The sequence below is a fragment of the Saccopteryx bilineata genome, chromosome 1 (genome assembly GCF_036850765.1).
Source record: "Saccopteryx bilineata isolate mSacBil1 chromosome 1, mSacBil1_pri_phased_curated, whole genome shotgun sequence".
Taxonomy (NCBI): Eukaryota; Metazoa; Chordata; class Mammalia; order Chiroptera; family Emballonuridae; genus Saccopteryx; species Saccopteryx bilineata.
The window spans coordinates 373,986,210-374,058,298 of record NC_089490.1 but is presented as its reverse complement, the minus strand read 5'-3'; the positions used below and the strand labels follow the sequence as shown (position 1 = coordinate 374,058,298).

Here is a 72,089-nt window from a genome sequence, read left to right as displayed (position 1 = left end):
GGCAAGAGAGCAGGCCAGTGGGATCCCGGAAGATCTCGGGCTACTCGGGGACATGCCCGGGCTGTTGGTGTGGGCTCTGCCTGAGCAGAAGTTTGTGCAAATAAGAGGTGCCCAGTGCTCAGGTCTGAGAGTAACAGGATCAAAACAAGCATTTTTATCACCTGGAGGTGCAAAAGAAGTGTGGGATTGGGACCAGATTCTGAACACGTCAGCCTTTGTACTTGGGGCTAATTTCTTTGTTCGGAGACTGGGCCTAATACTTTGAGAAGGGAGACGTAAAGTCAGGATGGAGAGGGTGAAAATGGAATTTGGAGTTGGAGAACTGAAGATCTGAGTTCCAAATCTTCCCTGATGATCTGTCTGACCTTGGCCAAACCCCTGAACACCTTTGGGCCTCCATTTATAAATCTACTAAGTGGAAATGCCATGCAGGTTTATTGAGATGAACAAGTAAGATCATTAGATGGCTGCACTTTGCAATTTGGAAGATGTATTCAGACTGACTATCCATGGTCAGTGTTTGGAAAAGTTTTTTTGTTTGTTTGTTTATTTTAGTGAGAGGAGGAGAGGCAGAGAGACAGACTCTTGCATGCATCCCCACCAGGATCCACCCAGCAAGTCCACTAGAGGGAAATGCTTTGCCCATCTGGGGCGTTGCTTCATTGCTCAGCAACCAAGCTCTTCTTAGTGCTTGAGGCAGAGGACATGGAGCCATCCTCAGTGTCTGGGGCCAACTTGCTCCAACCAAGCCATGGCTATAGGAGAGGGAGAGAGAGAGAGAGAAGGAAGAGACAGCAGGGTGGAGAAGCAGATGGGCACTTCTTCTCTATACCCTGACTGGAAATCTAACCCAGAACATTCACATGGCCAATGCTCTACCACTGAGCCAACTGGGCAGGACCCAGGGAAGGTTAATAAAGCAACTGTCCAAGCAACTGTGAAAACATCTGAAGTCATAGCCAGGTCTGCTTTTGACAATACATGTAGTCACTGAGCTTTGGTTTTACTCTTCCCTCTCTTTTTTTTCTTTTGACCCTCCCACTTGTCTTGGTATTCCTATACCACCCCTCTCAAGATCTCCTGCCCCTACAGCTTCCCCTGGGGCTTGCCATAGGGAATAGTATCTTAATTAATTGAGTAGCTTTATCTTCTTCTTCCTTTTCTTCCCTAATTAAAACTTAATGAGATTAGCAGTGTAAGCACCTCCTGAGAACTTGTAAGAAATGCAAATTCTCAGACCCCATTCCTGACCCGTAGCTGTCAAAATTTCTGGGATGGGAGTCTGCAATTGGTGCTTTAACAAGTTTTCCAGGTGATTCTGTGTACCCTTAAATGTGAAAAACCTCTAGTTTAATGCAGCTCTCTCAACAAGCCAGCCAGATAAGCATGATTAGCATGATCCAGGTAAGAAAATTGAGTTTGAGAGGTGAAGCAACTTGCCTGAGGTCATGCTGCTTATAAATAGCAAGGCTGGGATTCAAATTCCAGCCAGTCTGGCTACAAAGCCTGGCTCGCGTCCAAGCTGCCTCCCATAATATCATAATGATTGTGACTGAAAACGGCATCTTATTCCTGGGAGACATAGGTGTATCCCAGCAGCCACCTGATTTGAGGGTTAGAACACAGAGTGTGAAATCCCTGGGACTAACGTTCAAACCCTGACCAGGCATTTCCATGTAACTCTGTGACTGCTGGAAAATTCATTTTACATCTGAGCCTTAATTTCTTCATCTGTGTGACTTTAACTTGATTTTATTTTCACAAATAGGAGCAACAAAATTTCCAGATTATTCTCTTGTCATTTATAGAAGAGTGCCTAGCATTGTTCAAGGAAATTCTATTAGCCTCAGTCTGATAGAAAACTTACTGTGTATTGACACTCTTTAGAAGTATTCAAGTTCTATAGCCCAAGAAAGGGAGTACAATTAAGTACTGGAGGAGAAGCTATATTTAGCTTTACATTTGGCGTAGTCGGCAGGATTCGATACAGATCAGCAAGGTGCCTTTGAGTGGTGGAGTAGAGGACTGGCTAGTGTTAGGGTTCCCCATGGCTGTCCTTTTGGGGATTGTAGGCTGGCTGACTTTTACAGCCATGTGTGAGGAAACTGAGAGCTCTGTGGAAGAGGCTGCCTGGGACCTGCAAACCGAGCAGTGGAAGGAGCTGGAGCAAAGGTGGGAGAAACAGATGCTGACCCTGGAGCTGGAGGAAGCGCTGGAGGAGGAGGCCGACCAGGTTTGCGAGATTCGCCTGGAAATGGAGCAGCTGCTGGAGGAGGATTCACAAGTTTGTGAATTACAGATTGCCCTGGATGTTGTAGAGAGCCAGTAGTGGCAGGAGGCCGGGGCTGCGGCTGAGGCTGAAACTGAGGCCGGGTCCGGAGCTGCAAGTTCTGTGGAGCAGAAGGCAGCGGCAGCCTGGGGCTTGAGCCTGGCAGTGGGAGCTGGTGTTTTCAGTTCCTCTTTGGAGGATGAGGAGAATTGGGCTGGAGTTGTGATTTGCAGTCTTCAGAAGATGGAAGCCCAGCTGGAAGGAGCACCTACTATGGCCCTGGTAGGTCTGCGATTTTGGGACATAGGGCTGGACATATTCTCCGGAGCAGAGATGGAAATGCTGACTGCCATTGCCATGTGCCCCTCTTTGGGACAGTGTAAGACCTGCCAGGACGGCAGGAATGAGGGGGATGGCTGACGCCCCATGTGCATGGACTGATTTCCTGGACTACGACCGGAGTGGGCACTGACTGCTTTGTTGGATGGACTTACAGATTACGGATTTTGGACAATGTGAAATACCCTGAGGTGGGGGGTGGCTTTGCTAGAAGCACTCCCCTGCCCCAGGAAGCTTTTCCCATGGCTAGAAAGAAAGCCGAGGATATTTTGCGCTTTGGGCAAAGTGCTCAGAGACTGGTGAAGTGTACCTTTGTGATTGTTGAAACTGTATGATTTATGCTGTTGTAATTTGTGTAATGTGATAATTTCCTTGCACAGGGATACCGGTGATGTAGATTGTGGGTAGTAAAGTGAGCATAGGGGTGGATTGTTGGGCAGATGAAATATATTATGCTCACTTTGTTCAAGATAATGCTGCCTACGTGGAGGCCTTTGCCCAGGTGATATTAATGTGTGTTGGGGGCAGGCAGGATCATTGTAGCCTAGGGCTTGGTTTTGAGATTAAGCCTTTCTCACCCTTTTTGATGTGGGGTGGTGCAATCCTATCATGCCTCAGAGAAGTGACTTTGTAGTAGAGACTTCCCTATTTTGTATATTGGATTAAAGATTATGAATCTACACTATAAAATGGGGGCAGAACAGGAGCTTATGCTCTTGGTTCCTGGGATGATTAGCATGAGAGAGCAGAGGGAGCAGAGCAGAGAGCAGAAAGAGGTCATGTGGCCAGGAGAAGCAGCCAAGATGGTGGAGTGCTGAGTGAGATGCCAGTTAGTGCAGAGTTTGTATCTGGGATAAGGAAGGAGATGGGGAACTGAGGAGAATAAGGCTGGTGAGCTAGAAACCTTTGATTCTAGGAAACTCGGATAAGTCAGTGGCTTTGTGAGCACTGAATGTGAGTGGGTTTTGGAGCCCAGTGTGTGTTTTTACTTGCCCGCCAGGTGCAAGCTAGAATTAAAGACTATGGCCCACCAGTTTGTGGCTCCGTTGTTTCTTTACCGACTGTCCAAATCCAATGCGAACCTGCATGGGCTGGGCTGCTCTGATGGTGGCCCTGGCCGTGGCTTCTGGCTTTACACTATAGAATACAGTTTTAACCAACACCCCACCCCCAGCCAAAGTTCTGAACAAATTCAGCTTCTTTATGACCCAAGCTCACTTGGAAATAAGATCTCTTATTCAACACAGAAGGAAGTAGAATGAACACTAATATTTAGAAACTGAAAAGGAACATAGCCCAACCATCAGCTGACAAAAAAAAAAAAAAATGTGTTTTCACCTACTATGGACAGACACCAGAATGGAGTCTGACTTGGTATTTCCCAGATGGCTAGAGTTGTGGAGCTTGAACCCTGCCTGGGATGATAGGTTCAAGGACTCGGAAAATCAACAGTGGTACATTTTTCTTTTTAGCACAGGTGTAAATGGAAGAAATGTAACTTTTCTTATTCAATAAACCTCAATTTCCTCATCTGTAAAATAGGTATAAAATGAAATACTGTTTTTAGAACTGTATTGAGAACAATAATGTTGATAAATTCCACTTCATTGCCAAATCCTATTTTAACTGGCTACCCAGAGAGCTTGTTGAGAGAGATTCTGAAACTCACTGTCTTAGCTGATTAATAGTGAATGGCATGGGTATGGAAGGAGGGGGTAGGGAGTGCCTTTCAGATAAAATCCAAACTCCTTAACATGGCTTAAAATAAAGACCTGTTTGATTGGGCTGCTGTAGACTTCTCCAGTTTCATTTCATCTCTCAATCACTCAGTACATATTCAACCACCCAAACTTCTCTAACCAAAATGAATCATTTTCACTGCCTCGGAGATGGCATTGCAATACTGTTTCTTCAGCCTGGAGTGTTCTTGCTCTTCTCCCAACCTTTACCACATTCTAACTCATCATCTATACATAGACATACACACTCCATATTCTGTATGGCTAGTACCAAGGTTACCGTATATCTTTCCATGATGTGTTCCTTAGCATCTTATTATAGCCCTAATGTATGGTTATCTGCTTTCTTGCTTTCTCTTTCACTGGGTTACAGTCTCTGGTAGTCACTAATTGTGTGCCAGCTGTTACCCAATATGGAGTACCATACCACACTCTGAGCAAGCTCTGTGTAAATATTGTTGAATTAACCAAATTAATGAATCAATGATAGATGCCTAAGACAGTCAAGTACACAAAGGAAGGAACTAGAATCTTTGACTTCTCCCCACATGCTTCTGAAACTATACGCAGGTAAGTTAGTACATTTATGGTTCAGTTTCCTTAACTGTAAAATAAAGAACAGTACCAAAGTGGAGACGTCATGTGTAAATCTACAGAGAGTACTTAGAAAGTGCCTGACACTTAGTAAATATAACATAAATGTCAGCTGCTGGTGTTTTTACTTATGATCAACCAGTTGTTATATCATCCCCAATATCTGGACAATTTCTTAATTTTAATCATCACAAAACAATGAGATTGAATATGGAAAGTCTTTCAAAGTAAGTGGTGAAACCACAAAAAGTAACTTTAGCATTTCTTTCTTAAGTCTGAGCTTTCTCCGCTGATGTTACATCTGCAATAATCAGAACCCATTATTTCTTCAACACTTAAATATTATGCAGCGATATCGCACAGTAAACTGAAACTGATTACAACATAGTGTCACATATAATACAACCACACACATACCATTTTATTCATTGTGAAACATTGTTTTCTACTCTTACCTGCTCTAAGCTAGTAGACAAAACCAGGGCTTCTTACTATGTACATACCACATACTGATGTATTAAAGTCTTAATAACTGTGACTGCCTGTGGCCAATGAATCATTTTCTCACTTAATTTATTATAGTTTATCATCACTTGCATTATCAGGATTTTGATAGTCTTGCAACAAGTACTTAACAATACTGACTTTATATATGGCATGGGACCAAGAGGAAAGTAGAAATTGAGGTCGTGACTGAAATCTGGTCCAAACTTACCTCTCTAGGGCTATCCTTGCTTTGCTGCTCAAATTCAGAATAGATTTAGAATCTGAACTAATGGCATGTTTTTGTTCCACACAATACATGTAAAACAGCATCAACTGAGAAAAACCAAACACCAAGGTTTTTAATAAGCTTAAATTCAGATCAAGCTTCTTATCCTTCCCCCAACCCATGGAAAATGACACAATAACCAGTTTCCTTGAAGAACCATAAGGCAGTAAGATCTCATATACTAACAATTACTTTAAAACTCAAATGCAGACTTATTATTGTAAATCTACAAAGATTGTAGACTGTAAAGATAGTGGGACAGTAAAGACTCATGCTGGCCATACAATGCACTCTTAACAGTGTGTGTGTGTGCTTAAGTAAGTACCTTTAGAAGTGAAAAATATTGTCATTTCATATAAGTCAAGGTGTGAGACAAAAGTTACCCATTTCAAAAAATGGATGGACCAGCCCCAAAACCCTTGAGTAGAAAGGTTGATCTTTTTCGGACCATACCTGGTACAGAGAAAAGCACATAGCAGGTTCTCAGGAAATGGCTGTTGAGTTGATCTGAGATGAAACAGAGCAATTATAATGGAGACTACTATATATGATTGCTGATAGGACTCATCAGTACCCATTGGATATGCAATTTATTTCAAAATATTCCTCAAGTGATGCTGTAAGTGCCATAAACTGCTACATTTTCTCCAGGGAGTGGCTTTCAGTTTGAAAACCCAACAAGTCTAAATCCAAAGTTCATGATTTCAGGGGAGTTTTTCTTAAGACACCACAAAATGAATCAGCAGTCACTGGCAAATAAGCGATGTAAGCAGAATTAAAATATAGGATAATTTCATTTTCTCCAGAAAAATACCTTTGCACCTGTGCAGTAGTTAAAGCAAATACTGTCAGATAAAGAAGCAATGAGTAGACTCACAGGGGTCCCCGAACTACGGCCCGCGGGCCGCATGTGGCCCCCTGAGGCCATTTATCTGCCCCCGCCGCACTTCTAGAAGGGGCACCTCTTTCATTGGTGGTCAGTGAGAGGAGCATAGTTCCCATTGAAATACTGGTCAATTTGTTGATTTAAATTTACTTGTTCTTTATTTTAAATATTGTATTTGTTCCCGTTTTGTTTTTTACTTTAAAATAAGATATGTGCAGTGTACATAGGGATTTGTTCATAGTTTTTTTTATAGTCCAGCCCTCCAACGGTCTGAGGGACAGTGAACTGGCCTCCTGTGTAAAAAGTTTGGGGACCCCTGGCTTAGAGAATACTGAAATTGCTCATGGCACCCCAGGAATAGAGAATACAGAAGGAGGAATGATTGGACAAATTCGCTCCCTCAGAACCCTGAAAATGACATTGACACCAGCTTAGCGAACAGGAGAACAAAAAAAAAAAAAAAAAAAAAAAAAAAAAAAGAACAAAAGACTTGGTTATTAAAACGGTTCCGTGAGCCTAAAGAACCCTGCTGATCCTACAGAATCCACTTGAAAAGGTGCCGAGTAGCGAGTCTGTCACCACACGCGCTCCAATGACATATGGCTGATAGGTTGTTGGTAAATATTTAATACAGTGAAACACGAGACTCTGAGACCAGCCTGCTAGGGTTACAAAGAAGTAGAACAATTCTGCTGAAGCCTGCTGGTGACAGGGGTGCTATGTTACAGAGCTCATCTCTGCAGTCTAAAATTAAAAGTCACTCCATTCATATAACACAGCTCCCTGCAGGAGGCCCTGGTAGATTGTCTCTTTAGTTAAAGCTGTCTTCTACGGTTCAGCAGCTTCTATGCAGAGGGAAAGTAGACTGCTGGACCTTCACATCTCTCTTGCATACTCTCCAGTAATTCGAGTTAGTGTTTGGTCTTGGAATTCAAAAGCCCCCCACCCAATAGTAATATATACTTTTTGTCAACTTGTCACACTCTCCTTATATTCTGGTTATGTGGGACAGGTTCTGGGCTAGCCGGTCCAATGGGAGGGAAGAAGACTGTCTGATTAGCAATGAATTTAAAAAAAATTATCAAAGGCCTAATTTTGGATGATTATAACTGTGGCCCAATTGTTGTGCAGTCCTGAGGAAGTTTTAGAATATTCAACAATCTACTAAATTGGAGCATTCATCCCTGCTCCCTACCACCCAATACTGTTGACTCACACCAAATATTCAGGTCAGAAGGAAAGTAACCAGAAAAGGAGAGAAATGTTAATAATATTATTAGTTCCTATTTTTGCCTGCCTGTTTGCACCAACCCTGTGCTAAATGTGGTGTGTACATCACTTCCTTTAATCTTTGCGATAATTTTGTACAGAAGGTATTATTATCTACGTTTTATAGAGGAAAAAACTGAGACTCAGAAAAAGTCATCTTTACCAGCAAAAAAGCCCAAAATTAGAACCTAGTTTTGTCTGACATATATAGCCTATGCTTTTTGCCACTGAACTGTAATATAATGGTAGAGTCTCTGAGAAGTCCTCCGAGGGGCAGGGTGCTCTGGGACCAGGCAGGTGATATGGACATGAGAAGCAAGCTGAAAGGAAGATAGAGACATAGATACAAGAACCACTTTTCTCTTTTATAACCCTAAAGGGAAACAAAAATTTAATTGCAATTGAAACTTTGTCTTAATATCATGGATTCGATTGGGGGTTGTGGTACTGTGGTAAAGCCAGAATTTACAAAGGAAGGGTGTGTCACGAGACTATCAGGAGTCCCCAAACTATGGCCCATGGGCCGCATGTGGCCCCCTGAGGCCATTTATCTGGCCCTCCTGCCACACTTCCGGAAGGGGCACTTCTTTCATTGGTGGTCAGTGAAAGGAGCACTGTATGTGGCGGCCCTCCAACAGTCTGAGGGACAGTGAACTGGCCCCCTGTGTAAAAAGTTTGGGGACCCCTGGTAGATCATGTGCCAGTACTGACCACATGATGAGGGAGATCCAGAGCAAGATCTTAAGACCAAGTAAAAGAAGTCTGTGATGTGTCTGGCATTAGCACATGCCAGGAAGCAGGGCTAATATTTAGAGCAGGGAATAAAAGAGCAGCAATGAGCAAGGACAAAGGGGAGAAACATGGAGAAGTTGAAGAAGGGACTACCTCTGACCAGTAACGAGCTTTGGCTGTGCTGGAGGGGCTGGTCCTATACTTGAAGCTGTGTACCTTGTGGTCTTGCTAAAAGGCACGTCTTTCAAAAAGGAACATCTTCCATAAAGGTCTCTGGAGACGGGTGGCCACATAGTATATGAGATTTCTCTTTGGATTTAGTCTTCCCTTGTTTCCTGGGTACAGAATACTTGTGAGGCATACATAAATGCGCTGAGCTGCTAGTGGATGAAGGCCTTTACTAATTACTTATGCCTTCCCTAGTGTCTGCCTTTGGCATCTGTACTGATCCCATTTGAGGCAAAGCACCCTGTTTTTCTTACTCACCTCCCTCCCACCCCTCAACACCTTGACTGATCACCCTGGTCAATGCAGTGGTGTTTAGAGCACAGTCTGACTCATAGTCTCACGGTTTTTCACTAGGACCTTTGCTCCCAGCCAACTAGCACGGCTACTTGGATGTCAGGTGACCAAGTCTGTGTTGCATTACTCACTGTCAAAGTTTCAGCCAAACGAGGAACATATGTAAAAATTATAGGCATTCTGGCATCGCTCTTAATTAGTAACCACTATCTGAGCATTTGTTATTTAAGCTCATTTAATTCCAGCCAGATTACAGCGTGTTGCAATGCAAGCTGCCTTCTGCATCGTCATGAGAGGTTCCATTAGCAGGCTTCGGGGAAGCATAAAAAGTCACATTTAATCAGTCCTCAGAGCACGCTGTCCCAACCTGGAGGTAATGTGAGCTACCAGGGCTGCAGCTCTGGCCACCATGGACCACCAGGAGGCACCACCAGCGAGAGACTGTGGGCCAGCTCACTGATGCGACTGCAGCAGGCCGTTTTAATTTCCCACCATATGGTACATCATAAACATCACTGAGGAACCGTGATCTTGTGAGTGTGTGCAGTCATTCACACAAGTGATCAGAGAAAAGAAGTAACATTTTTCCAATAAAGATGGTAAGGTCAGGAAATGCCATCATTGACCTGAGTGAAGTGAGGGATGCTTAATGAAGATTAATACATTAAAAAAAAAAAACCCAAAAAAACAAGTGTCAAATTAAGGTTCCAAGGCTCTCAGTTGGCCATGTGGTTGCATGTCAAAGGGCTTGATGTACTGTGGTCAAAATGTTACAGCTCTTTCTAATAAAACCTAAAACTTCTGAAGGCACAATCTGGCAGGGGTTGTCTCTCCACACACACGCAGAGCAGTCCGTGCCATGGTGTGCAGAAAATCCGGAGGGACCAAAGGAGCCAAGAAGAGAAAGATATTCAATCAACACTGTCTCTTCTCTTCCTCAGTGGGAAAACAGGTTATTTCAGGACTCTTTGAGGATGACATGGCTGTGAGGCCCACATCTTGCACTAGAAATAAGAATGGAGAACTGTGGAAGTGTGGAGGGAGACCATGGGGAGGGGAGGAGTCATCAAAGTGTGGCTGGGAGAGTGGACTGTCATCTGGACCCTCTCAGCTCCCACCTGGGGAGCGTGAGCCCCAGACTCTAGCCCGAACTCCACTCCTGTAGAACTTGGGCCAAATACTGCCTTTTACTGGCTCTTATTTTTCTTATTAGTAAAATAAGAAGTTGAATCAAATAATTCTAAAGATCTTTCTAATTTAAATATTCTATTATTATTTTAAGTGTTGATGTCTGACTTCTCTATAATTCTTATTGTTTAAGATAAAGCCTTATTTGTTTATACAAATTTGCTCTATTTTAAAGCAAAAACAACTATATATATATATATATATATATATATATATATCTCCCATATATATTCTCATATATATATATGAGAAATATATGGAACTGAAACTTTTTTTAATGAACCTTGTATTTAGGGCTTTCTTTGTGCTCAGTCCTCTGATAAGAGCCACTGGAGAGATGAGACATGGAAAGTAACTCCTAAACTCAAGGACCACGCTGGCCAGTTGAAACAACACACAATACACACAAAGCAATAAGTAAATGAGACAGAGTGGGATGTTGTGAGGGGTCATCTATCAGTCCAATGGATGTCAGAGAACTGAGTGGTCAGCATAAGCTGCAGCAATTTTAGATCTTGGAGGAAGTAGAATTAGCACTGGGCTTTGAAAAATATCTACAGAAGAATGAGATCAGGGAGTAGCCTAAGTAAAGGGGAGAAGTCATTTATAAGTTACATGATGTATGTAGGCAGAGAGAGAGACAGCAAAACATCCTAGATTGTTAAGAAAGAGTCATGTAATAAAACAGTGGGAAGTATAAGAATGACATGGGATAAAAAGGAAGGCCTTAATTATACTATGGTCTTACACTGTATTGAGCTATTTTAACATATTTTTATAAATATTTTTCATGCATTATGTATGCAGGATAAACTTATTATTAAATATCTATAAAATATCTCATCAGTCCAGGGACACCTAAATTTGAATCCCCACCTTGTCACATGCTACTTGGGCAACTTTGAGCAAGTTATTCATTCTCTCTATGCCTGTTTCCTCTTCTGTAAAATTAGTATAATAATAAAGTTTCTATGAAAAATTAAATGCAGCTTGACCAGGTGGTGGTGCAGTGGATAGATAGAGCATTGGCCTGGGATGCTGAGGACCCAGGTTCGAAACCCCAAAGTTGCTGGCTTGAGTGTGAGCTTACCAGCTTGAGCACACGGTTGCCAGCTTGAGTGTGGGATCATAGACCTGACTCCATGGTCTCTGGCTCGAGCCCAAAAGTCACTGGCTTGAGCAAAGGGTCGCTCGCTCTGCTGTAGCCCCCAGGTCAAGGCGCATGTATGAGAAAACAATCAACGAACAACGAAAGTGCCACAACAACAAGTTGATGCTTCTTATCTCTCTCCTTTCCTGTCTGTCTGTCCTTGCCTGTCCCTCTGTCTCTCTCTCTCTTTTGCTCTTGCAAAAAAAAAGAAAGAAAGAAAGAAAGAAAGAAAGAAAGAAAGAAAGAAAGAAAGAAAGGAAGAAAGAAAGAAAGAAGAAAATTAAAACACTAAAAATGTCTAGAACAGAATTAAGAACAGTGTAAGCACTCACTAAGTGTTGGCTCTTAAATACATTTGCCATAATTTATTCAATCATTCCACAACTTCAGGAATGTATGTTGTTTTCAATTTTCACCATTTAAAAAAGTTCCTGCTAGTCACCTCAAAAGGCTTGTTACTCAGAATTAGCAATTTCTCAAGGTAAAGGTTCCCAGAATTGGAATGACCAGTGTCAAAGGGTGTGAATATTTGGAAACGCTTGCTATATCTTGTGAAATAACTCCCCAGTGAGCTGTGTAGCTTCGCCTGCCGGAGGCATTGTCTCCTTCACCGAGGAAAGAGAAGGGACCGAGTTGATACAGGGGACATGCATTTCACATTGTTGGTTTGATTTTGCATTCCCCGATTACTGGTGAAATTGAATATCCTTTCACCTTTGCAAATAAGCAATATTTCCACTATTGTGAATTATAGGCTTCTTGGGAATGTGTTGAGGACTCGATCACTTTAGCACTGCTTTCTCTCACATTATATACTCAGTTTGCACGTGGCTGGTATTTAGCAGGCACTGATGAGCTCCTCTGTAACCGACCTCATGTGTTTCCTTGTCTGTATGAATAGGAACATTATCTCAAAATTCCTCAGTATTTATTCTGGTCAATTCTTAGTCTTTGAAGCACTGCTTTGCTTACAGTAGGCATGCTATAGATACTTGATAAGTCACTCAAAAAATGTCATTTTCCCCCCTCTTCTTCACTACTCTGATACTACTTTGATAAATAGTTTTCTAAATTTGAAATATGGCCCTGGTTAGTGGCTCAGTAGATAGGGTATGGCCTGGCATATGGACGTTACATGTTTGACTCCCAGTCATGGCACACAGGAGAAGCTACCATCTGCTGCTTCTTATCCCTGCCTCTTACCCTTATCTCTCTCTTTCCTCCTATAGCCAGTGGCTCAATTGGTTTGAGGATGGTCTTAGTGCTGAGGATAGCTCTGTTGGAGCATATCAGTCTCAGGTGCTAAAAATAGCTTGGTACGAGAGCATTGGCCCAAGACAGGGGTTACCAGGTGGATCCTGATCAGAGCATATGCAGGATTCTGCCTCACTATCTCCCCTCCACTCATCTAAAAAAAAGAGTAATTAAATATATACATTTGTAATCTTCAGTGCATGACTCTCAACCATGGATAGATGACTTTAGATGATTTTATCAGAATAAATGCCAAACTCATACCTTATTACAAAGAGTATTACTCAGGCATGGGCAGGGAAGCATAGTATTTTAGTTCATGCTGCTGTAATAACAATACCATAGACTGAATGGCTGTTTCAGTAGAGCCCAAGCTCTACATCGATCAGGCATTCCTGATTCAATTCCCCAAACAGTGGACACTTCTGCTTAACAGCAGGGCTGACAACCTCTTCAAGACTACTCTTGACGCAGCTATGAAGATTCTACTTATCAGTGTTGAGACTAGTCGCCACCAAAGGAAAGACACAACCAGCACACAAATTAGTTGCAAGAATCACAGGTAGTTTATTACTCATAGATTTTATGGTGTGCCTGGGTCCAGTTTAATGGGGCCCCATCTGTGTGCTCCTCTTGGCTGTCTTTGGTAAGAGCAGCATGGAGATAATCCATGCTCAACGTTGGAGTCTGGACAACTGACGTCAGCTGGGGCTCCCTCGGCTTAAGTATCCTTTCTGGCATATGCCTTCTAGCAGGTGTTAATCTATGGGATTATTACATCAAGCCACTTTTAGGGAGTTCCTCGCAGGGAGCTCTTTTTATCTCCATATCATTTTACGCACACAGGGTCCCTGCGCAGAGAGCATGGCCTTTGCCTGTCACATCTCTACACACTAGATTAGCTCTTGTCAAGAAGGTATAGCCTTATTCACTTGCCTTAATGGCTTTTAATATTATATTATAACTTATTTCTATATATTTTCTATATCCCTATATATTTAATTACTATAACATTTTATTACTATAACAATGGCTTAAACAACAAACATTTGTTTCTCACAGTTCTGGAGGCTGGGAAATCCAAGATCATGGTACTGGCAGATCTGGTGCCCAGAGAGAGCCTCCTTCCTGGATGTATATATGTGGTTCCCACATGGCCCAAAACCAAGCTCCTATCTCTTTCTCTTTTAAACAAGGATGTTAATCCCATCATGGCAGCTCCATCCTCATGACCTCATCTAAACCTCATTACCTCTCAAAACCCCATATCCTAATACCATCTTATTGAGAATTAGAGTTTCAACATATAAATTGATGGGGGGCAATAAACCTGCTGTATTTGTTGATAGATCAAACAGTCTAATCGGATGACCTGGGCTCAAGAAACCACTTCCTTAGTCCAGAATCTTAACACTGTTATTCAACAAGCTCACCAGCCTGCAAAAAAAAGGGGGGGGAAGAGAAGGCACTCTTCCCCCCATAATACTTTTCAGGCACAGAAGTTTTGATGGATAGCAGAGGAATAATGAAGTACATGTTCTCCTGGACAGTCTGATGTAAGCAAGGGAAGCAAAGTGGCCTATATTTCATAAAGCAAAACGTTGACAAGGGCCAAACTGCATGCTCTCAGCACTTGGGTCATTTCATTAGCATTTGTTATTTTTACACATTGGTAGTTATGGATTTCAATGGCATTTTAATATCCTAGAATGGTCAGAGCGCTGATATACTCACTCCCACTAATATTTCATGGCTCATGGATCGTTTCCAAATGAAGAGCCCAGCGGATAATGTTTTAACACTTTCCATAACAGAGCTAGGAGGAAGGAAAAAGGATAATCGCTCCTGTGTCCACAATATACTCTCTCACGTAGTTTATGATAACCAACATGATTTTTTATTTGTTTTTATGATACTTATAGAATGTATTTCCACCAAAGAATTCTGCTCAGAATTGCAAGTACTGTACTTAGATTTACCTGCATGCTATTAATGTTTGCTTACTCTGCAACAGATTTAAAGTATTTAAGATTGAGGGGCTGCTGTGGCATATCCTTCTTAAAGACCCCCACGATACCAACCCCTCTGTGAGGTCTGTATTTTACAGCCAATGCCACTATGCCATGCACCTTAAAAGCAGAATTAATGTGAATTAAGCTTTCTTTCCCACTTACATCATATAACTGCACAGTATATTACACCTTGTTGTGTGGAAGGCATCTACTGAGTTGTCTGCCCAACGTCTTACTATGACATAAAACATCTTGGAGAGTGACAGGTCACAGAGTGAGATTCCCAAATCCACTTTTTCCAATGTTACCAGCCCTGTCAACAATAGTTTAGTGCAAAGGTGGCCACCTGACAAGTTGAGCCAAGTAGAGTCTTTCCTCAGAATTTAAAATTAGGAGCAAGACTTCTAGAAGGGCAGAAGGATAAAAAAGTATTGGAAAGATGGAGAGCAGAGAACTAGAGAAATGAAGGAGAGAGAGACTCAGGAGCTGTGTAAGAGATCTGACTGTGATATATAGGCAGAGGTGGCATGGGGTGGCCCCTATTCTCTGTCACAGTGTCCAGGGAGCACAGGTGTCTGCGTCCAGCAAGAGCACAAGCAGACAGGTACGGAAGAGCAGAACCCAAGGCAGAGAGTGTCTGGATGGCTTTCTGGGGCCTGTGTCTGGTCTTTTGTCCAATTCCCGTTATTCTCTGGCCTTTGGCCTTAGGAAAACAATCTTTTCTTATTTTAATAAATTTCCTTTCATTACCATAGACCAGATCAACCTGGTCTCCACTGGTTACAATCAAAAGCATCTCAATATTTATAATTGCAAATGTCTGTGTCTACCCAGTAGGACCATGAGTTTTTGAGGGCAGGAACTTCATTTTATCCAACTCCATTTTACCCTAAAATGTCTGAGACAGTGGCTGGCAATATTATTCAATTAATATTGGTTAAAATGTTGTTGAATCATCGAATTATTCAACACATATCCAAGAATATAACATCAAAGAACCCCAAGAACCCCATGGTGAACATTTTGGTATAAATTTGGCAAGTGTTTAACAATTGCCATTTCAGCTTGAGAGATAATATATTCCATTCACCTTTGAATGAACTAGAGGTCAGATCATTTCAAAATTACTTCTGTCCAAAAAAAAGAAAAAGTAAAAGAAAGCCATAGTATTACAGTTTTCACATTTTTCAAAATGTTTCTATATAGTGTAAAACATTTTGTATCGTCAAATAGGATTTTTTTTAAGTATTAACTCTGAAATATTTCAATTCATCATAGGTGAGTAGCTACTCATTTATCCTGCAAATATATGCTAAGCCCTTAATTCATACTAAGTACTACTATCAGTGACAAAAATTGAAACAAAAGAAATTAAGAGGTTCTGATCGTGACATAGTCTCCTTCTAGACGGAAAGAGACTTACAAAATTTATAATTATAATGCTTGACACGGTTCTAGGTAAATAGAGTGGAAAGCAATACTCAATAGAGGATAGGATAGAGAAGCCCACCCAAAGGAGGTAACTCTAGAAATGAATACTTGATGATAAATAGGACTTTACCCATTCCAGCCATTAATAATAATAAAAAGAATTGTATTAGGTTGTTCAAAGTAGAATATAGAGTAGCAAAGGTGGCTAGGTTGTTTGGGTCAGTTGTGAAGGTCCTTATTATAAGTCACATTGAAGAGGTCAAACAACATCTTGTAAACCATGGTGTAATGATATGATGGCTTTTCAAAAAAAATTGTCGATATGAGATAATCACACATGTGTTTAAGTAATTATTTAAAAGATACCATTATTGAGAGTTAATGAAGTGCCAAGTACTGGAGAAAATGCTTTATAGATATAATACAATGAACCTGTGGTGGTGGTGGTGGTGGTGATGGTGGGGAATAACTCTCATATAGAATGGTGAGAGGAGTTATTTGAAATTATTTATAGATACACAACTAGCACATGCTAGGATCTCCAAAAGGTTAGTTTCCTTTTCCTTGAACCAACTCACTAGACAGCAAGCTCTTTGAGGGTGAATATTGTGGTTTATTCCTCTTAAAACTAGAGGCACACATAAGAAAGCAATAGCATTTTAATGAATAAATTGATTAACAAATTACTCAGTCTCTAGTGTGCAGTGGAGGCACAATGGAGAGCGATCTTACTTATAGTCAGAAAACTCTCACATTTGACTTGAAGCCTTCTCTTGAGTCATCTGCACTTGTCCCTTTATTCTTCCTTAAAGATACTGTCAGTATGATGACAGCAATTAAGTATTAAAAAAAAAAAGGACAGTAGGGGTACAAGACCAGGGCACCATGTTTCTGGTTCTATATTGCTATTTATGGGGTGTACGTTACCATGGAGAGGTTATTAACTTCTCTAGAGAAACACAACTCATATGTGGAATGTAACGAACAAAATAAACTAACAAAATAGAAACAGACTCATAGATACAGAGAACAGACTAACAGTTCTCAGAGAGGAGAGAGTTGGGGGGGGGCTGGGTGAAAAAGGTGAAGGATTTAACAAACAAAAACCACCTCATGGATACAGACAACATTATGGTAATTACCAGTGGGAAAGGGAAGAAGGAGATGGCAGAAGATGGTCAAGAGGGATAAATGGTGATGGAAGGAGACTTGACTTGGGGTGGTGAACATACAATGCAACATACAGATGATGTATTCTAGAACTGTACACCCAAAACATATGTACTTTTATTAACCAATGTCACTCAAATAAATTCAATAAAAAGTTAAATTAGATTAAAAAATAATCTCTCTAGCAGTGTCCCTTCACTCACAAGAGTCTACTTTGCAGAACAGTGGAAAAATTTAATAGTATATAATATAAGTGAAATATCTAATAAGTACTGTATAAATAAAAACAATTATGTGAAATGGACAAAAATGGGTTAAAATAGAGCCATTATTAAAGCAGCATTTGGAATGATATATGCATAGGCAGAAATCATCACAATTGGGAGAAAATCTTTTTTCAGGCACTTTCTCTACACTTCCATGACCTGCATTATTTAATTAGTTCTCAACCGACAGCCTTTAATCATCGCAGACTCTATCCCCAGGGATGTGGTTCAACGAGCTTGAATTTTCTACATAATGTGTACAGTGGTGTCCTTTAGGGAAAAAGTCAAATCAACATAGTGTGGCTGACCCACTTCTTCAACCCAGCTGTTCTCAATTAATACCTTGTGGTTGAGGGACAACCACTGGCAGTGGGCAGCAAGGGTCCCCTCCTCACAGGTCTGGGTACCAGCCAATTACACCAGGAGGGAAGAGGGTTCATCTTTCAAAACATCTAAAATAGGCACTTGCCAAAGGCAGGGCAGCAGGCTACAAGGCCCGGTGGCCTGTGAAATATTCTGAGAACTCTGGAACTTGTGTTTACACATGTGACATTATCAGAGAAAGAGGTGCTTCTTCCTCCTATTGGCCTGTCTTCCAAAAGTACCTGGGCGATCCCATCAAAGTTAAAGAGAAAACATAGGAACCATTTGATAAAGGCAAACCGATTCCCCCTGCCTCTCCCTGGAGTCAAAAGGTCCAGATTCTAGGCACGACACCACCACTTGTCAACCTAGTGTTCTTAGGCACGCAGCTTAGGGCCTGTGGGTCTCTCCTACTTCTGACATAAAATAAAGGTAAAGATGGATGTTGGGATATATGACAGAATTGACTCTGGCTGACTTACCTCCAAAAGAAATTTATTGGAAGGTTTCAGCTGCCTCACAGAATTGGGAGAAGGCCTGGCAAACCAGGCCAGGAAAGGACAGGGACCTGAGAGGCACTGGGGGAATTCAAAAGTGGGAACTCCTGCATAGCCCGACCAGGGTGCCCAGGCCAGAGCAAATGAATATCAAATATTTTCTCCTCATTTTTTTGGTTGTTGCTGTTGTCTTTCTCTCACTTCATACTTTCTTGGGAGAGAGCACACTGACTTCATTTATAACTCTGCCTTCCCACCTTCCCATTGGCTAGGTGAGAGCAAAAGTAGTACATTGTAAATCCAACTAAACCTGTATATGATGGGGAGAGAGCATCTGCTAGAATGAACCATGGCTGCTGTAACCAAAGGAAGATAGAATGGACTCTGGGCAGTCAAAAATGACAAGTGTCACCCTCAGCAGGTATTAAGTTTCTTTACAGCAGTGATATCCTGGGAGTCCATTTGGACTTTATTATACTGTAAAAGAGTTCCAATAGGGGGAACCAACAACACAAGGGGTTCATACTTCAAATAGTAGCTCCCCTGAGAGTATGAGTTAGTGAGTCTTGGGTGGGCCCATGAATGTGTTTTCAGAACATTCCCAGAGGGAACCACCACTCTCCTTCCATTTGTTTAACAGGAGAACAGAAGAAATATATACATCCTGTCATTAGATAATATATGAAAGCACTATGGTGATCTATCTATCTATCTACCTATCTACCTATCTGGCTATCATCTATCTGTGTATCTCTCTATTTCTCTATAGGTGAAAACCAGACACCCTAACATCACACCTCCCTAACCTCCTTCCCTACTATACACTGTGGTCCTGGAGGACAAGAGAAGGAATACTACACAGTACAGGTTAGCCCAAGCAAACGTGGCTAATACTCTCCCACTCACCTTTATTAGAAACACTCAATTTAGCAATTCTCCTCCCTCCAGCTGTGCTCACTGCTCCCCCTCCCTACCTCATACACCACATGCTTTTAATCATGGCCCCACGGTTTCTCTTCCTTCAATGTCCCGGGCAAATTAAACTTGAAAAACAGAAATCTGAGAACTTGGAGCAAACAGGGAAACTCGTGACTTTGGTGGTAATCAGCAACCAGGCTGAATTCTCCAGCCTACAGGCAGGCAAGGAGCTGGTTTGGGCCCTCAATATAACTAAACCTGTAGTGTACAGAGACGTACAGTGGAAGGGGTTAATCGCACTCCTTGTGACTTTTCTAAAAGATTTTTCTCACATGCTTCTGAAAGTCCACCCTAGAAAGGGCTTCTAGAGAATCTAGCTCAGATTTGGGGCTTTCTCTCTTTTTTTGTTGTTGATTTTTATTCTTCCCTGGAGTTCCAATCGCTACATTTTGGGAAGCTGATGAAATCTTCGACACTGCCTCCAAAATGTTCAGTGATCTAATCACATTTATTTTTTTGAGGGAAAGCATGCCATAACTTTCTATCAAATTTTCACAAAGATTTATGTACTTCAAAAAAAGAAAAGCACACAAAAATCCAGTCCAAATCACTCATTTCAAAGGCTATAAATGTAATGACTAAAATCTTTAAATCTATAGATCAGAGAGAGCTGCTTCTACTCCCTTCCCCATCACTTCTAAGATGTGAAACCTCAGGCGAGTTACTTATAAATCTCTGTTTCCATAGTCATTTCTGGCAATAAAAATATCAAATTTCTAAAACTGTCTTACAAATAGACAAATTAAAACTCAAAGGTAATTGCATGGTACCTGGCTGTCAGTCAGCTCGGGCTGCCATAACAAAGTCCTACAGACTGGGGACTATAAACAACAGAAATTTATTTCTCACTGTTCTAGAAGCTGGGCAGTCCAAGATCAAGGCCCTGGTATATTTCATATCTGGTGAGAGCCCACTTTCTGGTTTATAAATGTGTGTGTGTGTGTGTGTGTGTGTGTGTGTGTGTGTTTTCACTGTATCCTCACAAGGCAGAAGGAAGAAGGGAATTCTCTGAGGCCTGTTTAATAGGGGCAATTATCGCATTCATGACAGCTCTACCCTTATGACTTAACCACCTCCCAAAGCCTCCATCTTCAGAATGCCACTACTTAGCGCCTTCAATTTTACTGTATGAAACTGAGGGAGACACATTCAGTCTATAGCACTGGTACTCCGTGAATATTCAATTTTATTATTTTTTTATTAGTAGTAGTGTTATTATAGGCAGTCCCCAGGTTATGAATGAGACAGGTTCTCTAGGTTTGTTCTTAAGTTGAATTCGTATGTAAGTTGGAACAGATGTTTGTCTTAACATAGTATTTATTTTTTCTTTTCTGTGCATATAAATACTTAAACATTTTCAAATACAACTTTAAATAATCTTGGATGATGCAGAAGATGAGGGATTTGTCAGAGAGGACGAGACCAGTGTTTGAGAGTCAGGGTTTGATTCAGCTGCTTGAGTCCGTTTCTTGAAGTAGGCATCACGGGACATTTGTAGAGAGCTTTTTTTTTTTTCTCATCCTAAATGACCCTATAGCATCTCAGGCCTTTGGTAGCTGTCCAGTAAACTCGGCTGAACCTCTCCCTGTATCAGGATCTTGCTCTTCTATCTTTGCCATTCTTGCTTCAATGAAACAAAAAGTATCAGCTAACCCTTCTGTAGAAATCGTTTTTGGTTCTGGAGTTTCTAGGTCCCGGTTTTCTTCCCTAAATACTATCATCCCCGCTCTAGTTCCATAAGGTCTTCACTGGTTAGTTCTTTGCCATGGTAGCCGGGTCATTCTATCATATCATTTGCACTGATGTCCAACTGCAATTGATTACCAATAGCCCTTATTGTGCTCCGTTCATAAGTATGAGCTGCATGTAAGTCAGATGTTTGTAACTTAGAAACTTATCATATTATTATTATTGACAGATAGAGAATTTAAAAGGCAGAGTTGCACAATATCATCAGGAAATCACAGAATCAGAACAAAAAGACAGGTCGTATTTCCAGAAAAATCCACCAATGGGAACAGATGTCTAATTTTCCTGGATTTATTGAATTCCCTAGCCAAGAAGGAAAAAAGAATCAAAATATTCGAAGACGCATGTGTGTATCATGGCCAATATCACACAGACAGGCTTTGCTTCTCTTAAAGAGATGTATATCTTCACAAAGACTCAGGGGCCTCGGCAGTCCTTACTTCCAAGCACTTCATTTCATATATAGAAAACTGAGATCCAGATTGGTTAGGCAAGTAAGACCAGGGCCAACTGTGGACTTAGCTAAAGGGCCAGTTTCAAGCGACCTGAATGATTATCGCAATGCATTGTCTGAAACTTTACCTGTGAGTCAAGAGAACTGAGTTTGAACTTGAGGCTGCAATCTACCAGTCAGGTTTAAGACATATAAATATGAGGGAATTTATCAGTGAGACAGATCAGCTCTATGCTTTTATAGCATTTATATTCTAGGAAAACAACAAATTACACATTGATGATTTCATCACCCTTGTGCAGGAATGGCTGGGTGGGTCTAAACACACCTGCCTCACACACATGGTTACCGTGATTACTACCTGAGCTAATGCAAGATGGGCACACAACAGAGTTACGGATTCACATACATTAGCTATTACATTATCATGGCAGCTTTCCCATCCCCTATGCTGTTTGCCAGTTACTATATTGTGTGTAAAGTACTTCAAAGCAAGAAATTGTATCTCATGAAGTGAGTTGGTTTAACTCCAGCTTGGCAGAGGTTACCGGGACTTATATTTATTTCTCTTCACAGATACCACTGAAACACTTTCATGCTTTAGAGTTCTTTAGTGATCTTCTCTAGGTTTTATTCATTTTTTTCCTGCTAGTTCTGAGAAACTTGTCTTTGACAGGCAAAATCACGAGTGACTTCAAATGAAATCGCTTTTTTAAAAAATCTAAACACAGAAGGATGTTTCTTTCTCTTCGCTATTTAAAGAGGTGTGGCCGAGAGCAATGGTCCAGGAGGTTCGTTTTTGTAGAACTGACCTAAAAGGCCAGGGCTGTGTGAAGTTGAATTGTATCCACACAGTAGCTCTAGCAGCCTGGGTGGAGCCCAGCCGTTCATGGCTCTATTCATCTTTCAGCCCCTTCCCAGCACCTGCTCTTCTCCCTTCTCCACACCCACGCCGCATCTTCCTTCAACGCTCCGTTGGTTAAAAGCCTGCCCTGCTCAAGCCCCCCACATTATATCCTTAGTATTGAAGGGTCAAGTTGAACTTCTGCTGAGTTTCTAACCCCAGCTCTGCCTTACACTCACTGTGTGGCCTTGGGCTAGCTCCTGATTGTTCTAAGCCTATTTTCTTTGCCCGTAAAAGGGGCAAATACCTATCTCTGAAAGTGATTGCAGGATTAAATGAAATGCCATGAAAGAGCTGGAAAGGCCACATTCAGTAAGTGTTCAAAAAAAAATGTTACACTGTTTCCTTCCTCTCAGAGAGCATCTTAGCAGCAATGTGGTTTTCTGGGGGTGCTCTGCATAGCCCTAGGCCTCAGGACAGCCAGCAACATACAAAGACTGTGATCCTGGGCAACTATAGCAACTCCTTTGACATCTGCTCCAGAAAGTGGGGTTCCACAGGCTATTCTGTTTTTAGAAATAATGTATGTAAACTGGGTTAGAGTGGGAAAGTTAGCCAATTACAAAGTTAGAGAGAAGTATAACCAAGACTTCCCTCACTTCTGACACCAACTGCAAGCTCAAAGGGTTCTCAAAATCATCCCCAGGTACAATGATTTACTACAAGGACTCATAGAACACACTGAAGGCAGTTCTATTTACAGTTACTATTATAGTTCTGTTACAGCTGAAGGATATGGATTAAAAATCAGCCAAGGTATTAGGCACGTAGGGCAGAGTCGAGGAAGGTTGCAAACATGTAGCTTGAAATTGTCCTCTTCCCGTGGAGTCAGGGCAGCAGTATTCTCCCGCTGCCAACATGTGACAACACCGACAGAGTACTGCCAGCCAGGGGACCCCACTGACCATCAGTGTCCACAGTTTTTACTGTGCACCCATCACCTGTATGCACGATTGAGTGCCCATGTGGCTGATCTTAGTCAATAACCCTTCTGGGGATGTGCTGACATTGTGTGACCCAAAGTCCACACTCTAAATCTCACTGTTAGACTCTCTAGTGTGACCCAAGGCCCAAAGGCAAATAGAGACATTTCCAGAAGGCATGAGATTCCAAGTGCCCAGAGACTTCCTATTAGAAGCAAGGGCAAATTTCAGACCACTCTTTGAGCAAGGTTAAATTCTGTAATACACAGAAAGCTCCTCTCAAATATACTCTATCTACTCTGGTCTACTCAGTCATGGTTGGCCCACTATTCCACAGACTGGAATTTCCTGTCTCTTCTCTCTGTTCACTCTTAATTCAAGACACACCCTTGAGTCACACTATCTCTATTTCAACCACTGGTCCATACTGCTCCTTCATTTTTCTTATTACCAGTGATGTATTTTATCTACATACATTCTAGCACTTCACTTCAACAAACACTTTTTATGTATACAATGTTCGGGGCAGGGGGAAGTGGTTTAAATGACCAATATATTGAGCCTTGATTAAAGAAACTTAACATCTAGTAGGAAAGATAGGTTACTTTCATTTGCTTATTCACTAAAAATTTATTATCTACTCTGTACCAGGACCTACACTAGTTGTTAGAATATATAATTACCTAGAATTACAAACAGAAAAAAAATACCATATAAGAGATCACATGAATAATTGATTCTACTGGGTCTTCCTATCACATTAAGGAGCCAAGCTTTTATTTTAAAGTCCTGCGTTTCCTAAACGGTGAAAGATCTACTCTAAAATAGTTTTAGGTGGTATGTGAATAACCCTTTTAAAAAGTTAGTACTTGTATATTTATTTCAATGAGTCTCATATAAAAACATTATGCAACCAGCATATTCTAACCTGTGGTTTCAGTTATTATTGCTTAGAACAGGCAAATTATGAAGAGTGAGTCATTTTATATTATTTAATACTGTGGCCGAATTACTGCATAATAGCTGAATCATCTTTGGGTATAGATAACCTGCAGTTATGATGAAAATAATATAACCAACATTAAGATAGCTGGAGTTTAGGAATTAGTTTTATGGTAAAGGAAATGGTGTGCTCAAATGTAGCTCCAAGAGACCATGACAGAAAAGGGATCAGATTAAGATTCAGAGAGAACAGTGAAAATATTATAAAATAGTTATGGTAAGAAATGAAGAATATCTAAATTAAACACAGGAGAGGGGATGGAGAGAAGAGGATAGGTCTTTAACAAGCTTTAGGACTTGGAGGATGGGCAGATGTAGGAATTGAGAAAGAGGGGAAAATGTTGGATGACTCTCTGATTTCTAGTTCGTGTAACTCAGAAGATTATGGAGGCAACCAAGACTGGAAATATGGAAAGATAGACAAGTTTGAAGGGAAAGAAAATAAATTTGCTTAAAAAGTATGGTGAGTCCTCCGTATATTTAAATGTATAAAATACTATCTCATTGTTTCATGTGTGTATATGTTCCCTACAATTATAATTAAAGCAAAGCAAGAAGAATATTTGTTTTTATATATGCCAGAAAATGTTTAGTGGAAAAGCACCAGCTTTTTATTGGAAGGCTTTGAGTGTCCCAGGACCAATGAATTTTGTGATCCAGACCAAGTTTACCAAGTTTCCCTGAGTATCAGTTTTCACATCTCCAAAATAGGGTAACAATAATAAATAATAATAATAATGATATTGATGTCTACCACACAATTTTAGTTGGGTATGGGTTGGGAGGTGGTCTTTTTTTGGAATAATAATTCTTTTTGAATCGTCTTGAATCACTTAGAAAAATACCAGTAGTGAGAAACTGCTTGCCTGTGAGAAGACCAAGTTCAATAACCAAAGGAGTAATAATTCTCTCCCAATCTAACATTCAAAAAGCAAAGCTGCCTGGTGACTATATACAGACATCAAAAGAGAAACAGATTTTTCTCTACTTGACTCCACATTTCTTTCATCCCTGAGAAAAACAAGGCTCTGTGCCTCAAATCCACTTGTGTACCCAAGAGGGTTTTCTCCCCTTCCTCTGCCTCAACCCCACCCCCGGTCATCTGAGGCTAAGCCCAAACCTGGTTACGATTTGTTTTGTATATTTTAATGCCTAACTGATAGGTAATTTTCTAATATATATATAAAAAAAGCCAGACTCTCCAAGAATAAAATGAAATCCACTCAGGTACAACTTAAACTGTGTGTTTCCAATGTGGGGGAAATGTCAATAAAAAGCTTCCCAAAGCCTTTTTGCAAGAAGACAGAATCACAAGATTAGACTACCTAGAGAGAAGAGCAAGAATTCTATTTCATGCTTCCCTCAACAGATCAAAGACCTCGGGGCAAGAGAGCAAAAGGAATATTTAGTTGCCAGGGAACTTGTGCTGGAAGTCTTTCACCTGACCCTGTACATCCATGGTTCATCCTTCCATATCCAATCTTAGTGGATTACATTAACAGTTTTTCTCACCCTTTGACTTCTTTTTTGGTCCAACCAGGGGGAACCTATTACTAAACTGTCCTCATGTTATCCAATCTGTGTGTAGTGTCTGTTTCCGACTGAGACCTGACTGATATCTGGTCTCAGGAATAAAGAGCCAGGATATAAAAGCCATACCCCAAATCCCAGTTTTCTTGTTCCCAGGGTGTCTGATAACCCCACGCCATTTACTCTTTTGGGTCAGAGAAAGCATCATGGTCCAATAGAACTTTTTGAAATGATGGAAATATTTAACTCAGGGTTATCCAACATGGTAGCCACCAGCCACATGTGGCTATCAAAGAGTTGAAATATGGCTAGCGCTTATGAATTTAAAATTATATTTAATTTTAATCAAGTAGTAGTGGCTAGCATGCTGGATAGGGTAGCTCTAGAAAAAAAATGCAAATATTATATTATCTGAAAAAAGGCATACTTTAGCTCTTTGCTGATTTTTCAGTCTTTATAGCCAGTATTTCAGGTTACTTCTAAATTCTAGTTAAGGGTGGGAGCAAAGGGATCCTTATTCCCGCTCATCTATTGTTTTTCATCTTTGTCTCCCCAAATTAAACCCACTGCTCAAACCACATGAGGCTGCTCTGCTGGCTGTCCTGGTTTTTCAACTATTTCATGGACACTCCACCTCCATGTCTATCTCTTTTACAAACTTTCTTCTTCTGGATAGCAGGTATGAGTAGAATTTCCCCAATCAAGGTTTTCATTTCATAACTTACTTTGCTGTACCGTTTAGTCACTTACCAATTTCACCTACCATTGCTCTGTAGGTGGCTCCCAAATCTTTGTCTCAGGCACTAACTTTCTTTCTAGTTGTATTTACCAATTATTATTATTTTATTATTTTTTTTTAGTGAGAGAGAGAGGGACAGATGGACAAGAAAGGAGAGAGATAAGAAGCATCAACTTACAGTTGCAGCACCTTACTTGTTCATTGACTGCTTCCTCATATGTCCCTTGACTGGGAGGAAGGGGGCTTCAACCGAGTCAGTGATCACTTGCTCCAGCCAGCAACTTTGGGCTTCAAGCCAATGACCTTTGGGCTCAAGCCAGCAACCAAGAGGTCATATCTATGATCCCCTGCTCAAGCTGGTGAACCCCTGCTCAAGCCGACAACCTCAGGGTTTCAAACCTGGGTCTTCAGCATCCCAGACCAACACTCTATACACTGCAGCACTGTCTGGTCAGGCTCACCAATCCTTTATTATTCTTTCAACAAATATTTTTGAATATCTACTACATATTAGGTTTTTAATAATCATTGTTACAGCTTGATGACAATAACAACATTAACAACATTAACAACAATAAGGGGTAACATTTATTTAGCATTTTTATGTCAAGCACTATTTAAAAACTTTGTCCTATGTAACTCATTTAAGCCTCATACAACACTGTACATTAGGGGCTATTGTTCCCATTTAAAGGTAAAGAAACAGGCACACAGAAAGTTAGTAATTGCAGATGCCACACAGCCTGTAAGTAATAGAGCCTGCATTTGAATGCAGGTAGTCTTGCTTTAGAATCTGGGCTTTAAATGGCCATGCTATAATGTTGATGATCGCATCCCTAGTAAGGGTGGTCCAGGAGAGTCTTCCTCTATCTGGAAACCATGGTTTTAACCCTTTTACTAGGCATATTCATAGTGTACCTGAATACAGAAATTAGTAGTCTTTTTATAATTTTCTAGAAGGCAGAATATCTGAATTAAGCTGACATGTAAGAGTTTTGCTTTGTTTCCTAAACTCATTAGTGGTAAATATTGCTAAGGTGAATCACAACTATTCCCTTAAACTCAGAAAATAGTAATTGGACAGGAAAATCAGACATTATTAAAACAGTGTTGTAATAGAAAGAATATCATCCCTTTCAAACCTGGAAGAAAGTTTGCCATGAGGTATAAAAAGTTCTAAAAATATGTGTTCTCTGTGGCTTGGCAACTTAACTCTAGAAAGATATTCTGAGGAAATCATCAGAATGTGCAAATATCTATAAACAAGGATGTTCATCTGCAGCGTGATTTATAATAATGTCAAATTTGAAATAACTTAAAATGTTAGCAAAAGCAAATTAAATGTTTGTATCCATAAAATATATACTAAGCAGTGATTAAAAATGAGTCTATGTATGTATTTGTATAGAAAATGCTCAAAATGTATTTATTTTTAGTATAGTCTATATAGTTTAATCACATTTTTTTGTTTAAAAGATTATACATATGTGTAAAAAAATTTTAAGAATCTGAAAGCTTATATACCAAATGTTACCTCCAGATTGTAGAGTTATGATAGGTAATTTTTACTTTTCTCTTATCAGTATTTTCAATGTTATCTCAAATAACAATTATTATTTTTCAACCAAAGTCACCAGTTTTATTAATAAAATCATATTAATTTTTATTCCCACAGAAGCCAAATCAGAAGCAAATATGTCAGTATTTATTCACTAGGATACACTTATTTCTAAAAGTCATGCTTCTGTAGAAATCAGATACAAGCCTATTTATTGTAAATTTAAAGTACCAATTTTATGACAGAATTTTTATCTATTTAAATTGTCAGGGTCTAATTTATGGATACATTTCCTTGCTTTTTCTTTTAATTAAAATTTGATAAAAGAAGACAGATCATCCCTGACTGGATGGATGACAAGGGAAATAAACACAAATAAATAAATAGAAACAACTGGAATATAGATCTCTGTTCTGCTATCTCCTTGAGATATGATCTCAGAAAAAGTTACTTAATCTTTTTGAACTTCAGATTAGTTTTCCTGTTCATGGAGATGAAAATAATAAACAATTCAAATAACTCTAATGAGTGTTAAATAAGACATATATGGAAGAGGCATTCTGTAAATTAAAAGGTTTTCCTAAGTGTTAATCAGGGATGTGTGATGACAGTCTGGGCTCATTTATCTCTGTCACTAACTCATGGTGAGACATTCAGCAAGGTATTAACCTCAAGACTCATCAAGTTTTTCATCCTTAAAACAAGGGGTGGAATGGGGCTGGCGGGCCCCCGAGGTCCTTTCCGACTTTGTCATTCTATTATTCTGCGATTCTCCTGGCCTGTTTGTAGGTCGTGACAGCTTCTTCCAGAGCCCTGGAAAATGATATGGAAATTGAGCTCATTGAGTTTGGCAGGAAACACGAAGCTGACTTCAGAGCTGATGTGATGATGGGTAGATGGCTTTAGAAGAAACACTGTCTCAGTGTCCTCTGAATCATTTCCTCTCCAAGTGGAGGCAGAGATGAAGAGTAAAGCAACTCTGCAATGACTGTATACATGGAAACTGACCCAGAGGTGATTTCCAAGGAGCCTCTTGCAGAAAGCTGTGCCCAGAGGGTGAGCTCTGTCCCCCTTGAAGGCTGCCTCTGCCTTCTCAACAGGCTCTGGCAGCCTCTTCTGCATCCCTTATATTGGAAAACCCTATGATGAAATTGAGTGGTAATGACTCTTGAAATGTATTTATGGTATCCCCCAAAAATGTGTATGAGAACACTGAGCAGAAGAGTTTTTCTGACCAGAGGATATGTTACTTATAGAAAATAACTTCTGGGAGAAAAAAAATTGCCATTTTTCTACTTTGTAAAAGGAACAAAAATGTTCAGAAAAATAGACTATCAGGAGAGGAAATGTATTTAGTGATCAGTTAGTTCAGTGCAGTCTTCTATAGGGTGGAAACTGAGAACCTTTTGGGGGGGAGAGGGGAAACAAAAAGGAAGTTGATTTACTCAGTACCTAATGTGTTTCATTGTTGAACAGGACCTCAGTATATATTCTCTCATATATATCCACACATACATATATAATAGATACATATAATGTATATTATATTTAAGTAGATATGATACAGAAATAATGTAGATTGATATCATGATAGTGACCCATAAAATAGATATAATTTTCTTTCTATTTATATTATAAGGAATCAGAGATTAAGCTGGATTGAGTGACTTCTCAAGGTCACAAACCTAATTAGTGGCAGAGCTGCTTCTTTTGTCCTTGACAATCAGAATCAGAGAAAAGGAAAACTTTTTTTTTTTTACCCTTTTCTTTTTCTAGCTTAGAACATCCGGCCCAGGGATGAGTAAGCAGACACTAAGGTACTTTTTTAACTTCGTAAAGATATAACAACTTGGAGGCCTCTAAGTACCAGCCAGTTATTTCTTTAGAGTCTTGCTTTCTATCCTGGCCACTGGCAAAGTGGCCTTATTATCTGGTGAGTCATCATGCTAATAAATAAATCTAATTTGAAGATACCCCTTCTTCACTTTCTGGCACGATTTAACCCTCCCTTCTTCCTCCCGTCCTTTTCCATTCTCATCAACAGTCCCTGGTATCTAAGAACAAAATGTCACTGAAGCAGTTGCATGAAATAAAGAGAGGACAATAAGATTCTAAAGTATTGCAAAACCATGACTTTGGAAAGTGACTTTTGATGCTATGTGAGATGACTTAGAGAGTGAGGGTTTTTGATGGCAGAAAAAATGCAGAAGGAAATACATTCAACGATACACTAACATTTAAAAAGAGAATGTCATCTGAAAATAATTTAGTGCTCAAAGAGGGGTCTAGAGGGGAGGGGTCAAATAACAAGTCCCTGTTTTTCAGCTCTTCCTCCAAGCTCCCCCCAAAATTTCTACCTTGGTTTGTGAGTATTTTTTTTTCGCCATCCTGGCCATTTTTCTTCTTATTTGTATCTTCAAGGGCAATGATTATTTATTAAAAAGATAATGCCCAGGGTCTATCTTAGCACTTGGCATAGAGAATGTCTTCACAAATATTTGCTTACTGCAAAGATAAGGTTCACAAGAGTAGGAAGAATTAAGTAAGGTGGTTGAAGTTTCTGTGTAGCGTTTCTCCCTTTGGGAAGCATCTCTACCCAATACTGTAATAATTCTGACTCTGAAAACTTCATGACCCACACAGGCTTCAGGGACGTGAACCCTGCAGTGGTTGACTTCCTCTTGTGCCTTCTAGGACAGGTAAACATATGTAATCTAAGCCAGGTTAATCAGGGCTCTCCTCAAACTCTCAGTACAATTGGCAAAGATGTTTTTTGGTTTTTTTCCTGACCTCATGCACTCTCATGACCAAGTAACTTGGAACAGTCATGGGGCCTTTTGCTAATGAGAGAGAGAGAGAGAGAGAGAAAGAGAGAGAGAGAGAGAGAAAGGGAGAAAAATGAGAGTGTGTGTGTCTTGGTGCCACTGTAGAAACACTTTAAGGCAATTATTCATGAATGTCTACCTTGAGTATTTCCAGTTACACAAGCCAGTGAAATATCTTACAATCTGAGTTGGGGTTCTCTTACTGTGAAACAAAAGAGACATGGCCAATGTATTAAATAATGGAATTTTGTATTGTTCCTTTCCTCATTTTAGATTCTGTTATTCCATCCAGAGATAACTAGAAAAGATGAGCTCTATGCTCATAAAAACTCCATGAAACAGAACCAACTAAAGGTCTCACGGGTGATCTACATTAAAGAAAAATCTATATTGATAAGAGTTTTTAAACCATGAGAAAAGTCTCAGAAAAAAAAGAATAATAAAATATTATCTTCCCACATTTTAAGTGATGTATGTAACTCTCTCCTTCCCTCCTAGTTACAGTCCAGTTCGTGTGAGGGGGAAAGATGACCTGAAGTAGACTCAGAAAACCCAGGCTCTGTCATCTTTGTTATAACCACCATAACCACAGATAAAGTTGACATTAGCCTTTTCATGTCTCACACCCCTATTGCTAACAAGGGGATAATAACAGCTATTTTATGGGTAGTTGTGGGCATTAAATAAAATTATATATAAATATAAAGCCTGGTTCAGTGTCAACATAAAACATTTTATTCGTGTCTCTATCACAGCAATTGAAACATACAAAAAATATTTACTCAGTGCCTACTATGAACCAGGGTCTGTTCGATGTGGGATAAAAGTAGTGATCAGCCTGAGGCTACAGCCATTGAGATGCTTATATACTAATGAGGGGAAAAAACAATAAGAAATAATATATATATGTATATATAATTGTATATATATATATACAATTATATATACATATATATATATCTTAACATAGTATAGCATAATATCAGGAATTGTTAAGTGCCATAAAGGAAAATAAAGCAGGGTAAAAAGTACCATCTTATGTAGGGTGAATACAGAAGGCATCAGAAGGCATCACTGAAGAGGTGAATTGAGGAGAGACCTAAATGGAGTCAAGTGGTAGACATGTGACTGTCTGGGGCGGAACATTCCAGGCAGAGAAAAGAGTCACTGACATTGTTGAAGGACCAGGAAGGAGGCGGCCATGACTTTCTGCATCTGTGGTAGCCATCTTGAGAGTATGAATGATAATACTATTGTAGGAAGGCAGAGCAGAAGAACAAGAATTGCCAAGTCCTTGTTATCACAGTTGAGTAATTGAACCAGGCCAGCAGCTGCCTATTTCCAAACTCCTCTTTATGTTATGAGCAAATAATATTACTCTTTGGTTGAGCTACTTTTAGTAGATGTTTTGTTATCTGAAGTGGAAAATATTCCTAGCTGAAAAGAAAAGTTTTTATTTTTTAAATACAAACTAGGCAGATATAGTTTGACACTTTCATGAAGTGTAGAATAGTAAGAAGTATTAAAAAGTATCAAAAATCTGTTCCAACTTGTTACCAACCATTGTTCAAAACCGATCTCTTTCTGATAACTGTTTAGAAATCATTCTTATTCACTGATTTGTTTTAACTTATATAAGTTCTCCAAATGAATCTACATGGTAGGTTTTGTCATGCATTTGTGTGTGTGTCTGTGCATGTGTGTGCGTGTGTGTGCATGCACATGGGTGTGTGTATGTGCCACAGGCACCACATTCAAAGGATGAGTAACAGATTGAGCAGATGTCTGTGCCCCAATTGGAAATGGCATGGCTAAGAATGCCTCTCTTAGGTTCTGAGGGACGAACTTCAAACTGAGTAGTTTCATCAGTGGGTTAGTGGATAACTCGAGTGGTCACCATTGACTTCACAGGAAGAAAAGACAGGGGCCACCTTGCCTTCATGTCCTTCATCGCAAAGTCATGAATGATCAGTTCCAGCTTCAAGCTGCCTCCCCTTCACATGTGACCTGAGGCTCTAACTAAGAGGCTGCAGTTGTTATGACTCACACTGGACAAGAGGATTCACCTCCAAGGTTACAGCACAATCAATCACACATGTGGACAAAGCCAACCAGAGTTCTTCATGTGAAAGCTCTTCACTATCCTCTGTCATGCTTATTAATCACCCTTCCATCAGCTGGAAGACGGAGGGCCCCCTACAATGCCAAGCTGGCTGAGGTAGGCACCCCATTCATCACTGGACAGAAGACATAATGTATACAGATCTGATTCCAGACAGAGATAACCTTCCATGGCACAAGCTCACAGCCGTGTGGTTTCCAAGACACCAGTGTTTTAAAGACAGGTTTACCTTTTCAAGTTTAGATTCTCAAGAAATATCTTCACCTTACCAAGAAAGAGAGAGAAAAAAACATTCTGCTTATGAGTTTGACACAGGAAGTCCCTGCCTTACCAGTGAATATGCCATCCATCTTCCGACTTGCAGTATGAAGTGGAGCCAGCAAGACTCTGCTCTGTATATAGTTCAAGAGGTAATCTGCTCCCTTGATAAAGTAGGTAGCAAATGAGATCATATATTTGGGGGAAAAAACCCTTTGAAATATTAAAACACTGTATTATTCTATGGTATGAATTCTGACTCCTAATACAAAGCAAAGATAGAGTTATGCCCTTGTTTAAAAACTTCAAAGGCTCCCATTTTCTACAGAATTAACTCTTTATCATTAAGAGGAATTATTTATTCCTCTTCCCATAAGTCACTATAAAAAATGTGATGGTCTTTCAAGTTCACTTTTCTAAAGGTAACAGGACTTACTCTCATCGCAACGCCAGCCCCGTGGGCTGAATGGCAGTCAAGAGCAGGCTCTTGCCATGATCATCACTATGGTAATGCCAGTAGGTACAGCTGGGGTGCAGCTCATCTGAAGGCTAAATTGTGACCAGAGTGGCTATGGAAAATTAATTTCTATACTTAAACATAAGGGAGACTTTTACAATACTGTATTACATCCCAGATCATGGCAGTCTTCTGAGCCTGAGAAGCAAAGTGAAAGGAAGAACTGGATTCCTTCAGGGCCCTAAAACATAGCATCAGCCACATATTCCTAAACTATTTACATATCATCTTCCTAGACTGCAGGCAGGTAGTTAAAGGGGCCTAAGGATGCGGGTGTGAGTTATCTTGCTACTACTAGTTCTGTCTCTTATGGTCTCTTTCAGGTAATACCAGGGAAGACTTTGCCAACCAAAGCTATGCAGGAGGCTTAAATAATCTTTTCCCTCATCCTTGTGTCAGTTCACGTTTGCCAAGAAGCAGATTGCTAGATGTTATTCGTGGTGAAAGAGGCTTATAAGGGGAGGAAGCAGGAAGAGGAGAGAGCCCTCAGATCAGGACGTAGGTCGGACACCTGACAACAGAGGGAGGGAAGGAGGATTGGGTAGAAAGAGTCCCACATGGCAGCACAGTTCCACGAATGCTTTGGCTGTGCCAGTGGGCAGACCTCTAGCCAAAGATGCCCACTGAAAGAATATCTCTGCAGGACAGTTAGGAGCAGCCTGCAAGAAGTGTGCTTTGGGGCTAACGTGGTGGTCGATGCAGAGGGGCAGCAGCTACAGCCATCAGTCAATTACGTTCCTCAGCAGCGGGACATCTACATAACACATTTCCTTGGTCATTACAACTCCTATCATAGCAGGTAGGGATCAGTTTTCAAAAAACAAACAGACAACAACAACAACAAAAACAACAACCCAGATTTCAACTCTGGCTAACAATTAAAAAAAAAAAAGGAATTCATAAGACTGTATCAGGCAGCTCACAGGACGTGCGGGAGGACTGGAGGACAGGGTTAGGAAATGGACGGGAAACAAGGTTACGCATCGGAACAACAGGTCTGATCAGGATGTTGCTGCTGCCTCGACCGGGCATCAGACTCGACCGCTCTCACTGCGTAGGGACCACCACCACGAGCACCAGTACCACTGTGACTGAGCATCAGTGCTGCCACCACCACTGCCACTGGCTAATTCTAAATTACTGCCCCTTCTCTCTATCACCTGACTTACATTCAAAATATAGGAAGGCTGCCTGGATCGCAAAATAAAATAAATAAATAAATAAATAAATATAGGAAGGGAACATGCAACTTGTCAGCGACCAGGCCCTCCAATAGGGTTGCCAGATCTAGCAAATATAAGGTGCACAGTTAACCTGAGATTTCAGAGAATAATTTTTTTTTAGTTTAAGTATATCCCAGGCAATATTTCAGTATATATACTTACATTGGAAAAAAAAAACAAAACCCAATTTATTGTTTATCTGATTTCGAATTTAACTGTGTATCTTTTTTTTAATTTAATTTAATTTTTATTAGTTTTATGGGGTGACATTGATAAATCAGGGTACATATGTTCAGAGAAAACATCTCTGGATTATTTTGACATTTGATTATGTTGCATACTCCTCACCCAAAGTCAAATTGTCTTCCGTCACCTTCTAACTGTGTATCTTATATCTGTCAACCCTACTCCCAGGAGCCATCAGGGGGAGAGAGAGGGTGTCTGGTTTTTAGTGTCTGGCATATAAGGCAATAAATCCTACCTTCTACCAAGATGCATGCAGATTATTATGTTGAGCTACCACTGATGAGAATATTTACTCTTCACAGTCAAATTAATATGGCCTCCCTTGTCATAATCTGTAAACCCTGTCACCCAGCCACTCAGAGACACATTTTGGACACAAGTACCTCAAGGACTAGATGAAATGGTAAGAAAGCAATATTTGTTCTTGCTTCTCATGGAAACTTATTTTTTTATAGATGTGTAAGTACACAGTATTTGATATCTCATGTACATTCAGTAGTCAAATCTGGGCTTTATCCAGCACAGTAACATGCAGGGGACACAGATACAACTGACCACGACTGCATCTGCCCACTCTGCCGGGCTGGAGAGTTTTCTCAGACAGAAGGCTCTGTGAGGAATTTCATGGACACAGTGAGTCCTTGGGGCTGGGGCTGTTACCAGGTTTCAGTGAGCACCGTGTGCTCGTGGCACTTCAGCAGTCCCTGCAAAAGTGCGACCACCAAGAACCCGGCCCTGGACCTGATGGAGAGGTGCTGTCGCTGGACCCCAGGACCAATCTGTCTTGCGCCTAAAATTTTCAGTTGGATCTACTGCCTAAACAGGAGCTATGCCGGGGAAGGGCCAGGAGCGACTCTGAAACAAGGTGCACATAAAGGAGAAGTATTGTTGTCCTTGAAAACAGTTTCCCGGATAACCAGAACCATGTGACTCCAGCCTGTGGGGCTTTGTTCTCCATGGGGTGTCCAGCCTTGGAACTATTTTCTCCAGGCAACTGGGACCAGCTGGGAAAATGGCCCTGGCCACGCTCTTCCCCCAGGGCGTCTTGCCCTGAGCAACCAAGCCACTTCATCTCTGTCTTTTACACGTGCTTTTATCAGTTTTTTTCAAACAGAAGAGGAAAGCGATGTTTTTATAGCATTGCCCCTTCCTACGTGACAAGTCACTGGTCCAGACAGTTTCCAAAAGAGTCTCTTTTCAGAACCATCTTGTGTGGGCCGGATGGGGAAAGAAAAGGTGTTTTCTAAAAGTCTCGCTGGTATTTTACAAAAATGTCTGAGATGATCCTATTTGAGAATCTTCCCTGCTCTGATCCACACACTCGGACACTATCAGATTTTCAATCATTTGTTACCTTCCTTTAAGTCACAAAAGGAATAAATATTTATTAAGTCTATTTATCATTAAGTGCTTGGCATTACACTAAGCTCTAATAAGAGAAAGATGAAAAAAGTGATCCCTGTCTTCCCAGAGTTTCCTTCCTTTTATACCCCACAGAAAGAAATCTAAAGCTTTACATACAGTTTAATTAAACTAGTATTTGCTGAGTACATTGGATTCCCCAGGAGAATCAAGTCTCTAGGAAAATAAAATCTTATTGAATGTATAGTAAGTGTTGTTCCTTCTTTCCTTCCTTTCATCCAATAAATATTTATTAAATGTCTATCATGTGCCAGGCACTGTGCTAGTGTCTGGCTATCAAGAGTGAATAGAACTCTCAGGGGCATTGTTCTTGTGGAGGGTGCAGTCTTGTGGGAGGGAAACACATTCCAAATCATCTTCAATATGAAATCATACCTGTGAACAGTGATGACACTTATGATCCATGGAAGTTGAGTGGGTAAAAGGGGTACTAAGAAGACATTCAATAGGGTATCTGATAAAGTGCACATGACCATGGAAGTCAGGTTTAATTCAGCAGAGAAGAGTAAGGCCAAGTGATGTGGGGGGCAGGAAGTGAGAGAGAGCCAGGCACCAGGCTATGAATTCATAAATTTTGTGTCAGCCATTGAGGATTCATTATTATCTTCATTTTGTGAACAAAGAAACTGAAACTCAGAGATCTATAGCATCTCCTAGCACAGGGGTTGGGAACCTATGGCTCACGAGCCAGATGTGGATCTTTTGATGACTGCATCTGGCTCACAGACAAATCTTTAATAAAAAAAATAATGTTAAAAATATAAAACATTCTCATGTATTATAATCCATTCATTTCCTACCGCTCATGTCCATGGTTGCTGGTGGCTAGAGCCAATCACAGCTGTCCTCCGAGACAACACCAAATTTTTGTTGGATAATGTGTAATGTATACGGGTTGTTGTATGGCTCTCATGGAATTACATTTTAAAATATGTGGCGTTCATGGCTCTCTCAGCCAAAAAGTTTCCAGACCCCTGTCCTAGCAGCTAAACATTGTGCTGAGGCATTTACATATGTTAAATTACTTAATCTCATTTTACAGATGATGAGACCAAGGTTCAGAATTTAAATAACTTCAAAACTGACCATTTAGTCAGTGTTAATAACGTCCGAACCCAGGCTTGATTTTCAGTGATCCTTCCCCAAAATCACAGCTGTTTTGTTCAGTAGAACTTCCCTGCCTGGAAACTGGAATTAAAGTTGAACTCTGGGGATGAGGATATTAAAGCCCCTGAGGCTCCTGGGGCCATTGTTCTACTGCCAGGGCTTTAAGAGAGTTCTGCAAGGATTTGGGCATCACGGTTTGGGCAAGCCAGTGGTGTGGAGGAAAGACAAAAGGGGAAGGGGAGGGGATTAAAGAGATAACCCACCCCTACACTCTTGAATTAGAGGCATAGATAAAGAAAGGTAATTCTTTAACAATATAGTCCCATAAACTAATGAGAAGAGTTGTGGAAAGGGAGGAGAAATAACAGAAATAAAATCATAAGTATATAAAAGCTACAGCAAATAGGAAAAGACAGGCATGAGAACCAACTGAGAAGAGGGGTTAGAAATGCAACTTATTTGTCCATTTAACTGATATCTAGGAAGAACCTACTTTGTGCCAGGTATTCTCCAAACACTGGATTATATATTGATAGACAAGTGTGGTGTTTGCTAGCATGAGGCTTACAGTCTGGTGAAACACATTAAAACATGGTCTCCAGCCTAACCAGGAGGTGGTACAGTAGACAGAGCGTCAGACTGGGATGCAGAGGACCCAAGTTCAAAACCCCGACCTTGCCGGCTTGAGTATGGGCTCATCCGGCTTTAGTGCAGGGTCACTGGCTTGAGCATGGGGTTATTCATTCTGCTGTATCCCCCCCAGTCAAGGCACAGGTGAGAAAGCAACCACTGAACAACTAAGGAGCTGCAATGAAAGAACAGATGCTTCTCATCTCTCTCCTTTTCTGTCTATCTATCCATATCAGTCCCTCTCTCTGTCTCTGTCACAAAAAAACAACAAAAAAACAAAAAATAAAAACATGGTCTCTAATACAGGGGTAGTCAACCTTTTTATATCTACCACCCACTTTTGTATCTCTGTTAGTAGTAAAATTTTCTAACTGCCCACTGGTTCCACAGTAATTGTGATTTATAAAGTAGGGAAGTAACTTTACTTTATAAAATTTATAAGGCAGAGTTACAGCAAGTTAAAGCATATAATAATAATTACTTACCAAGTACTTTATGTCAGATTTTCGCTAAGTTTGGCAGAATAAATCTTTATAAAACAACTTACTTCTATCTTTTGGTTGTTCTGCTACCGCCCACCATGAAAGCTGGATCACCCACTAGTGGGCGGTAGGGACCAGGTTGACTACCACTGCTCTAATAGGTATGTGAGTGTGTGTGTATATACATACATTTAGTCTCAATTAGATTTAGTGGCAGTCATGAGAAGCAAGAGGCTATTATGCAACCTTGAGTTTCCATGTTTTCTTAAATTATGCATCCTCTGTCTCTTTACATGCTTTCTTCAAGGGTAACAGCATAATGATGGTAATGATCTTCTTTCTTGTGTTCAAAAAGATTGCTCAGCAGCCACTGATGAGGCTTAAGGACTTGGGGAATAAAGAAAAAAGAGGACTGTGTTTGGAGTGGCACATTAGAGAAAATTATCCAGGAGGATCAAGCTCGTTGGAAACAGAAAGGCTCCTTCTAGGGTGACCTAGTTGAAATGATTTATAATATATCGTAGTTGACACTTCAACTATATTATAATCTTAATTTCCTCATTGCTGTTCCCATTCTCAAGCCCCCCTCCCACAGAGAGCTTCATGGCATTCAGTTTTAAAACAAATGATTAAGGAAAATTACAGACTATATTAGGGAGGTCTCTAGATAAATCTATGAAGCAGGAAAATTCTATCTTCAGAATTAATTCATGACCACTGTCTAGAAAAGTGCCAAACCATAGTAAGTACTCATTAAATGTTTGCTGAATGAATGAATGACTCTATCTATCTATCAATGAATTAATTAATGAATGAATACACTTTTCTTTCAGGAGTTCCTGCCATTCTTGCAAATATTCAGTATCCTTCCACTCTTTGGTAACTGCAGGGTCACCCTAATGGTTTCTAATACCAATTATTTATTCATGTAGTTAATGAATACTTACTGTATGGTAGAGATGATGCTACCTGAAACTTCATAATAAGGGCATTATTATATCTACTGCTGTCATTGGGTTATTTAGCTGTATCACCTAGGAAATGATGTGCACTCTACAATGGAAAATATTCATTTTTTAACATAATATATTTCAGCAAGAGGTTTGTTTTACTAAAAGGAACAATCTCCCTCGTGGAAGAAATACATCAGAGAATGCATTCTGCCAAAAGAACACATCCCACAACCCCCACACCCCCAAAAACTGATTGCAGAAGAGAATGGAGTGATGCGACCCAGATTAAAGAGAGACGCTATCTGAGAAGCCACCTGAGCCATCAATCCTCAAGCTAATAAGGGCAGCAGACAACTTGGCACATTTTTAGTATAAGGGGTAAAACCCAAAATCATGATATTAGTACAATAAAGACTATATTTAAAGTAAATTTCTATACAAAGCACCCTCATACTATGTGCAACATTAGTACCATAAACTCTTATGCAAGCATTTAACATAAATCATATGCAGTGACAGGACAAGAGGTCTACAATATATATATATTATTAAGGGCAGACAGCAATCTGAAAAACAATGTATTCTATAGTTACATTTTGCATATGTATATACTACATATATATATATATACATATATTGTTAAAAATAAACTAAGGTATATTAAAAATTTTAAGAATTTATTTGAATAAAAACAGATTTAAATCAGATAGCATTCCATTTTGAAGATATCTTCAAATCCTCCAATATTTTATCTCCAATATTTTATACAGAATAAAGAATTTTATAGACAGAAGGGAGCAGGAACAAGAAAGTTACACTAGGCAAAAAAAAAAAAAAAATCACAAGATTATTTTCTTTTAGGGATTGGCAGAGGTCTATAAGGCAGATATCCTAAGTAGTGCTCATCAGGCAATTCCTTATTAACTGGTTAAAGATTTCAAGTCTGGGAGACCTGAAACTGTAATTAAGTCTTGTTTGGTGACATGGAGCTTAGCATAAGTGACACCATTTGGGGCCCGTTGCTAAATATCTATGTATTTATCACATATTCTGCTTTTTATAGATATATATAATTATACAATCTTCATAATATCAATTTTAAATCTATTTGGGCATTTATTATTAATTTTAAAAAAAATTTTCTCAGCCCGTTCAGTCTGTGTATTCATGTACTATCTGTCTACCTCTACCTCTCATGAGAATGTCAGCTCCAAGAAAACAAGAACCTCACCTCTTTCATTTATATAGCAGGGTCACTAGTGTCTGAACATAGTCTAGCCTATAGTAAATATTCAATAATTATGTACTGAAAGAAAAAATAAATGACTAAATTTGTAAATGTGTGAAAATAATTTTGGAAGAAAAAGTGGTCATCTCTGAGCAGGGAGTTTGGTAGATGGAAAGAAGAAAAGAAATGAGGGAGTCTGTTTATGTAATAATATTTTTACATTTTGTGAATGTTCTACAACAAGCTTGTAAAACTTGAAAAAATAAAACTTAAAAAAATAAAACTAAAAAAAAAAAATAAACAATGGGCCTCACTAGGTGGTGGCACAGTGGATAGAGTGTCAGACTGGGATGCAGAGGACCCAGATTCAAGGCCCCGAGGACGCCAGCTTTAGTGTGGGGTCACTGGCTTGAGTATGGGATCAGAGACATGACCCCATGGTCACTTGTTTGAGCCCAAAGGTCGCTGGCTTGAAGCCCAAGGTTATTGACTTGAGCAAGGGGTCACTCACTCTTCTGTAGCCCCCCAGTCAAGGCACATATGAGAAAGCAATTGATGAACAACTAAGGAGCCGCAATGAAGAATTGATGCTTTTCATCTCTCTCCCTTCCTGTCTGTCTGTTCATTCCTATCTGTCCCTCTCTCTGTCTTTCTGTTACAAAATAAAACAATCAATAAACAATGGGGTTTTGTAAAGGTTTCTGTAGTGCAATTTGATTAATTTATACAAAGATTATAATTCAACTTTCTGCAGTTGAGTTGAAAGTCCTACAATGTGAAAATTACTACCCCTAACAAAATAGTATGAGAGCAGAATGTTGAGTACACAGATAACAGTGTTGAGTACACAAATAACAGTATCGAGTACACAAGAAATGCAAGAGGAAGAACTTAGACTAGATGTAATCATCATTATTAACCTAACAATTTTGTTATCTTTAGAAATCCTTGTGTTTAACATTCTAGACACTGTCTTTTAAGAGTTACTTTGGTCTGAGTGGGCCACATATTATGTTAAACATAGGAGTTACAAAGATACACAACTCATTTCCTGCCTTCAAGGAAGTGTTTAAGGTCTGGTAGGTAAGCAGATATGTGAATAGAAGAATTGCAATACAACGTCCCAGTACCTGAACAGATTGCTCTTGGAGCAATGGCCACATTAGCTCAGGTTGTGGCCTTTTGTATTGCAATCTCATATTTTGAAGAACAAATAGGAGTTTGCTTATTAAAAAGGTTAGGAGGAAGCGAGGGGAAGAGTACAAGTCTGGTAAGTACTGGCAAATCATCACAGCTCTTTTAGCAGCAACTAATGCTCTTGAGTTTTTGATATACAGACGTTGGGTGGAAGAGGAGATTTCAAGAATAGATTATTGAAATGCAGTTTCCCACTTCCTCATGGTCTGCTTGTCTAGATCTTATGGTATTAACTAACTGCTTGTCTAGATCTTATGGTATTAACTAATGTGAAAAAGTACATAATAAATGTTGATTATCTTGCTTTATATCTGCATCAAGATTAATATTGTAATTTTGCTCAAAACCCGAGCTCTTTACCCATAAGATAAATATTGTAAAACTATGGCTAGGTCAGACTGTGGAAGAATAAACAGTTTATTCTTTCTCAAATTGCTCCATATGGATAGGTAGACATGTTATTGCTCAGAATAAGAGTAATCAGTGGGCAAAGCCTTTTACCGACACTTTCAGCAATTTATTTTCTTACTCTACAGAGCTACTTGCAATTTTGTAACTATATACATGCTAGTTAGGGTTTCCATTCCCTTTCCCACTTGCAGCAAACTCAATTCAGAAATAATGTTCTTCTGGAGACTTCCCCAACTCTCTCATAGTCTATCACTCACCCCTTTTTTGTGTTAATTCTATTTATTTTTGGTCTTTTCTAATAATACCCAATTCACTATTATATTTCTTGTTTAATATCTCTCCTTTCCTACAACAGAGATCAGCTCCTTGAGGACAGAGATCATTGTGTACTTCTCAGCTCTGTATTTTCGGTACCCACCACCTTGCCTGGGACAATGGCAGTGCACAGAGTAATAGAGAGGAACTGGACAGCAGCAAGAAATTCTTGAGCCAGCATGATTAATGAAGAAACAATGTTTGTTTAAATACCGAATCTGGGGCACAGGTGATCCTTTTGCCACCCACAGTGAATATCATATTCTAATAGTCAAAGTTCAAATGTACAAAGTCATTGTGTTTTAAACCTAACTGTCAAGCCCTTCTAGACTCAAAAATCACACCTATTTCAGTGGTTCGAATCTCAGTGACTGATACCATGACCCACACAGTTGTTCAAATCAGAATATCAGATACTATATGAGATGAATATTTGTTGTTTATACAGGGTTTGGTAAAAGTAGGTTTATAGTTATTTGTACGTAAAATAATACAATAATTAATAAATAATAATACAAGAATAAACTCTTTCATGTACTCATAACTGTAAAATCTACTTTTGTACACCATGTATTGTAGATAGATCAAATGGTTCCAAGACTTTATCTTCATTTGATTGTATCTGCATTTTTTTTTCCAAATAATTTCACATTCACACATATTGGAGGTTAGGACTTGAAGATAGCTTTTTAGGAGACACAATTCAACCCACAACAGGTAGAATCTAGGCTTGGAGATGAACTTGCCCATCACGTGGATTAACCTGTCACTCATAAAGAGATAATCTATGGTTCTATCTCACAGACATTAGAGCTATGTCAGAACTTCAGGCTATGGGAGTTAGGGTTTCTGAGAGCTTTGTTTATGTTGTTTTAGAATTTTACTACTTTCCTTTTTAGGATTGAGGATAGTTTCAGAGTAAAAGATAATACTTTACAAAGTTCTTTTATAATATTACCAGTAAAATGATTGTCCTCCTCACTAGAGAAGTAGAAATTCCCCAAGTTGGAAAAACAAAAGCACAAAGTATTTTTTTTTTGCTTCTTTTTTCTCTTTTTATTTTATTATTATTATTATTTTGCCATAGATAGAGCAGTAGCTCTTTGGCAAAAAGATTTAACCTGCTCTGAAAATAAATAGGTAATAACTGAAATATGTTCATAAGCCAGTACAGGAGGAATTTATAGAACATCCATATGGAGTGTTCAAAGGGCCCCTGATCTTCGTTTCCTGTCTACATCTGGTCTTCAGTTCTGCCAGGATTGTAGCACTGGCTGGTAGGACATTTTTTGGAAATACCTCTAAAATCACCCCATGAATGTTCGTCCACTATTGTTGTCAATTGAGTTCTGCCTCTTTATGTAACATCACGAAGCATTTTTGCTAACTCCATTTTCAATTTTTATTTACATGACCAGCTAACCATTCTGAGAGTGCCAAATCTAGGGTGAGGCAAAAAGAGGTTTATAGTTGTGGGTACACAAAACACAGTTTATTACTGTATTATTTTTTATTATTGCATTGTTTTCCATATGAATAACTGTAAACCTACTTTTGCCCCACCCTGTATATACAGTATGCCTGTAGCTTTTTACTCTTTCTCTGATAACCATGCCGTGAGTTCTCTTTAGAGGAACCAAGCCTGGCCAACTCTTTGCCCACATGTTTTAGGAGAGCGGTCTCTAGGGTATATGCACAAGAACTGGTCCAGGCCAAGTCAGGCTTCCTAGTTTACCAGCCACAGTGAGTGGTTCCAGGAAGGAAAATTATTCAAGAGAGAAAAGCAGGGTGGAAGTCTATTTTATGACTATTGTTTTCTCCACTAAATAAGTAGAACTCTATTTCGTGGGGCTGGGTGCTAGGATAATGTTAGCCTAAGGCTACTAGGTATGACAAACTGAGCCTGAGAATGGAATGAACCCAGAAGAAACAGCAGAAAGACAGTCCCTGAGGACGTCTGAGCCCTGAATGAGGTCACACCTGAAGATTGTTCAGTTACTTGTGCCAATACAGCCCTTTTTGTTTAAGTCAGCTTGAGTTGGGTTTTCTGTCACTTGCAAAAGAAATTTGCAATATTATCATGGACTCTCCCTTTCTTATCCAATCAATCACTCACTAGTCAATTGTATCCTCTTAATATTACCTGAATCTGTCCACTTTTCTCCATCTCCACTGGCAGGAGATGCTCCCATCATCTCTTACGAAATTTTTGCCTACACTTTCTCCCTTGGCCTTGCCCACTCGATTTCTACCCCGCAGTCAAGATAATTTTTTTTCTAAAATGCATAATATGATCATATTACTTACTACCCTGAAGCCACCACCTCCATTAAACCTTCCCTGCCATTGTTAGTCTGCTGGCATCTTTCTCTCTCCTATCAACTACCATTCACCAGTATTGAATGCAACCTACTTTGCTATAAATAATTTTCTTAATTGCATGAATTTTACCTCAAACTTATGCCCTAGTATTGCCCCTCTCCAACCCAGTCTCTACACTGTACCCCAAATGACTTTTCTAAAATGCATAATGTGATTCCTCCCTTCCTCAAAACCCATCACTATTTCCCCATTACTGCCTATAGTACATGTAACACAGGAGGTCCAAACCCAGAAAATTGGTCTAGTGTTGATGTGAGATCCCAAAGAAACCACAAGGAGGACCAGATGGAGCAGACATAGCCTTTGTTATTTGCATACAAGGGCAGCATAGATGACAGCAGGTCGGTGAAAGCTTCATACCCCATTGAGGGGGCTTATGGTTTTTATAGCTAAGCCATGGGCAATTGCTCAAGCAAAAACACTTTGTCTACAGGCAAGCAAGCAGGTGATCAGGCAAGCAGGGGGTGTGTGTGTGGGGGGAGTTATGCACTGTTCTGTGCTGTTTCTCCTTGATGATATCTGGTGACTCAGTTCCTTTGTCCTCAGGAAAACCTCAGCTGCAGTTTTATTACTCTCTCTTTTGTAGCTTATGGCCAGAATCCATAACCACAGTGCCAAAGGCTGGGGAGACAAAAGGGTCATGTGTGGCATTGACCCTACAGTATAATATTCAAAACTAAAACCACATATAAGGTATATAAGGCATATACACTTCTTTATTCTCTGTATATTATGATATTTTGACATCTTAAGAAAGCTTGTGGCTGGGGAAAGACTACCCCTCCAAGGCCTAGCCAATTATTAGAGGACAAGGACTCAGCCTGGACCATGTCTCAGATGTGCCAACCAATCCAGAGCCAGACCTCTTCTGTCTGGCCCATATGCGACACGAAGCAATATTTCTCTGCCTTAATCATCTCAGGTGAGTAGGACCACCCCTATAGGTCAGAGCCCACCAACATTTTTTTTAAAGCAGCCAGTCCTAAGCTATTTACTTTGCCCTGCCTTGCCTTTCCCATGGAAACCCAAAGAAAGGCTCTGGCCCAGACTTTTGGGCTGGCTCCTGTTTTCTGCCTCCTGACCACCTGGTGTTTTTCCATGTGGCCCCATGTGGCGTGCCATACCTCCTGTCGCCAGAACTTGTGAGTGTAATAAACTTTGTTTTCCTGAGCTTCTCCTGTGTTTCCTCTTGTGACCGCACTGGCTTGATCACTCCACAGAATACAAAACACAAGCACTCTACTTATTTCTCTAACTTCACTGTTGACTGCTCTCTTTATGCCCCGCACCAAACTATAAGCAATCCCCTAAAAGCATTATGACCTCTCTCACCTCCTAGATTTTGTCCATGCAGTTCCTTCTCTGGAATTATTTCCCTACTGCTTCTCCTTTTCCCATCAAACTCTACCGAGCACTTCCTACTCATTCTTAAAACTCTGATCAGACATTAGGGTACTACCAGGAAGATTTTGCCCTTGCACTACCCCTAAGTCTGGATGCAGCACTCTTGGGTGATACATAATAAGCTTGTGCCTATCTCTGTGATAGCACTATCACTGAACTATTATTGATTGGGTTAATTTCTCTGTTTCCTGAGTATACAGGAAATCCCAAGACGACAGGAAAGAAACTGTCTCATTCAGTTTCATATCCCAGCATCTGACACGGGCTTTGGCAAAAAAAAAAAAAAATCAGTACCTAGTAAATATCTGCTAACTGCATGCAAAGTGCTACACAGTGCATTCTATATGAAACATACTGTATGAAAGTTGATAAATATCTTCCCTGAGAGATGGGAGTCAGCCTTCGCTGCTGCCTCTGCCAGAGCTAAGAGCAGGTCTCACTGCAGCAGAGGTAGAAAAGAAGCAGGAACAGATGTTACAGCATATGCCGCTCTCTGCTCTTTTCCTGCTGCAAGAATTCACTTTCACTTTCAGGTAGGCCCAGGTTGCTGTGCAGTCTATTCCACAGCTTCATTGGGGAGCCCAGAGAGAAAACAACTTGGCACCAAGTGAATGAACTGCGTCTCAAAGAAGAAGGGGGGATTTTCCACTGCATCGTCAGTCCAGCCACAGTGCCAAGCACCCGAATCTGTTGGGTGATGGGGGGAGGAGGAGTAAAGAAGATTAACAGGCTAGCCCTAGCCAGTGGTGCATTGCAGCTTCCCAGGAAGAGAAAGCAGATTTTCCCTGGTCACACAGTACGCGGAGGCGTAGAAAGCATGGGTACTTCAGGGAGCTCATCTTCTCCCAGATCTGAACAGCACAAGCCCTTCCATGCAAGTCTGTTCAAAGAATGCCTTTTGCTGAGGGCTTACCCTAAGCCCACTACCTCCACTGAACTTTACCTAACTCTCTAGCCCACAGTCATCTGTCTGGCTCCTCTATCAACTACCATAGCACTTACTGAATACACGTCCCTTGCACTGATACTAAGTACTGGCCACTTTACCACACACAGGTCTGGCCAACTAGCATGCAGTTTAACAGTGGGAGCAGGTCCTGACTTACCTCCCCAACTGAAATGAAACGTCAGAGACTACACTGTGTACTTCTCTATTTATCCTGTGTACATGCACAGCATTAAGCAGTGTTAAGTTTGTAATTCAGATATCAAGAATCACTCAATAGATGAATGAATAAATCAAGTCTGGTTTATTCATTCATGGAAAGGCTCACTATCGAGAAATCTACTAAATGGACACGCACAAGGCTTCCTTCAGGAATCAGCTTCTCCTGACCCGAAAAAACCAAAGTATCACTGGCAGATCTTCACTTTATCCTCAACCAAATGACATCCGATAGGCTGGATCAGATGCCGGAAAATATGAGCTTCTCCATGGATCCTGTATCATATGCTATCTATGTCCTCTTATATCAATAGCAGTGCACAATCTGCAATGCTATCCCCAGAGTTCGAGGGTTTAGTGTTAAGTACCACTGCTCCTACTCCCTTTCTGGTTTGAATGGGATCAAGATGTAGGTTATTTAAGTCATGGTGAGATGTCTATTGGTCCAGAGAAAGAACTTGGACTGTTTATTTGGCAAATGGGAGTGAAGCACATTCTCCTGTGATAATGAAATCAAGGTATAGTATTTAAGGTTCCTACTATATTCAAAGAAAGAGGCTATAGGTTCCTTAGGGTTTCAAAGATAAACAAGATACAGGTCTCCACTCTCAAAGAGATTATAGTCAGGTACCTGTGTTTAGCAAAGGGTGAGATGACCAGACAAAGGAAGCAAACACATCAAAGGAGAAAGGACTTGAGGCCTGCCTTAGTAGATTCTCGGGACTTTATTGAAAAAGGTCAGTTAGTGTGAGGTCATTCCAGGCCAGAACAACTAGGAAAGCCAAGGTACAATAGTGGGTATGTTCCAGACCCTTCATGCAGAGTGTGAAAGCCAATCATGTGTAAAACAGATATGTAAGTGGATGGTTATTCCTATAACAAAAATTCACCATTGGTGTTGCTAACAAAATTTAGACCTATCACTACAGTTGTTTTAGGGAGCTGGCAGTCTGCATCCCATCACTGAGGTTTGCAGAGGGAGATGCTATGGAGGCACCACACTCAGTGCTGAGGGTTGGCAGAGGGCTTTTGAATTTTAATCCTCATGTGAGTCCTCTGGTCATCATGGCAATGTGCGAGTGCTTCTTGAGGAGATCAGGGGCACATCCTGAAATCCTACATTTATAACTAGCTCCCAGATGGCATGGACGCTGTGGGTCCGTGGATCCCACTCTGGACAGCAGAGGACTCATCCATTGCTCACTTCGTGGAAGTCACTCCTTTTTGCCATCACATAGTTCCCATTAAACATACTAAATGATAACATTGATGCAAGAAAAGATTATATCTTCTAAAATGTGTACAATGATAACAGTAGGATCAACTTCTCAAAAAATACATGTACAATAATAACTCTATAATCAATGTTTCTAATGGCTGTTTACCAACAAATAGAGAGTTTCGTTGGAATAGCAATGAAGGATTTTTTCATGGGCTGTATCCAGGCCACCACCTGTCTTATAAATAAAGTTTTATTGAAACACAGCTATGCCCATTCATTTGCACATTTTCTATGGCTGCTTTTATGCTTTAATGGCAGAGTTAATTAGTTGTTACAGTGACCATGTAGCCCTCAAAGTCTAAAATATTGACTATCTGGCTTTTTACAGAACAACTCTGCTGACCCCAGGCCTAGAAGATTGAGGTGGTAATATTTTAGTACAGGGGTCGGGAACCTATGGCTCACGAGCCAGATGTGGCTCTTTTCATGGCTGCATCTGGCTAGCAGACAAATCTTTAATAAAAAAAAATAATAACGTTAAAAATATAAAACATTCTCATGTGTTACAATCCATTCATTTCCTACCGCTCATGTTCATGGTTGCAGGTGGCTGGAGCCAATCACAGCTGTCCTCTGGGACAACACCAAATTTTTATTGAGTAATGCCTAACATACATGGGTCATTGTATGGCTCTCACAGAATTACATTTTAAAATATGTGGCTTTCATGGCTCTCTCAGCCAAAAAGGTTCCCAACCCCTGTTTTAGTAGCTCACTAGCTCTGAACTTCAGCGCCTAAGCTGCCTGTTAAGCTTTCTGTTCTGAAACCCCAGTGTTTTTCCCAGAACAGTCTCAAATTCTCTTGAAGCAAGAGAGACTAGACTTACCCAAGAAACCCCGCATCATGTGGCAGGTGGGGGGATCTTGGAAGACCTGAATCAGGAAGGTTCCATGAAACTCGCAGCAAAAGCGGAAAACCCTTACATTGCATTTGCATCCCTGACATCAGGTACAACCTGTCCGTGACTGCGGTGCCGGCTGAGGAGGAAACCCAGGCAAGGGCAAAGTCACACTGTGGGAGCGTGGTTGTTCTCACCTGTCCTCAAACCCAGACCAGACTTTGTCCTCTGGCCCACCTCTCTGGATAAAAACTCAACCCCCCCTGAGGACCCCTTATTTCAGACTAAACCCTGTCTATTCTAAACTTAGCATAGAATTAGAAGAGCTCCTAAAACACAGGAAGCGAACTCCTGCCCAACTGCCTGAGTGATTGGAACTGTCCCAGAAAAGAGGTATTGGTCCGGACGGGCCTGTGGCACTGGCATAGATTGGTGGACAGAGGGCATCCATGTTAAGGATGCCTGTTAAGAAGGGTTGGGGGCAAAAGGAAGGTTCCCCTAAGCATTTGGTGCAAGTAAAAGTAGAGGCCTCCTGAGAGTTAAACCATAAAGTCAACAGAAAATAAATCAGAGTAAAAATATGAGCATCACGTTAAAGATTCAGAAGAGCACTTCCAGGCCTGTGAGACTTGGCTCTAACCCAGAAGAAATTATTAGCACATTGTTTCTGGCAACAGATGGGATGTCCAGAAAAAGAAGCGTGGCGGGGGGAAGGTGTGGGGGGTTAATATGAGTGGTGGCTGCATTTGTCCAAACCAGGGAAGAGGGTACACAGGAAAGGGGCTTAGCTCATCTCTTTTGAGGGATCTTTTCTTCATCTTCTCCTCCCTGCTACCTTCCCTACCATTCTCTCTCCTCCTTCCCTCCCTCCTTTCCTTTCTCCTTGCCATAAATATGTATGAACTGTATTTTGCATCAGGAACCAATGCTGTATAGCCTGGGAATACAATGTCAGAAGAAATTGACAGTCTGCTCTCAGGACACTTAGATAAAGGAAGGCATCAACAAAATAATAGTACATATAAATCTGTAATTGCTACAAGTAATACTTGTGATAAATGTTACAAAGTGATAGACAAAGCACAATCCTACCCCAGGGCCTTTGCACTTGCTGCTCCTTCTATCTGAAACCATCTCCCTCCAGATATTTTAAAGCTCTCTTCTCACTTCCTTTAGGTCTCTACTCAAACATCATTTATCAGTAAGATTTTCCCTGATTTCTTTGTATATAAAACAGCAACTTCTCCTCCCCCACTTCCCTATGCCTTATGCCTCTGGACATAAACATTATGTTTCTGGAACTGTCCCAGAAAAGAGGTATTGGTCTGGACTGGCATGTGGCACTGGCATAGATTGGTGGACAGTGGGCATCCATGTTAAGGATTATGATTAGGTTTTCACCATCATTCTTATCAGTTTCAGATATTACATATATATATATATATGGCTATGTGTGTCTGTTGTGTTTTTCTTTGGTCATTGCCTCTCCTCACAGAAGCTAGAATGTGAACCCGTGACAACATGGACTTTGCTTTGTTCACTATTCTGATGAATCACCAGCTCCCATAATAGGCATTAATACATGTTTATTTTAAAAAAAGAATAAAACTATAGGTGATCTGAGAATATGCATTATACATAATTTTTTGAAAAAGAATAGATCTTCTTGGTGGTCCTTCTCCATTGGAGAAGGCCTGTAGGCAGCAACCATAGCCCCCAGCTGAAACGGCATGATCTCTAAAGCCCAACTGCCATGAGGACGGTGGCAGTGGCACAGTGCCATGTAGTTTAACCAGCCAGCAGGGCAGATCTGCAGACACAAGGCCCAGCAATCCAAAGCACATTGCATTGCCCTGTGTCAGGACCCATCCATCCCACAGGGCCCGTCTGGTCCATAGTGAGATGCCCTATGGTGAGGCACCAAACCAAAATGCGAGCCTGCAGGGGCTTCAGCTTGGAGGAGCTAATGGTGGCCCGGACCATTGGGATCTCAGTGGATCCGAGAAGGCTGAGCAAGTTCATGGAGTCCCTGCAGGCCAACGTGCAGTGGCTGAAGGAGCACCCCTCCAAGCTCATACTCCCAAGATGGGAGACAGTTCTTCTGAAGAATTCAAGTTGGCCACCCAAGTGACAGAAGCCGTCATGCCCATTCAGAATGTCTGCAAGAAGAAAGCCAGGGTCATCACAGAGGAGGAGAAAAACTTCAAGGCGTTTTCCAGTTTTCCCATGGCCCCTGCCAATGCCCAACTCTTTGGCCTCTGGGCAGAAAGAGCCAAAGAAAGCTGCAGAACAGGATGTTGAAAAGAAAAAAAAAAAATAAAGTGTTGTTGGCAACTTGTGATTTAAAGAGAAAAAGAAGGAAAGAAAAGAATAGTAGGAGTTAACTCTTTACACCTTCCCTTTATTATCTCCTGGTCAACTAATACGCTTCCTCACTGGTCATTCAGCTTTCTTAATCTAGGCTTGAATTTCCCATTCATTTCTTGGATCCTCTGGTTCAGAGCTCTTGTTTTTCATTTTTTTTTGTTGTTCTCTTTTATCTCCTTACACTGACTGCTATAATAGTTCTCTTTATTTTTCTGTGATGAATGGACAAGTAGGTCCTGGAACAAATTAAACCTAAAACATTCACGGGAGGTAAAAATGACCAAACTGAACCTGTCCTACTTTGGGCTCATCATGAGAAGTCAGGGTTTCTTGAAAAAGACAATAATGCTGGGATAAACAGAAGGCAGCAGGAAAAGAGGAAGATCAAATGTGAGATGAATTGATTCCATAAAAGAAGCCATAGGCATGCGTCTACATGGCTGTGGAAGACAGGACATTTTGGAAGTCGCTCATTTATGGAGTCTCCAGGAGTCTGAGCAGACACGAAAGCAAGTAACAACAATGAGGAGTTCAGTAGGGAAGGGAGAGAAAAGCCACTGTGGGAAGAGCAGTGCAGGAAGGGGGCCTTGGTGAGTAAAGGCAGGCCCAGCTGATAAAGGCAAGGTTAAATCATGGTAAACCTTATGGAACAGGTTACTTTTTTCCCTTTTCTTTCAAGAGTAATTTAAAAACCTAAAGATTTTAGGCCAAGGGGTTTTAGGCTCAGATTTGCATTTTTAAAATGTCATCCCGCCTGACCCAGTGGTGGTGCAGTGTATAAAGCATTGGCTTGGGATGCTGAGGACCCAGGTTTGAAATCCTGAGGTTGCTGGCTTAAGTGCAGGCTCACCAGCTTGAGGGCAGGGTTGCTGGCATGAGTGTGGGATCACAGACATAACCCCATGGTTGCTGGCTTGAGCCCATAGGTCACCAGCTTGAAGACCCAAGGTTGCTGGCTTGAGCAAGGGGTCACTGACTCAGCTGGACCACCTCCCTGCTGCCCCCCTACCCTCATCAAGGCACATATGAGAAAGCAATCAATAAACAACTGAAGTGTCGCAACTACAAATTGATGTTTTTCATCTCTTTCTTCCTGTCTGTCTGTCCCTGTCTCTCTTTCTCACTAAGAAAAAAAACTGTCATCCTGACTACACGTTGGATAGTGGACCAGAGCTATCAGCAAGACTCTACAAAGCATTTGAATCATTCATAAAACTGTCCTTTTTCTGGTTCTATGCTCATCAAACTCTATTCTGATTAGAATCTGACTTTCTAGAATTTGACAGAGACGATAACAAGCATTTTCTAATGCACATGAGATATCTGTGAATCGATATAAAGTCATAAGTACATGTGCCACCCTCCTGAGGAATGGATCTGTCTCTGAAACTAACAACCAGGAACTAAAGTGATGAAATTGATGGTCAGACCCTGGATCTAAACCACTTGGTCAAATTGACTGTTGACCTTGCAGACGCATGCTGGCCCACCAGCAGCTGTCCTGATAAATCTCCAAACTCCAACCTTGCCCTCCACTCAAATATTTGGGCTGCTCATCAGGAAATCCCTGTTTAATTCTGAAGGAGGCCTGAGAGGACTTACACGAACCCTGGGGCCAAGGGAAAACACAGCTTCCTGGAGATTGGCCTTGCAGAACAAGGCGGCAACGTGTTGAAGGAAATGAGGGGGTTTGACAACTATGGACCTCCACTGGGAAATGCCAGATGAATATCTGTAAAGGTCATTATTGATGCTCAAAGGTGACAAATGAGGTATTTGTGTGAAAGCAAATTAAACCAGTCACTTTGAGGCTCTACAGAGCTGATTTGGAAAGGCATTTGTAGGCTGCAAAAAAGTGAGCTAGCCACACCCATAAAAGTATTGTGAGCCTTCTGAATTACAAAGAACGACTGAAAGTTACAGAAAATAAACAGTTTATTCTCTTCATGTAGCTCCATTCAGCCAGGTTCTTCCTGCCTGAATATCAAAAGAGAAATAGCCACTGCACAGCTTCTTAGATGCTCCAACACCAAATACGTTATTTCCCTGAAATCAAAGTCCTCTGGGTCAGCAGGACAACCACAAGGTCAGCTACACCAGAGTAAACAAATGACATTCAGTGAATTCTCTCCACATGGCATCCATGATACTCCTATCTGTGTTTTCTTACCTTCTAGATACTAAAGAAAATGTCACTTTCTCTGAGACTGGGTGGTAAATCACATCAATTCTATTCCCAGCGTTGCTACTGGCTGGCTGGAGACCTTGGAAAGGACCTGAGCTCTGGTACGTGATCCGCATTTGTTTATTCATTCACAGCCTTTGATTCTTGTCAGGCCTCACGCTGTGTTCTTAGGGAAGAAAGATGAATAAGAGAAATCCTTCCCTTCAGCTTGCTCCCAGTTCTTTGGGGGGAGATAGGCAAGGAAAGCCAATGTAACAACAGCAGCACAATAAGCCCCACAGCCTAAATACATACAGGGTCTTATGTGGGCGTGGAGGCCAATGCAGGAGGCTGGGAACAGATCAAAGAGGAAGTGGCAGCTGAACTGAGATTTGAAGGAGTTGAAGTTCACCAGGACAGGTGAACTTTGGGGAAGTAGGGTGGGCTTTGGGGAAGAAGGATATCTCCAGTGGAAGGCACAGCAGGAGTGGTGGCATTAAGGTAAGAAAACAAGTGTTCTGTTGAGAGAATCTGCAAACCTTCAAGTGAACCAAGGGCACGAAGAGCTGCACAGGGTGATGACAAACAAAAGGCACAGGTAGAACATTGCACCGTATTGCTAGGCCTCGGACGACATCCTGTTAGTACTCAGTATTCCTGGACATGCTGACTGTCCTTCCGCCAGCCTGTTACTCTGCCTGGGTGCTTTCGCAGGTCTCAGAAGCATGTTCTGCCTGCGCACAGAGTGGACTAAACTACTGAGGTGTTGACATCACAAATCACAGCCATGCACCAGTGATGACGGTAGATGTCGGTCCCCTCCCCATATACCCAGTACACCTGTCTTTCCATTATGCTAACTGCTTCTTACTGAAAGCTCCTATGACTTTGCTTGAGGGCCTGTGTCAATGTGGTATCATGCCAGACTGACCCACACATGGATTAGGATGGAATTATTGAAAGTCAAGCCTCCAACCACAGAAATATTCCTTAACAAAAATGGGCAGGAAAATCTCTCAGTTTCCTGACCTCACAAATATAACAAATCGAAGCAACTCCAGTGGGCCTCCCGGAGGTCCTTTGCAGGATTGAGCACCAATTGCCCACAGCAGTGAACTCATTAATCAATCTGATATTCTCTCCCTGTCCCTCCTTATCTTACTTCCTGTCAGGTGAAGAATGTGAAAGGCTGCTAAGTGGATGATTTCTACATTCACTGCTACTCTAAAGGTCTGGAGTCTGAAGACCAAAGCCAAGACTCAAACCCATCAGGACTTTCTCCTTCGTGAGCTCCATATTATGTTGAGCACATCTCAGTTCTCCTTCTGCCTTCATACTGTCAGTGTGGATTCATTTAATGCAGACTGATTTTGCTCTCCTGTTGTTTCAGAAATGCCTGGTTGGTTTCACCAACTAGACACCGTCTCAAATCGTATTATCTAAAGTAGTGAGTTTTCAAGTATTTTATCCTCAAAGTAATAATAATAATAATTTCACCCAAGTACTCACTACAATTCTGTGAAGTAGGCTCTATTATTATTGTTCCTATTCTGTAAAAGTGAGCACTAAGACTCAGGGATATGAAGTGATTTCCCCAAGGGCACTCAGCTAGTAAGAGGAAGGTCAGGCTTTGAACTCACACACTCTGTCTTCTTAACCATTATCCTCTACCCTCTCTCAAGGCTATTTTTAATCATGTTTTTTCTTCACAAAAAAAATCGTGTTTTGAAACATTTTTTGTATTCACTAATTTACTGTGAATTACCCAATTTCATTAGGTAATAATAAATTTCTTCTCTTAATTTTTTAATTAACCAAAGACATATATAAACTTTTCAACCATAAAGTTGAATTAACTAGTGTGATAACTAGGACTCTAAACTCCATAAAGTCTATTTGTTGAATAAATGAATGAATGAAAAAGCTTACCTTATATGATTCCAGCCAAAATAAAATACCCTTGATGATTAAGTTAGCCTCTGTCGCTTGGATGTAGGTAGTTATGTGTTAGGCTATTCCAAAATAAAATGTCAAAAAAAAAATTTAAGGAAGTTTACTATTATCATCTTGTGGACTCTAAGTGATCCAAGGATTTCAAGTGGTAACTCCTCATCTACTAGCTTTTTGTTTTGGGGGGATTTTTGTTTTGGTTTTTGTATGTGTGGAAAAGGTTATTGTTTTATTTTGTGTTTTTAATCTTTTATTGCATTGGAAAGCCTTGAGTCTCCTTGAGGCCTGAGAGGACTTACACGAACGCGAGGGTCAGGGGAAAACACAGCTTCCTGGAGACTGGCCTCTCAGAACAAGGCGGCGACGTGTTGAAGGAAATGAGGGGGTTTGACAACTCTGGACCTCCACTGGGAAACCCCAGATGAATACCTGTAAAGGTCATTATTGATGCTCAAAGGTGACAAATGAGGCATTTGTGTGAAAGCAAACTAAACCAGTCACTTCAAGGCTCTACAGAGCTAATTTGGAAAGGCATTTGTAGGCTGCAAAAAAGTGAGCTAGCCACACCCATAAAAGCACTGTGAGGCTTCTGAACTACAAAGAACTATGGAAATGACAAAATGGATTCCTCAAGAATACATAGGTTACAAAATAAATAATGGAGCAATAATGTCATTTAGACTACTCCAAATATAATTGATTTCTCTGATATCCCATTTGTCCTCGGATGCCACAAGCATATAATATATAATCACTTAAAAATGTAAATCAGGTCCAATCACGCCACTACATAAAACCCTCATGATACTGCTAGTTATGCTGAATATTACACTCAAATTCCTTGCCATCGCCAATAAGACTCTATAAAATATGTGTTCCAAGCAAAATACTGGATGATTCTTTTTGCCTTGGAAAAGTGAATAACCCCCAGAAAACCCATGACATTGACAAGATCTTTCAATCAAAATGACTCACTCACCATTCATTCTTCCAATAGCAGTTCATTGATGCATTCCTTAGACACAGAACTTTCTGTTGGTCCCTTAGTACCCCAACTTGAACAGGAATTGGCATATAAGGGTTAGTAGGTATTTTTAGGGAAGTTTTTATTATGAAATAAAAATTCAAACAGGTCATCAAACAGGAACAACTTAACCAACCTATCCTTACAATTCTCACAATTAAAAAAAAGTTATTGAAGATTTTGCCTTCCCTAAACAAGGAGATAACGTTATTAAAAAAAAAAAAAAAGAAGCCAAGTAGATAAGAAGAATACAGTCTTGTCAATTAAAAGTATCTGAAATAAAATATCCAATAGGAGGGTAGAAGACAGAGTCAAGGAAATATCCAAAAAAATACAACAAAAGAACAAAGAGAAAATTATAAAGAAAAATAAACAAACAAACAAAAAAAAGAAATGCAGGGTCAATAGAGCAGGTTCAATATTTCAGTAATGTGGACACCAGGGAGACCTGAAAAAAAGAGGAGCCATAAATTTATCGAGAACAAATATAGGAAATGTCTCAGGACTAAAAACACAAATCTTCAGAAAGAAAGATAAGGGAAAACCCTAAGGTAGTAAATTTATTTTCTTTAAAACAAGCAGTTAATAGCTAACATCTAAAATTAACAAGCTGGCCCTGGCTGGGCTGCACAGTGGATAGAGCATCGGCCCACCATGTGGGCATCAGGGTTTGACCCCTGGTCAGGGCACACAGGAGAAGCAACCATCTGCTTCTCTTCCCTTCCCCCTCCCCCTCCTCTCTCTCTTTTCCCCTCTCATAGCCAGTGGCTCAGCTGGTTGGAGCATTGGCCCCGTGAACTCAGGGTAGCTCAGTTGGTTCGAGTATTGGCCCCAGACGGGGTTTCCTGGTAGATCCTGGTCAGGATGTATGTGGGAGTCGGCCTCACTGTCTCCCCTCCTCTCACTTAAAAAAAATAAAATAAACAAGCTAAGAAGCAGAAGTATTAGCATGTTTAATACCAAAATAAACAGGTATGAGATTTAAACTAAATCCCTTTGAGAAGTAGATTTGGAGGTTAGGAACGGGTAGGGTAGGTGAGAGAAGGATGGGGATTACTGGTTCTCTCCCTGTCTCTCTGTTTCTCTGTCTGTCACACACATACTCTTTGGTACCTTAAAATATGAACATGTATTATTTTAATTAAAAAATGAAAATAAACATATAGTAAACTGTTTTTAAAAAGAGATATTTTTTCCCAAGGCATGGCTGTTCTCCTCTAGGCCTGTGGGCCTTTTTCTTTCTTTCTTTTTGTATTTCTTTTTATTTTTTTCTTCTTTCTTCCTTTCCTTTCCTTTTCTTTCTTTCTCTCTCTTTTCGTGGCACCTTTTAGAAATATTTTCATCATAGTATTCCCTTGGAAATGATCCATTAACATAATTTAGGGCAGGGGTCCCCAAACTTTTTACACAGGGGGCCAGTTCACTGTCCCTCAGACCATTGGGGGGCCGCCACATACAGTGCTCCTCTCACTGACCACCAGTGAAAGAGGTGCCCCTTCCGGAAGTGCGGCGGGAGCTGTATAAATGGTTTCAGGTGGCCACATGCGGCCTGCGGGCCATAGTTTGGGGATGCCTGATAGGGTGTCTTTCTTATGCAGTCTTCTTAGGGAAATGATCTAAAGATCATGCTTTGAGAAGCAGCTCTGTTCCAGAGAATTTTATACAACTGCAAACATAACAACCCAGCTAAGGGTAAAAGCGCACACACATACACACACACAATTAAGTGTAATTTTAACTGTTTTGTTTTTCTTTTTTCTTTGGCCCCATATCTTCTCAGGGAACTTTATGGAATTAGTCATGATTATGGGGGAGGGGCTGGTGGAATGTTGGATCCCTGGCTACCATCATTTCTTCTAGCCATTCCCTGTAGACATGACTGACAGTATCCAACACAGCAGTTTCCCTATTAATGACTGAGAAGGTACTCAAGAAATGCTTATGGGAAAGGGGACAAAAGGAATGGGATGGGAAGGAGGAATATGGGGGAAAGCAACCAACTTTTTATATCTGAGGTGCAATGAAATTCACAGCAGTCCTGTAGCTGGAAGTGGGGTCTGCATATAGAAAACAGGCCCATTACTTTGACTCAGACACAAAAACCCTCCCTCTGTAGTGACTGTACAAACTGAATGAGTGTCCGGCACAAGGTGCAAAAGAAACAAACATGAGCGTGCCTGACGCCCGCCAGTACTTCCCGTCTTCTCCTGGAATATGAAGTGGACACATGCTACCTGCACGTGAAGCACTGTTCATGTGTTCTTGGACCGAATTCTCACAACCACCTTCCAGGTGATTAACTGTCTCCCACAGCAGGGAGGAAGACTTAGAGAAATGAAAAGACACGCCTAATTCACACAGCCCAGGCAGCAGTGGAATTTGAACCGATTCTGCGCTTCTCATGTTGGCTCCCTTATTGCACAGAGCTCTGAAGAATGGGTAAAACATGGAAGAGGCGGAGAAGAAGCCATCATAACGGAGAAAAGACACAGGCGCAGATACGCGCACAGGAGTGCGCGCAGCTGAGCCAGCGCAGGGAAGGAGCCCTCGGGAGGGAGCCCGAACCAGCTGAGGGCTTACAAACCTTGGAGCAAGGTAGAGTGGGGGGTGGAAGACAGCTCTGATCTTACCAACAGTGTTGGATGGGGGAAGTGTTCCCCAGCCTCTGCTTCCTCGTCTGTAAAATGGGTTAACTGCCTCGAAGATTTGTTGTGAGGTTTCGATGGTACAACTTACATTTTTTTTAAAAATTACCTGGCATGAGCTTTTGTTTCTCATTTCCTGATAGAAGCAGAGGGGTCGCTGAGGGTGGGAAACAGGGGGAGGCTGTCGGTCTCAAACTCCTGGTCTCATCCATACGCACAAACAACAACTTGCACACGCCGGGCTGTACATTAGTCATTGGATTCTGACAGGCTCTCCGGTTGTTTTATTTTGATCAGCTCAAGTCAGTCCAAACAGTTTGTGCAGCTCTAGGAAACTGGCTAAGGTTGGCCTGTGAATTTTGGCATCCTGGACCAAGGGATCATGGGGGCGGAGAGGGGGGGGGAGAGAGAGAGAGGAAAAGTACCTAGCAGTGCCACCTGAGTCCAACTTCCTGCTGGCGACATCCACCTCTTGCTGACTCTGAGTCACCGACAGCATGCCTTCCCTCCCCTGCGGCCCATCCGCCTATTAGACCGGCACCTCTCCCCGGTGCTGACTTCCCTTGCTGGCTCCCACACGTGTGCTCAAGGTGGAGGCAACCCTAATGAGGCGACACAGGGCAGCTGCTGCAGACGGCGTTTCTCTCTCAGCCAGAGAAATGAGGACTGCAGTAGTCTCACTTGCAGGGCCAGCCTGGCCCCACAGCCTTGCAGGTCACCCCTCAGACACAGGCTGCTCCCTGCCCCATGTCCTAGAACCCTCCCAGGGGAGGGAGAGCTCTGTGAACTCCCATCTAGGATCTCAGAACACAAAGCCTCAGAGCTGCCTCCCTGGGGAGGAGGAACCCCTAGAAACTTGCTCTCGCGATCGGTCCTGTGTCTTCCCCAATGCCATGTGATCAATGAGTACTCGGAAGAAGTTCACCATGGTCTCTCCTTGAAATGACTGTCCCTCGGCCTGGTATCAAGGTTGTCCAGCAACTGCCCTTTCAGTCTATTTCCCAAAATGTCCCTCCATTTCAAATCAGTGATTATGATGAATTCGACAAATCAATCATAAGGCCGCCCTGGAATGTTTGATAGGAACACAGAGTCCGAGATTCTGACTCAGTAGATGGGGCTGGGGCTCAAGGATGCAGCAAGTCAGAAGCCCCATAGGTGATTGGGCGATTGGGAGATGTGAGAACATGGTGCTGGCCCAGGGGTGTTCAGTGTTCGTGGAGCACCTTCCTGAGGCTCAGTTTACTGTTTCAATGGTCACTTTGGGAGAGGGCAGTAGCTACAGCAAAGGAGACTCAGAATCTCAAGGAACTTCCCTGTTATGTGTTAAATTGTTGCCACCCAATACCCCCCACAGGTGAAATCTTAACCCCTGGTACTTATGGATGTAGGGTCTTCATGGGTGCAATTGGTTAGGATGAGTTCATATTGGATTGCGGTGGGCCCTGCATCCAAAATGTTTGATGTTCTAAAAGAAGAGAAACAGAGAGACACAGGAGGAAACCATATGAAAATGCAGGCAGAGATTAGAGCTCTGCTTCCCACACACCAAGAAAGATTAAGAATTTCTAGCAACCACCAGAAACTAGGAAGAAAGGAGGAAGGCTTCTTCCCTAAAGCCTTTGGAAGGACTATGGCCCGACAAACACCCTGACTTTATGCTTCAAGCCTCTATAACTGTGGGAGGACAAATTGGTGCTGTGTTAAACCGAGTCTGTGGCCATTGTTTATGGCAGCAGTGGGATACTTAATACAGTCCCCCTGGCTGCCCTCGCTCTAACGCGTGCACTTGCGTGCGCACACACACACACACACACACACACACACACACACACTGAGACACACACTTTAACCAGAGCAGCTTGGTCATTTGATTTATGTTATATTTTGGAGCTCAGCCTAACTTCATTTGGAAAATAAAAAAAGAAAAGAATTTTTCATACCACTTTGGCCAAACCAACCCCCTAAACTATTCCTCCGATACACCTGAAGTTTTTTGGTGTCATATTTGAACTCATGATGTTCTTGACATCTGGCTACTTCACCTACTTTTCACCTGTTAAAACATCACCCTCCCAGAAGCTCCGCGTGTGCCTGGCCTCCTCCACAGAGACATGCCTGATAGTGCTTCAGTTAGACGCCGCTGCTTCTAGTTTTGAATCCTAGCTGAATTTTGAGATCTTCTCTTACAGCTTCTACCTTAACAACATCGCATGCTAGCCATGCGGGAAATGTTTCAGTCGCCGTTTTAACTGCATTCTGGGCTCTATGTTTCAGCCTTTTGTGCCTAACACTCTGGATATCTGAGATTGTCTGTTACCTGAAGATAATGAAGGAAACTCGAAAAGGCCTCTTGAGACTGTTTACACCTATGTGCTGCGGAGGAAGTGGGGTCTATTCTGGCTAATTGGCTGACAGCACTCTTTTTCGGGTACCAACAACACTCTCCATTTAGTCATCGAATGATCTCCATCGGGTTACCACGTCCTGGTGCTATTCTATTTTCATAAGTGCTCTTTCGTCACCAACACATTTCCATTCTTCTTAATATGGCCAATGGCATCATTTTGCCCCGCTAACGTAAGAAAACAAGCAATCTAAAAATTACCCTCTGCTGTTTCCCACTCATCCCAGAGAGTGAAGTTGCCATTTACGGACACTTGCTGTTGCCATGTTCTTCAGAAAGTTTGCCATTCCACAAGCTGTTTTTAGCCCTCACAACCACGACGCCTCTACAGGCATTTAGTATTGCTTTCCTGATACTTTTCCAAGGCAATACCTCCGCCTCCTCATTGAATCATGTGGGCTGTCTCTTAATCAAATGATATTTTTTGAAGTGTTTCCTTGCTGGAGCCCATAAGGTTGTTTTTTATATTTATCCCCACACCTGCTCCGTACACCAACCTAAGGAGAACTACTTACGTGGCTTATTGTCCTCTTTGGAACAGAAATATATTTGTCACTTCCCCATTCTCCACAATCTGGCCCAACAGTTGAAAGTATCTAAAAATATCAACTAATTCTTCTTTATTTTCTTGCTCCCCCCCCCTCCACCCAATGACATATTTTCTCTCTTTGTATCTGGTGTTAAATAAGAGCTTGGCCAAATTCAAAACTGTGGCACAGGGAAAACAGCTTGAAAATTAGCAGCAGAAAGATCTGACTTTGGACACAAATACATCTGAACCTTAATTTTTTTATTGGCAAAATGGGCAGACAGGATTTATGGAACAGAGTTGGGTAAAAACTAAATGAGATATTGCTTTCCAAAATATCTCTACTTAGAGATCTGTCAAAACTATAATAAGGTGGTAGAGTGGGTAATTGTACAGAGGATGGCCATTCACTACCCAAGACATCTTATTATTGAGATAAAAGAAAAGTATTGTCTTAAGGTTAGAAATAGTATTCTATGTAAGAAGAAAGCAGTTTTTTTATTTTTTTAAAACTTGATAAGTTTCTTGGGGGTAAAGAAATAAAACATAATAAAATTGAAGAAAGAAATTTTTATAATGTAGCTCAACTACTCAACCAGATAGATAAACTGAGATTTGGAAGGTAAGAGACAACAGAGAGAAACAAGTGAAAAGAATGGTGAGAGATTATCATCTAAGTTAGCCAATGTGGTCAAGGTCGTCATCTAAGTTAGCCAATGTGGTCAAGGGATTTTGTCAGGAAGAGGAATGGCAGGATGTCCAATAATCAATTTTGAGTGCTTTTTATCTTGTAGTGTAAGGCTCCTCCATGTCCTCCAGGCCTTCCTCTCACACACAGTTCTGGAAGAATGCTTCATTAATGTGGGTTTTGCTATGGAATGGTTATGAACACCAAGGAGTGCAGCTAGAATTCTCCCTTTGTGGGAACAGTTCTGGAAGAATGCTTCATTAATGTGGGTTTTGCTATGGAATGGTTATGAACACCAAGGAGTGCAGCTAGCATTCTCCCTTTGTGGGAACAGTGCTGAAGTGATAAAGCGCGTGTGAGATGATGAAATAATCCACTTGTGAGTGCAAAGACATCCAGAGAGGATCGTGAGAATATAAGCCTCTTGGGAGTTTATGGAAAACTTAAGAAAGATAGCATACTTCCCACAGAATGAGAGAAGGGGGCTCAAGCACTGTTGTCTAGACCAGAGTTGGCAACTGTGATCTCTGAGAGGTCAGAGAGTGAATCTTTAAGGGTGCGGAACATGTGGTACTTTGCTCTGAACTGTGTCCCTGGTTACATTGCCCACTGTGATGTTATGTAGAGGTGGAGTCTTTGAGAGGTAATTAGGGTTATCGGAGGCTATGAGGGTAGGGACCTCACGACAAAATTAGTGCTCTTATAAGAAGAGATACCAGAGAACTTGCTCTCTCTCTTTTCCTCTGTGTACACACAAAGGAAAGGCCATGTTAAGCACACAGCAAGATGGAAGCCATCTACAAGCCAGGAAGAGAGTCCTCACCAGAACTCAACCCTTCTGCCCTCTCAATCTCTGACTTCCAGCCTCCAGAACTGTGAGCAAATAGGTTTCTGTTCTTTAAGCCATGTAGTCTATGGTATTGTGTTAAGGCAGCCTGGGCAGACTAGGAAATATATTCTCTGCTGCAACTACTCAACTGTCATTGTAGCAGGAAAAAAGCCATATATAATACTATATGTACACAAATAGTTGTGTGTGTGTGTGTCAATAAAATTTTATTTACAAAAACAAGCGATTGGTGTACAGACAGTAATTCATCAACTGCTGATCTAGACTGGGAATCAACAAATTACTTTTCACAGACCAAATCCAGCCAGCTGCCTGTTTTATTTATAGCCCTGAAAGCCAAGAATGGATTTTATATTTCAAATGATTATATATGCACTTAATGTTCAATATTTTGTTTCTTGTCCTGTAAAGCCTAAAATATCTGTCCCCTTAAGAAAAAGTTTTCCAACCCCCAATCTTAACCATAAGGCCCACTTGACACTTTTTAGTTCCATGTACATTAGGGTCAGAATTTCTGTCCCTTATGTTAAGACCTAAAGTTGATATTTGGAGAAAATTTTCTTGTGAACTTTTAAATTTACACTAAGACCCATCCTTTGTATCTCAATAAAAGGCACAGTTAAGAAAGCATGTGACCTGGATGTACTGATTAACCCTATCTCAACCCTCTATTTAAGCAGTCAGAAAGGCCTGTTCATTTTGAAATATCTATTCTAATGAAGGCTACTGAAATAACCATTGGTGTTGCCCTGGTCCGTGCTGCCAACCTCCTCTCACCCAGATAAGTACCATAGACTCCTCCCTAACTACTCTCCCTTCCTGCTCTTGCTCCCATACCCACCACCTAGTCAGAGGAAATTTTTTAATTTAAATTTCTAAATCATTCCTTTAAATAAAATCCTCCAATCCAACCTCTTTTTAGAATAAAAACCCAAACTCTTGACTACGGCTGGCAGTGTCCTGGGAGATCTGGCCCCTATCTGCCTCTCGAACACCAAATCATGTTACCTGGGCCCACTTGACTTTAGTCCAGTCTTCTTTTCCTCTGTCAGGCCCTAGCACTGGACCTGGAGTAATTTTTTCCCCTGGCTCTTCACATTGATGACATGTTTCATCATTGAGTTCTCAAACTAAATATCACCTTATCTGAGAGCCCAGTCATAACTCCCTAAAGTAGATCCCTCAATTAGCCTCCATCACAGCCCCTTGTTTAATCCTAGGAGTTTACTTGCTCAGCTCTGTGCATGGTACCCACTTCACCTGGCTTAATGTTTGGCACTCAGTAGTAGGTGCTCAATAAATATGTGTTGAGTAAATGGCAAAACATAACAAAGTTCATATTAATAATAAAACAGCCCAACTTTTGTAGTGCAATTTGGCAGTTCATAAAACTTTTTTAGATATATTAATCCATTTAATCTTCATGGAAAACACACAAAGCCTCAGGGGTGCCTAGCCTCATAGGAGAAAGGAAAGTGACTCTGATGACAAGCAAAATGGGACAATGGCACTATGAGTACTTTGTGAAGAGAGAAAACCTTTTGGGTCTGGGCTTTAGGAAAACTGTATTAGGGTCCAAGGGCTATCATAACATATTACAGCAAACTGGATTGTTTATAATGACAGAAATGCATTCATTCTCTTACATTCTGGAGGCTAGAAGTCTAAATGAAGGTACCTATAAGTTATACTCCCTCTGAGACCCTACGTAGAATTGTCTTTGCCTCTCCCCAGCTGCTGGTGGTGCCTGTCAATCTCGGCATCCCTTGGCTTACAGCTGAACCACTCAGGCTCTGCCTCTCTCATCACAGAGTAGTCTCCTTGTGTTGCTCTGTCTGCATTTCTGCTTTGTCTTCTTCATAGGGACACCAGTCATAGTGGATGAGAGCCCACTCTAATCAAGCATAATCTCATTTTAACCTGACTACATCTGTAAAGACCCTATTTCCCAAGAAGTTCACATTCGAGATACCGGAGGTTAAGACTGCTATGAATCTTTTTTGGAAATATAGTTCAACCACTAACAAAGATTCCTGAGGTGGGGGGGGGGTGATGGTCATAAAGGCAATAATTTGAAGACAATCTTATTAACGGTGGTTTAAAAGAGGACTTTATCAGTCAAGTTTCTGCACGATAAAGCTGCATAATAACTCCAAAATCTCAGTAATTTATTTATTTTTTTATTGGTTGATTGATTTTGGAGAGAAAGGCAGGGAAGAAAGGAAAGAGAGTGGAGAAAGAGAAAGCAAGAAAGAGAGAGAGAAAAGCATTAATTTGTTGTTACATTTATTTACACATTCATTGGTCGATTCCTGTATGTGCCCTGACTGGGGATTTGAACCCACAACTTTGGTATATTGGAACAATGCTCTAACATACTGCACTACCCAGCCAGGGCCCAAAATCTATTATTGCTAATTTATAGCAATAAACATTTTCTTGCTAAAGCACTGTGAGGCAGCTCTGCTCCAAGTGGCAGTCAAGTTCAGGTCTTCTTCAGCCTTCTGTTCTGGGACCAGAGTCTGCCTGGGGCTTGCTCTTCTCACAGCAGACCAAGTGTAGTAGGTAAAATAGTCCAAGCAAGCACAGGTGAAGCTTTTGCCTTGGCAATGCAACTCATAGGACCTAGGTCACTATCCTGCGGAGCCAGGAGAGATACCCTGTCTGCTTCTGTGAGAGGCCCTGACAAAAGGAATGAAGAAGTAAGAACAATTCTCCAATCTTCCAAAGGATTATCACCAAATTGACTCATTGTCTCTTGGGGCCCTGATGCTTCCCATGGAGCTCAGAGATAGAGACCCTGACCTGAATTTCTTCTAGAAGCTCTTATGGAGATCTCACACAGGGAGATATTTATTTATACTGTGTAACAATTACATGTCTCAGATGAGAAGGGTCCCAGAAAGTTAGGTATGATGGAGAACTCCCTAGAACAAATGACTAGCTTTCCCGGGTATTCATGTTGTGCCCTTTTTGTCTTTGGTAATGGCTAACATGGGTCTTTCCAATGTAATATTATCAAGAAGGGTATTAGAGAGAAAATGTTCCAAGAGGCCAAAATGAGAGGGCTATCTCATGTGAAAGTGTTGGGAAAAGAAGAAGCCAAAGAGATAAGATCCAATCAAAGCTCTTAGAGAAATATTCAGACTCTGAGTCAAGTAAAAACTAGGAAAGTTATCTATTCTAAAACAGGAAGAAGAGTTCGAGTAGAGACTGACAGGGAGAGTGAGGGGAGTCCTAGAAAGTTGCCGAAACCTTCTCTCCAGCATCTCTGGTTCACCTTGAGTAACTGGAACGTGTGGGCATATGCACGTCAGACAGGCCAAAACATAGGCTCGGGATACACATGTTCCATCTGAATACCCCGAGTAACATGCAAAACTAGTTTTGTTTTGCTGAAAGAACTCACTCTACTGAGGGGAAGAATGTACTACCGGGAGGTGATGACAGGATAGAGCTGTAGTGGGGGAAATTCCATCAGTTTGTGTGATGTCAAGGGGGTCTGAAAGGGTTCACTGAGGACTTAGTGTTTAAATAAGTAGAAAGGCATCCTGCTCTGTACTTAGATAGATGCCTTTGGCTTCATAAAGCCAAATACATTTAAACTCTAGGTTTTCCAGGAGTGTTAGGGATGAAACAGGAGAAGGAAGGTCCTAGAAAGTAGCATCTGAGGAATTCTAAAGCACTAGAGACATTTCAGGTAGGGGGACCCACAGTGAGTGTCTATGTATATGCAAAGGGATTTTCCATAGGAGAGTGAGAGGACATATTCCACATGTCTTTAAGAGTTAGTCCAATAAGTGGATGCTACATTATCAGTTCAAACAAGGGCATAAGAGCTGGTGAGCTTTCTATAAGGGTTACATAGTGCAGGTAGGTAGGATGAGATTTAGAAGTATAATACAATCTCATTCATAAGAATCTCAAGTCAGCCTTTTGGCATTTTCTCTATACAAGGTTATATATTCTATCGTTGTATTGCCTTGATGTTTTTAGATGTGTTTCAAAAAACACTTAATTAGTGTAAATATTATAAAGGTAAAACTACCCTGTCTTGGCATTTTTCCCCCTTTTAATATTTTATGACTCTCCAAAAGAGATTGAGTCAGCTCTCTGTTAACCTCTTAAGAAGTGTTGGTTTCCTGCCACTTACATGGTTCCAAAGGAGGAGGGCATCTGTTTATTTAGGATGTGTTCAAGATAATTTGTGCATTGGGTATATAGTATTGAACTAGATGTCTAGAATTCCACTCAACACTGACATTCTTTAATTCTAACTTCTCTAGACTATACTTTCCTTGTCCATAAGGGAAGGAGATTGGGTTAGCCCAGCATTTCTCAATGAGGAGCCTGAAACAACACGACCTATTCCTGGAATGCTCTTTGCCCTCTCCCTGCTCCATCCCCACAAGAAGCTAAGTAACTCATACTCTGCCCTCTGGTTCTAATTTGAATGTCAGTTTCCTCAGAGTCAAGTTTACTAATTTTTCAGGTTAGGTTAAGACCTTTGTTAGACACACGCCTACTTCAACCCCATGAGGGGCTGGATTGCTTTATCATCCTGCCAACATCTAGCAGCATGCAGCCCAGCACCCTGCACACAGCAGAGGCTCAAGGAATAGTTATTATATAAATAAGCAACTTACTTAGAATATTAATAGGTGTTAAATAAAAAAGGGCTTTCATGGCCAAATGCACTTCAGAAAGACTGAATCAAATATTCTTAACAGATTTCCTTACTACCATTGTCAGAGTCTTCAAAATGTGAATGTCTGTAGAAAGAAGGTGTATTGTTTGCGTGATGCTAAGACTTACTTTTAACAATTTTACATTTCTCAAATTCTATGTGTTTCTTATAATAGAAAAATACAGTGTTTCTCCACTCTATTGGGAGCTCCATCAAATCTGTTATTAAATCTTAATAATTTTTTCCTATAATGAATGGTGTCATAGAATGAAGGGAATCCATTAGTGTAGAGTGCTTCTCTAATGTGGTTGATTATGATATCCATTTTTACAGAGCCTCTCCTGGGACTAGTGTTCTGTGGTGTACATTTTGGGAAACACTGGAACAGAAGGCCTCTTCCAAATTTACTAACCTTTGAGTCTATTGGTGAGAATTAAGAAGCAATATGCTATAAGTGAAAAGAACAACAAATATGACTACAGAGACTGGCACATCCTCGTGCCTTTTTGGTAATCCTATACAAGTCACTTAAGCTCTCTGACTCTCCAGTATTTTATTGTTAAAGAAGGACAGTAATATCTTTCCTGCTCACCTCATACAACTATTATTAGAGAATAACAGGAAAGTTAAATGTAGTGAGGTCAGATTCTGGTTAAAGAGATTAGAATTAACAAACAATTTATGTTCTTCTCTTCCCAAAAACGCACTGAAATGACAGTAAAGTGACTTTTAAAAATCGCTAAGCACAAAAGAAAGAGGAGGAGGAGGAAGAGGTGAGGGGAACGTTTGGGGACCTGGAAGGTAGATGGATGAGTGGTAACTGGTTTAGCAGATCCTAAAATGCTGAAACCTAAAGAGGAAAGCAGATAAGTAACTGCCTTTGCACTCCTCAAATCCAGGAGATAGCTGTAGGAATAAAGTCCTTGTGAAAGAGATAAAGAGAAGAAAAAAAAGAAAATTTACTCTTTCCACTTCAGGAGAAAATGAAAAGGAAGAGATTACTCCTCCTAAAAGAGAGAGAGAGAGAGAGAGAGAATAAAAAATAAATGTCCAAGAACTAAAATATGTTTTCTGATTGAAAGTATCTACTGAGTGGCCCTGGCCAGTTGTCTCAGGGGTAGAGAATCAGCCTGGCGTGTGGAAATCCATATTTAATTCCAGGTCAGTTTGCACAGGAGAAGTGACCATCTGCTTCTCTACCCCACCCCACCCCTTTCTCTCTCTCTCTCTCTCTCTCTCTCTCTCTCTCTCTTTCTCTTCACCTGTATCCATAACTCAAACGGTTCGAGCAAATTGGTCTCAGGTGCTGAGGATGGCACCATGGCCTCACCTCAGGCACTAAAATAGCTCGGATGCTGAGCTACAAAGCAGCAGCCTCAGATGGGCATAGCATCAACCTGTAGGGGGCTTGCTACGTGGATGCCAGGGGAAGCACATGAGAAAGTCTGCCTCTGCCTCCCACCTCTCACTTAATTATAAAAAAAGAAATAAAAAGAAAGTATCTACTAGGTGTCCAATACAATGAATGAAAAAAGAAATACTTCACATTATCATAACAATTTAGGAATCACATGATGAAGATAACCAAAGAGTTCTCCAGAATAAGGTTGAGGATAGAGACTCAGAATAAAATCAAACTTCTCAACAGCAACAATTTTAAGTTGACAGTTTGTATGATGGGTTTGATCATATTTGACAATAGATTTACACTTCTATAAGGGGTTCAGGGATAAGTTAGTGGCAGGTACATAGAAAACACATTTTTTTAAAAAACTAAGACAATTATTTATCCTGTACATTTTTTAAAATACTAGAAATACTCAACTGTTAAATGTGTTCATTAAATTATAATAATATAAACATGCAACATGACCATAAATTATTATGTAAGGGAAGGTTTATTCTTTTTCTATTGTGGTATAACAAATTGTCACAAACTTATCAGCACACTTAGACCCAGATATGGCTGAACTAGGTTTTTACTTAGGGCCTCACAGGGCTACAATCAATGTGTCAACTGGGCTGCATTCGTTTCTGGAGGCTTGACTGGGGAAGAATCCACTTTCAAGCTCACTCGGGTTACAGAATTTATTTCCTTGTGATTGCAGTATTTATAGCAGGGACATCCCCACACCTCTGTCAGATACGATCATGTAGAAGCAAAATGCAGGTCCTTCTGAAACTGAAGGGAGGAGATTACACAAGGGTGTGAACATCATCAGATGGGGACCTTTGGGTTCACCTTAAAGTATAAAATATCAAACAGCACAGAGAGCAGCCTTTTCTCTGAAACCCTGTAACAGCATGGTGTGGTAGATTTAGAGATCAGTAGGAAACCCAACCTCCTCCATTGAAAAATAAATAAAAAGGAATTCTAGGAAATTCATAAGGTTGCATAACAATCAACAGAATCCAGTTTTAGAATATTTCCATTACACCACGAAGATCCCTTGTGCTCATTTACAGTCACTGTTTGTTCT

At 40.8% G+C, this 72,089-nt stretch overlaps 1 pseudogene; it reads left to right on the top strand.

Moving 5' to 3' along the window:
• The first annotated feature begins 34,569 nt into the window (after positions 1–34,569).
• Positions 34,570–52,618, top strand: LOC136319665 (large ribosomal subunit protein eL13 pseudogene; annotated as a pseudogene).
• Positions 52,619–72,089: the final 19,471 nt, after the last annotated feature.